Genomic DNA, 72,089 nt, shown 5'->3' with positions numbered 1-72,089 from the left:
GGGCCTCGCGCCACTCAGCCGTTGGGAGCATGTTTTAGCGCAGGCACCTCTGGCAGTGGAGGGATTGAGGAGGGGAACTGGAGGGGTCGACCTTGTAGCGCTGGTGGAAGAGGAGGGCACCCTCCTTCAGGGGACAGTCAATGGAGGGGGCGTCCTCGGAGAAAACCCAAATAGGACGGGTGGGGCCAGCCGAGTTAAAAATGCGGCGGACTGCCCACACCTCCAGCGAGGGATGCGCATCGAGCTCAGCCGACACCTCCTCCTCCGTGATCGTCGGACTGAGCCGAGTGATCACGGCGGTGAGGCTCGGTGGGCGATGCGGGTGTTGGGGTTGGCGGGTAGGAAATGGAGGAGGAGCAGGTGTGAGGGAGGCGTTAGGGCCAAAATGGGTGACGGGGAGGCGGGAGAGGATGTCAGTATGGAGGGTGGGGCTGGGGGAGGAGATGAGAACGGAATCCCATCTGGGAGTGAGATGGGTGCACCGGGGAAGTGTTGGTGGAGGAGGAGGGAGAGGTTCCAGGCCTCGAGAAGGGAAGGATCTGGATGGGAGAAGAGGAATTTGTATAAAGGGGGGGGGGGGGGGGGAGGAGGAGACGGAGGGAGCAGGGCCAGGCGGGGAGACATCCGCGGCATCCTAAGGGGGGGGGGGGGGGGAGTGGGGCCTTTTTGGGAGCAGAGGATGTTGCAAATAACCTTCAGGCTTCACACAGTGTTACTACTGGTGTCTTGGGAGCGAGTAACTATTTTATAACAGGCAGAGCAAAAGGTGTATAGACTTTAATATTGACCACAATGGGATGGTAACAAAAGACAAACTTGAAATTGCTAACATATTCAATGAGCATACTTCTGCAGTGGGGGAAGCTATCAATGACAAACATAATAACCGGCAGTATAATTTTAAAGGAAATGTATTTGAGCATAACATACATCTAGCCCCCACAAACTGCAAAGAAATAATTAACCCCATTAGCTCTCTAAAATCTTCCCATGTCACAGGCATGATGGCCTCAGTATTAATGTATTAAAAGCGTGCAGACAAACTGTGTCTGTAGCAGTAAATAATAGCATCAGGCACCTTCCCAGACAGACTAAAAACAGCTCAAGTAACACCAATCTTTAAAAAAGGAGACAAACTCAAAATTCTAAACTACAGACCCACCTCAATACCCAGTCTTTTCCAAATAGTTGAAAAAGTCATATACAGCAGAATTATAAGCTCTCTCTGGATGCACTACCTAATGTTTGAAAATCAAAGTTGTCTCTTAATATGTAAATCAACCAGCACCGCAGCTGCTCAATTAATTGAAGAGATAACAAGTGACACCGAGAACAAGTAACATGTTGCAGGTATATACCTCTACGTTGAGAAAGCTTTCAACTGTGTGAGCGCCACAATCCTGTTAGAAAAGCGTGGAATATTGGAATCAGAAGCACTTCTCATTACATAATAAAATCTTACACGAGTAACCGAAAACAGTTTGTACTGCTTAAAGCTGAAAGAGGTGTTCACAAATCCAAAGTAACTAATATAAAAAATGAAGTGCCCACGGCTCAGTATTGGGTCCTCTTCTGTTTTTAATTTATGTAAGTGATATAAGATATTGTACTCTGAATTCCAATGTAGTTCTGTATGCAGCTTATACATCCATTGTGTGGAAAAAAGGAATCATTTAATGAACTAGAGACCCATTGTAATAACGTGACAAATGAAATTGCACAGTATTTTAATGAAAGCCATCAAATGTAACTGGTAGTAAAACATGACTCATGGAGTTTAACAACAATAGATTTAATGGTGAAATTAAAGTATACACAGGGAATGAATTAGTAAAAAAAGACTTTAGTGTAAAATTCCTTGATTTAACAATTCAAAGCAATCTAAAGTGGGACACACATGTTGACACACTCGCATGTAAGTTGTCTAAGAATATATTTACAAGTAATATAACTAGCAAGTTCTGCAAAGACATTGCCACCCCAACCCTTATGAGCACTCCCTCCATTGGCTCCTCCCCCCTTTCCCACCCTCATCTGTCCATGCCACCCCCATCCGCCCTACTCTGTGAAGTGTCTTCTTTGCGCCAAATTTTTAGTGCAGTGTTTTGAAAGGGTGACAAGTGTTGTGTGTCTTTTCCAAAGTGTTGCGAACAGAAACCGTACTGTTGCTGGGTGTGATTTTTCTCTCTCTTGTGAACAGAAACCAGACTGTCACAGTGTTTCTCAATTGTCTGTCTAATAGTGTACCTGTCGTCTTCCTGTGTATTTAATTAGCAGCACCAACCCTTTGTTTTATATTTTAACTTCCACAACTTTCTGCCATTTCACAATTGAAAAGTCACCTGTTTTAATCACCTGCTTTTATTACTTATTATCTTCTTACTATGTTTTACAAATTCTGTAGGTTGTAGAGCAGCGTACAAAGCTACTGCCAGCCTGACCCGTTTAGGGGGGATTTGAGACTCGATAAAAGAAGAAGGTTGTGGTTATAGACAGATATTTAAACACACTCCATCATAAAGGCTAAAATTGCACGGTCATTTTGAAGACAGATTATAGATGAGTTTCTTATGAGCATTTTCATGCATATTACACACATATATCATCCATAAACTACAAAAATATTCAATCTGATGTCTACTACGTAACTTTTACCAAATGTTTAACAGCTGTATTCAAAAGACAGATATTTTTTCCAACAGTACAATACTCAGCTAAACTTTTGTCTGTATTTCAAAATTTTGCATTAGTACTATTTCCAATTTCAACCTGTAACAGTAAAATCAGTACATTTCACTGTTTTGATGTGCACATCATCAACCTTAAAATACGCAAGTTTCCGACCTAACCTAGACCTCGGGCTACGCTACAGGTCAGTCTGTCATCACAACCAACATTAAAGGTTGGAGGGATAGACAGATCAGTATCACAATCTAACAGGCCTTTATCATTAAATATATGGCAGAAAATTTTAGGGAATAGGATGAAAGATCAGAATGGAATTTTCATTATTCAATTACAGTATAGTTCACATTTATTTATCATCCCTTTCTAATCACATAATGTATTCAGTTACGTACTGTACCAAAAGTCATTTTGCATCAACTATGGCTCTTTTAGGCTGGGAATTCTTCAAGAGTCATTTTGAATCTTCGCGATTATCTCTTCTAGATGTGGCTGGGTACATAGAGCATCTACTAATCGAAATGGGAACTGTGTTGGGAAAACCACGAGCATTATTAAACTTCTACTAATTACTAGCAATATAATTCACATTATACAACTACTAATATTTCTGGTAATGAAAGCACTTTAGTGTGGGGACGTTTCACACTTTGCACAAATGATGTACATTCATTCACAAACATAGAAACTAACGTTACTTCTGATGAAGACGGTGTAAACACGTTATGACAACTTTTCCAGTTCTGCTGTCACTGATATTTTGAATTATCGCTACATCGACTGACTTACATTGTGGTTCAGATACTTGTGAAGGTGTAAAAATGTGTTTAGAGTCCATATTCTAAACATGAACTCCTATGGTACTGTGTGGTAATTTCTGTTATGATTCTCAACATATCACTATTAATTTAAACTAAATTAACAATTTAAACTAAAGCCAAAGGAAGAACGTAGGTAATATACACTTCATACTCATTGTCTCATTCGTGACAGATGACCGTGTAACATCTATGGTGATTAATAGTAGAAATCGCCGAAATAGGAGAAGGATAAAAGTTGCTAGCGAATTTGTTAACTGCGACACCAATCATTAAACTGATTACTGAATATCAATTCAACCTTAACATTTTTAGTTAATATGGTAGCGCGGACAACAACGCCCGCACCACTCAAAAATTGATCTACAACTATTTAATGACATACAAAACACATACTCCGAATGGTTGAGTATGTAGAACATTTTACCACAAATATTGTTAAGTATGATGAATCTTGTCATAGAGAATTGGAAGATAAATGCGTTTATAAGAGCAGAATAAAAACAGATTAAACGAGTTAATTGCTTATCCAACACCTGCCTGTAGAGCTTCTAATTGCGAACTGAAATCAAATATGAAGAATTCAAATGATTTAGAGTGAAGCTCCGGACAGCAGTGTTGCTAGACGTCACCGACAGATGGCATCCTGATACGCTGGCTGAGAAAGTATGGCAGTTCTCATTTGCTTTACTAAGACAGGCTTGCAGGCTTGCAAGCTGTTGTGGCAATAGGTCTGCTCTCTTTCTGTTTACACTTCATCGTCGTGAATTGTAAGGTAAGCATTTTATTTATTTATTTTGATATGAAGTCACCTTTACTAAGAGGAGTGTGAAGGACTTGCACGTGGTTGAAATGTGAAATTTATTGATACTGTTTATTCCAGATGCCCAGTGAATCTGAGTCAGATTTTCTGTGGATCGACAAGGAGCTGGAAATGTTCTAACCTCAAAGAAGACAGAGGATCAAAAATTATGTAGAGAATGTGGTGCCACATTATAATGGCAGGGAATTTGTAGAGCATTTTCGGGTGCGACGTCACATGGCAGATGATCTTAGCGAAAGGTTTAGGAATTCCAGATTCTACAATTATCAGGCAGGAGGAAATGGGAAACTGCTCCCACTGCAGCATATATTGATATTTTTGTGGTTCGCTGGCCACGAAGCTTCAGATTTCAGAGATGTCGTAGATAGATTTAACATCTGTATTTCTCCTCTGCGATGTTATACAGAGAGTTACAAACTTCATAAGTGATTAGGGAAGAGAAGTTATAAAGTGGCTGTCCGCCGAAGAAAGAGCAGACCCCCTCACCCCTTGGTTGCTCCTCTCCTCTCCCATCCCCGCCCCCTACCACGTCTTCACTGTTGTATCCTCCCTACCCTCCATCTCTACACCCTACATCTCCTTTCCCAAGGTGGCTTTCATCAACTCCCCCTCCCGGATGATGCCCTCTCTTCCTCCATTTATCCCTCCTATCAACTCTGATCCTCACTCCCCCTCCTTTCCTCTGTCCTTTTCTTGGGCTCCCTCTCCCCCCTTTCCTTCCTCATTTTTCCCCACCTCCCCTCTCGCTGCCCCCTTCTCTCCCCCGGGTCCTTTTGCATTTCCCTCCTCTGCCTCTTCTTATTCCCTCTCGCATCTGCCCTGCCCCTCTTTCCCCTTATGAGTCCTCTCCCTCCTTGGTTCCTCCCCTTTCGTTTTCTCCTCTCCTTTCGTCCCTCCTTGTTTTTTTTTCCCCCCTCCTCCAGGTCCCGCCCCCCCATCTGCCTTTGGCTCGAGAGTGTCATATTTGTGCCACCATTTTTGTGCAGTATTTTCCAGTGAGTGTTCTGTGGTGTGTCTTTAGGGACGTGTAGTGAACAGCCATCATACTGTCGCTGAGTGTTTTTTTTAATCTCTTGCGAACAGAAACCAGACTGTCTCCATGTTTTTTAATTGTGTGTCTACTATGTTACTTGTCCGATTCCAGTGTATTTTATCGACATTGCCAACCCCTTTTGCTTTCTGTTTTAATTTTATGCATTTTTATGCAGTTTTACACTTTAAGTCATCATTTTATCACCTGTTTTTCCTTGTTTCTTTCTTCTTACTTTTCTTACCAAAAAGTCTGTAGGCTGTAGAGCTGCGTACTAAGCTGCTGCCAGCCCGCCCCCCTTCGGCGGGAATGGAAAAAAAAAGGGAAAGAAAGAGCAGAGATTGCGGCTCATTTCAGGGGAAATGGATTGCCTGGTGCGATTGGGGCAATTGACGGGTCACACATTAGAATTGATAGACCTCAGAAAGATCCCCAGTCCTATATGAATAGGAAGAATTATTTTTCTATTCAGCTACACGTAGTTTCTGATCATAATCGACGGATTAGGGACTTATTTGTCGGCTATCCGAGCTCTGTGCATGACGGGAGAGTGTTTAGGACGTCCACACTCTACCAAACACTCGAAGCAAACTGTGGAGATTTTCATATTTTAGGTGACAGTGCTGTCACAAACTACACACGAGAGCTGAAGGTGAAGGAAGCCAACTGCAGGCTATGGAGGAAGAATAGAGGACTGTCCCAGAATAATCAACAGCTAAGCCATATAAAGAGAAGTAAAAATTTTAGACACATCAATCAGTTACAGGATTTCCACATTAACTGCTTTAAGAAACAATGTTAAAGAATGTAATACTGTAACTCCTTAAGTATTTGGTTTCAGCACAGCTATTTCAATTATAGGAATACTGTCTGGCAGTGTTATCTACAGGTCCTGAGTCTTTCAGAGACTTTTAAAAAATTTTAAGTTGTGTATGTTTTACAGATCAGTCACTGCAGCATCATAATTTTGTTTAGAGTTTTTAATTTTTTAATGTAGACCATATTAGTTTTTAAATTGTACCGGTTTTTCTTGCCACACAGGTTTTCTGTTCATGTTGTGTGTTATAATCTCTTGCAGATATGGTATTCAAATTGCTTCACTATTTTCACCTCTGTTTCTTATTTTACTAGTGTCTGTTACCACCATTCTAGGTGCTTGTCTGGAATCGTGTGACTGCTACGGTCACAGGTTCGAATCCTGCCTTGGGCATGGACGTGTGATGTCCTTAGGTTAGTTAGGTTTTAGTTCTAAGTTCTACGGCACTGGTGACCTCAGATGTTAAGTCCCATAGTGCTCAGCCATTTTGTTACCACCATATTCTTCTACAGTGATATCTGCGATCCTGATTTTGTGCTATATTTTTTTCTGTGTCTGGACTTCATATTAATAGCAAGTTAATGCTAAATAGTCTGTAAATCCCAAGCAATTTAAGTGCTGGATCTTTCTTCATTCCAATTTGTTTTTTCCTCAAGATTTTCATTGTATTATTCACTAAGTATTACAAATGGCTGAAGAGTAATGGTGATAGACCATCACCCTGTTTTAATCATAAATGGCTCTGATTGTTGTCACCTATCCATAGATACATTTCTTAGGCTCTTGTCATTTGTCCTGTTCAACTCCCAATAAATTATAGTACGTGGTGCATTCAAGTTCTAAGGCCTCCGATTTTTTTTCTAATTAACTACTCACCCGAAATCTATGAAACTGGCGTTACTTCTCGACGTAATCGCCCTGCAGACGTACACATTTTTCACAATGCTGATGACATGATTCCATAGCAGCGGCAAAGGCTTCTTTAGGAGTCTGTTTTGACCACTGGAAAATCACTGAGGCAATAGCAGCACGGCTTGTGAATGTGCGGCCACGGAGAGTGTCTTTCATTGTTGGAAAAAGCCAAAAGTCACTAGGAGCCAGGTCAGGTGAGTAGGGAGCAGGAGGAATCACTTCAAAGTTGTTATCACGAAGAAACTGTTGCGTAACGTTAGCTCGATGTGCAGGTGCGTTGTCTCAATGAAACAGCACACGCGCAGCCCTTCCCGGACGTTTTTGTTGCAGTGCAGGAAGGAATTTGTTCTTCAAAACATTTTCGTAGGATGCACCTGTTACCGTGGTGCCCTTTGGAATGCAGTGAGTAAGGATTACGACCTCGCTGTCCCAGAACATGGACACCATCATTTTTTCAGCACTGGCGGTTGCCCGAAATTTTTTTGGAGGCGGTGAATCTGTGTGGTTGCATTGAGCTGACTGGAGCTTTGTTTCTGGATTGAAAAATGGCATCCACGTCTCATCCATTGTCACAACCGACGAAAAGAAAGTCCCATTCGTGCTCTCATTGCGCGTCAACATTGCTCGGCAACATGCCACACGGGCAGCCGTGTGGTCGTCCGTCAGCATTTCTGGCACCCAGCTGGATGACACTTTTCGCATTTTCAGGTTGTCGTGCAGGATTGTGTGCACAGAACCCACAGAAATGCCAACTCTGGAGGCGATCTGTTCAACAATCATTCGGCGATCACCCAAAACAATTCTCTCCACTTTCTCGATCGTGTCGTCAGAGCGGCTTGTGCGAGCCCAAGGTTGTTTCGGTTTGTTGTCACACGATGTTCTGCCTTCATTAAACTGTTGCACCCACGAACGCACTTTCGACACATCCATAACTCCATCACAACATGTCTCTTTCAACTGTCGATAAATTCAATTGGTTTCACACCACGCAAATTGAGAAAACGAATGATTGCACACTGTTCAACTAAGGAAAAGTCGCCATTTTAAATATTTAAAACAGTTCTCATTCTCGCCGCTGGCGGTAACATTCCATCTGCCGTACGGTGCTGCCATCTCTGGGATGTATTGACAATGAACGCGCCCTCATTTTAAAACAATGCGCATGTTTCTATCTCTTTCCAGTCCAGAAAAAAAAATTGGAGGCCTTAGAACTTGAATGCACCTCGTAGTTGCAGAAATGTGATTCAATAATAATTTTTCCTTCCTCAACATAAACTAATTGAATACTTTCTGAGGGAAACTCTGCAAATGCTGGTATATAAATAAATTCAATATAGCTTTCATAGGAACAACTTCCTTTGTAGTCTACCGCAAAAGATTCTCTGAAAATCACATTTTTTAACAATTTAGTTACTAAAATATTTGAGACATGTATCTTCTTTATCAGTTTCTCATTAATTCTTCTCCATAACAATTTTTCTGGAAATAGCTGAATTATTGTATTATGAGACCACTGTATACCTGAAAGTATTTTCCTCATAATCACATACCCACTAGCTGAAGAACAGCAGTCATCAATCTGAATATTGTTTTGAGTACAACTATACTTTACTTGGCATGGTCATGTTTGTGACATGCCGTTGCCTTCCTCCAACATTTGAACTGACAAGAGGACCTACAGTTTACAATGGCCTGGGGATTGAGCCTGAGACCTTTGGATTTTTAGTCTCGCCGAAAGAATTTTCTATTTCATAGTATCAATCTTTGAGAGCCGATTGTCGACCAAAAAACAAATTTCCAGTTAATATAAAGCTACACTTCTGTTGTCATGTCCCAAAAATTTGTCGTTTGTAATTCTCATGTGATTATCAATAATGAAACTGACTGCAGAGAATAACAAGAAGCTATTTATCCCCATTGTCAAAATCTGCAATCTTTGTTCTTAAATATGACTTCATAAAACAGTTTATATATAAATTCTGAGAAACAATTTCAAGTACAAAATTTATGCCAGTACTAATTTGGATTATTTCCTGCTCCATAAGGGGCTAGAAGCAGGGTTTGTAACATTTTGCTCAAAGTGTCAGTGTTCACATAGAGCAGATTTAGTGTCCAGAGTTTGGTCTGGTACAAGTTGCAATGTGATCAGTTACTCTCCTTCTATGGTTCAAGTAAGTTGCACATTGTACTTTCAAGAAAATGTTTGGGATGGTCCAATCAGGAAAACAAATGCAAATAGCCATTTAACCTTAATGATTTGTAAAATATACAGATTATAAACATAAAATGAGGTAATTTATGGTAGTGGTAACTGACAGTAATTGACAAAAGCTGTTTCATTCTTTATCACTTTAATTGTTCCAATATTATAAGGACACAAAGGGTATTGGAACAACTGCCATGGACTTAGGGACCCATCCTGGCATTTGCCTGACACGATCTGGGAAAACCATGGAAGACCTGAATCAGGGTGCTAGAGGAGGGTGGGATATTACAATATACAATTACAATTTATAATGTAACCACATATACAGTCCACAATTAAAATTTAACTACAATCACATAGACAAGTCACAATTAAAATTTAACTATAATCCCCAAATAAACAGTTTATAATTACAGTTTAACCATAGCGAGTAGAAGAAAGTGTGCCATCTCCACAAGTTCACAGGTTCCACCACCAGATGTCATTTGCTCCGCTTGTGACCCACACAAATACGTTATTACGCCAAACGCTGCACACAAAGTTATTGATTCATAAAATTTATGTAATCATATGAAAAGTCAATGGATTTGATTAACTTGACTTAGTAGACATCAGTTGTCAGCTAGTTTGGATAGTTTCCGGGCGGTCTTGGAAGTTTTTGAAGACTTAAACTCATTTTGAATTTGTTTAATGTGAGTGAAAAGCTGGCATTTCATATAATGGAGAATCAGCTTGGAAACGATGTCCATCACATGATCTTCGCAGCATCCAATGTTACATGTTTCAACATTTAGGTCTTCCAAACTATTGAGGCAGTCATAAAAAATGTCGCACCATAAACTGTCCTCACGGAGTTTTATCACGACTATATTTTCCACCTGCATAAGAACATTGAAGAAACCTTTTGATGGCTATGTGAGCAATGTCTTTCCTGTAGAAGAGCCGTAACCTCTAATCGATGTAAGTAAAGAGAATGGGATGTCAGACGAATTTCCACTTAGAAGGCACAAACACTTATGGGTTTTCTTGCTTGATTTACCACGTAACCTGCCAGATGATAAACTAAACATTCCTTTCCTGTGGTGCTTTCAAGACTCTCCAGAATATGTTGTGGATTGGGGTGAGCCTCTGTGAAGTTATGTGAAACACACAGGATTTTTTAAATTAAGTCTTCAATTTCCAGAACTGTCTCTGTTCTTTTGCTGCAAATGTCTGGCTAACATCCGCATTTGGCATACATATATGAAAATTCATGTTTATGTTCGCAGCTTCCGCCCGAAGATAGGGCTAGTTTTACAGAAATGTAAACACACTGTAACATGTGTAAGCTCAAGAAGTCTGTTACTGACAGGTGGTTATTTGCAGCTCAGTGACCTTAAGATACTAAAATGACGTTCAAGTGGGTCCTGATTAAATCTTGCAGTCAACACATAGCTGAAACCTTTTTCCCACAAATATTCAGATATCTCCAATGTACTTTCAATGGTTACCCTTAGAGACTGGAGAGTTCTTTCGGAAGCAAAGCTGTTATTTTTATCGGTGAGAATTGTTTTCCATTTCATTAATGTTTTGTGAGCCTCTGTTTTTTTGTACAGTGCATCCTTAGGAAATGAATAATTCTGTCCACTATGTTGTTCATATATCTAGTGAAAGATTCTGTTGATTCAGTGCCTTTGAATCCTGTTGCTTTACTGTCCCTGAAGAATTTTATGCCTTCGGCTACTGTGTTACTGAATAACTGCAGGGCTAATCTTACATTCATTTGTTGAAATGATGTTGGGTTGAAGATGGTGGAAGTTAACTTGTGGCAAACTTTTAATCCACCAAATCCTGGGAAATTATCTTCTTGATAGACTCTGCAATAATAATTATAGTTGACGATCTCATCGTTAAAAAGTACTTCAGTTTTATCACAGAAATCATTTCTTATACACCTTATTGCGTGAACAGTGCCTGAAAATGCCCAATCTCTTCTGGTTTCGTCAACAGGATTCGATATAGGACAAGATACTTTATTTTTTTGCCACTAGTTCAGACATTGCCAGACCTTTTTATTCGGTTGACTACCATCAAAAGTGAATGCAGTAATTCTTGTTCCAGCTGGATAATCACTTGAATTAATATCTGCAAGACATCGCCTGGAGTTCCATTGAGACTTGCATACACAGCAACAGGTTGGATCCAGTTATGCAATACAGGAGCAAACATAAACACGAGAGCATGATTGGCAAGTTACTCTTACAGTTGTCTGGAGTATACTCTCGTAAATTAACAAAACCATCAACTTTCAGGGAATTGTTATTAAATTGCAGTTCTTCTTGGAGCTTAATTTCATCAAAAATCAGCACACCTAAGCATTTGTTTTCATCTTGTTCTTCCTGAAAATAATTCTTAATTGCCTCCACAGCATGTGTATTGATCCCACATGAGCATTTGAGACCCTTTACTAAATTTCGAAGGTGTGTTTCAGAAAGAAGTGGCAACAAACCATGCTTCAAATAATGTCTGTATCCTTTGGGCGACTTAATTTTTAAGCAACTCGTAATCATACCACATTCCCTTAGTGCTTTTTAATTGGCATTTATCATAGTGTCTACTATCATTTTCTGTTTCTTACTCAGTTTGGAATGATCTAAGAGATTTAAATGAGCTGTCTTATGCTTTTCGTCTGAGAGCTGCCTTCACAGTAGATGGATTTCTGCATTCGCTGTTCTTAGTTTATTGTGTAACCGCACAACTTTCAGCTTCTTACACTTTGTTTTCTTTAGTGAAGTGAGCGCCGCAACCATTACCTTTCATACGTTTTCCTCGACAGATGAAAAACTGGGAAACATTGGAACTTCTTGTTGATCTTTTGTTTTCACAGCAGATACTCTCTTATGAGTGTTTTACTAGTGGTGGGTTTTCTTTTGTGTAATATTTTTGATAGCTATTTCTGTATATTTTGAAGTAAATGAGGAACTGCCCTTATTTTAGAGACCAACTTCGTCTTTGAATTTTAACTTGTTTACCCTCGATGATGAACATGTCAGCTTTTATAATAAGTTCCTCACAGAATTGTGAATTGCACACGAAACAATTGAGTTAGAATTGTCTCCCTCAGGAATTGCCCTGACCCATTTTGCAAATTCTACTTCTTGTTCTGGAGGCCTAAAAAAATGTTTACCTTTACTTTCTCGGTAGCCACATCTGCATGTTGGCATTTTTATCCTTTCTTCTTCAAATACGAGTAACTATATCCCTAAACACCGTTTACAGCAGAACCCCTCTAATTCGTCACCTTCGGGACCAGGATTATGGTCGGAACAAGAAACAGGTCGGATTATCCGAAAAATCTAATATTTATCGCAGAAAATATAAAAAGACATTTAGTACAAAAAATTAAACAATTTAAATACTAAAAGATGTCTACAGCAATATAAAAAGATGTTTTTTACACAGTGTTAAACAGTATATTAACAAAAAAACGTCTACACACACTATAATATGTATTGGTTTTAAAAGTAAAAACGACAAACAAATTACAGAACTCAACTGTACATGTTGTTGTTGTGGTCTTCAGTCCTGAAACTGGTTTGATGCAGCTCTCCAAACTACTCTATCTTGTGCAAGCTCTTCATCTCCCAGTAACTACTGCAATCTACATCCTTCTGAATCTGCTTAGTGTAGTTATCTCCCTCTATGATTTTTACCCTCCATGCTGCTCTCCAATACTAAATTGGTGATCCCTTGATGCCTCAGAACATGTCCTACCAACCGATCCCTTCTTCTAGTCAAGATGTGCCACAAACTCCTCCCCAATTCTATTCAATACCTCCTCATTAGTTATGTGATCTACCCATCTAATCTTCAGCATTCTTCTGTAGCACCACATTTCGAAAGCTTCTATTCTCTTCTTGTCCAAACTATTTATCGTCCATGTTTCACTGCCATACATGCCTACACTCCATACAAATACTTTCAGAAATGACTTCCTGACACTTAAATCTATACGCTTTCCTTGCCATAGCCAGTCTACATTTTATATCCTTTCTACTTCGACCATCATCAGTTATTTTGCTCCCCAAATAGCAAAACTCCTTTACTACTTTAAGTGTCTCATTTCCTAATCTAATTCCCTCAGCATCACCCAATTTAATTCGACTACATTCCATTATCCTTGTTTTGCTTTTGTTGATGTTCATCTTATATCCTCCTTTCAAGACACTATCCATTCCATTCAACTGCTCTTCCAAGTCCTTTGCTGTCTCTGACAGAATTACGATGTCATTGGCGAACCTCAACATTTTGATTTCTTCTCCATGGATTTTAATACCTACACCGATTTTTTTTTCTTTTTTTTTTTTTTTTTCTTTACTGCTTGCTCAATATACAAATTGAATAACATCGGGGAGAGGCTACAATCCTGTCTCACTCCCTTCCCAACCACTGCTTCCCTTTCATGTCCCTCGACTCTTATAACTGCCATCTGGTTTCTGCCAACTGTACATAATAACGTATAAACGATACATACTGTAAACTAAGAAAATGTTTATAGCACTGTATATATAAAAAGTAATTTTTTACAAAGAAATAAACTACTGTATGTATAAACTAAGAAATGATTATACTGTATGCATTGTTTTTACAGTAAAAGCGAAAACAAATTGCTTGGAAAAAAAGTCAGGGATACATTTTTGACGAGTTTTCCAAGGATCAATCCAGCCTTCACTGGCAGCAAATTTACTTTCGGCTTCTAGTTTTTTGTGCAAAACTATCGCTTTTTCTTTGAGAATTGGCCCGGATATTGGAGTTCCTTTCCTTCTTTCTTGACAAAACCACATCCACAATGCGTTATCAGGCAGTTCAAGCTTAGGCTTTTTTTAATGTTTTGCGATTCTTCACAGTGTTTTCACCATCAATCGTAACTATATAGGAGTCAATGTCTTTCCGATTCTTCTTCCAATCCTTAATTATCGTAACATCTTCATTCGGTTTCTTTGCAATTTTTTGGAGCGAATCTCCTTCATCCAGTCTTTGTAGCACTGCTAATTTTTCATTTAGTGAAAGAGGCACGTGTTTACGGTCGAATCCAGACATGTTCAAAAACATACAACTGTACACACAGAGAAGTTTAATCCCAACAAAGGATAAAACTGCACAATAACGTACAGTACAACAATATGCACAGCGATAGACACCGCAACAATGGCCCGACAGGCGTCCAGTCAGTCACAAGTCGGCACAGGCTCGCTAGCCTCAGCATAGTCGGACTAACTGGAGTGGAGTGACAGACCATCCGAGGTCGGATTAGAGGGGTTCTACTGTACTCATTGCAGACTTCAGCTATTCAACATTCGCTCACACCATAAATACACTCAAAAAATAAGCACAGAAAATAGTGAAACTCACCTTCGGATAAAGCAAAATTGCGGGAACTTGTCTAAAGCGACACTGCTGCTCATAGTTCGCAGGCACGCCACGCGTCCTATGCTGCCTGTGTTAACGGGCGGGGAGTCGGCACACTTTCTCTTGTGCTCGCTATAGTTTAACTATAACTACCAAATACACTGTTCACAATTGCAGTTTATAATCACTAATCCTCCATTGCTGTTCACAGATGACATCTGATGCCCTCAGCTTAAACGTGTAAAAACAATGAGCCAACACCCTACTGTGTGCATGACAAGATGTTGAGCTCATAAGGACTTTAATACGGAAACAGGACAAAGCGTGCAATGTGAAGAAATGATTAACACATCAAAAGCTATGTGGTTCCTGAAATCATTTAGAATAAAGTCAAACAATTACTGCATTAGCTAATTCTGGTGTGAGTAAATTTAAATCCATAACATACTGTAATTATAATAGAGGGAAACATTCCACGTGGGAAAAATATATCTAAAAACAAAGTTGATGTGACTTACCAAACAAAAGTGCTGGCAGGTCGATAGATACACAAACACAAACATACACACAAAATTCAAGCTTTCGCAACCAACGGTTGCTTCTTCAGGAAAGAGGGAAGGAGGGGGAAAGACGAAACGATGTGGGTTTTAAGGGAGAGGGTAAGGAGTCATTCCAATCCCGGGAGCGGAAAGACTTCCCTTAGGGGAAAAAAAGGACAGGTGTACACTCGCGCACACACACACACACACACACACACATATCCATCCGCACATACACAGGCACAAGCAGACATATGTGACTGTGTGTGTGTGTGTGTGTGTGTGTGTGTGTGCGCGCGCGCATGCGCGAGTGTACACCTGTCCTTTTTTTCCCCTAAGGGAAGTCTTTCCGCTCCCGGGATTGGAATGACTCCTTACCCTCTCCCTTAAAACCCACATCCTTTCGTCTTTCCCTCTCCTTCCTGAAGAAGCAACCATCGGTTGCGAAAGCTAGTAATTCTGTGTGTGTGTTTGTGTGTTTTGTTCATGTGCCTGTCTGCGGCGCTTTCCCGCTTGGTAAGTCTTGGAATCTTTGTTTTTAATATATTTTTCCCATGTGGAAGTTTCTTTCTATTTTATTTATAAAAACAAATAAAAGTGCTGGCAGGTCGATAGATACACAAACATAAACACAAAATTCAAGCTTTCACAATCGACTGTTGCTTCTTCAGGAAAGAGGGAAGGAGGGGGAAAGACGAAACGATGTGGGTTTTAAGGGAGAGGGTAAGGAGTCATTCCAATCCTGGGAGCGGAAAGACTTACCTTAAGGGGAAAAAAAGGACACACACACACACACACAAACACAAACACACACACACACACACACACACACACACACACACACACACACACACACAGTCACAAGTAGACATTTGTAAACAAACGGAAGCAATCAACTTTGCCCCTATATAGGGTCTGGTGGAAGCACAGTGATATTGCTGGCCTTGAGCAGGTAGACTAGATTGTTGTGGCCGTTGTCAGGTGGGGTGGATAGAGGTGGGAGGGGAGATATATATACGTCTGTGTGTGTGCGGATGGACACGTGTGTGCGTGCGAGCGAGTGCACACCTGTCCCTCCTTCCCCCCAAGGCAAGACCCTCTGCTCCCGGGACCGGAACGACTCCCCACCGCCCCCCCCCACTCGCTCGCATGCACACACGTGTCCATACGCACATACACAGACATATATATATCTCCCCTCCCCCCTCTATCCACCACACCTGACAACGGCCACAACCATCTAGTCTACCTGCTCAAGGCCGGCAATGGCACTGTGCTTCCACCAGGCCCTATATAGGGGCAAGGTTGGTTGGTTGGTTCCGTGTGTTTACAAATGTCTTCTTGTGACTGTGTGTGTGTGTGTGTGTGTGTGTGTGTGTGTGTGTGCGCACGCACGCGCGAGTGTATACCTGTCCTTTTTTTCCTCCTAAGGTAAGTCTTTCTGCTCCCGGGATTAGAATGACTCTTTACCCTCTCCCTTAAAATCCACATCCTTTTGTCTTTCCCTCTCCTTCCCTCTTTCCTGAAGAAGCAACAGTTGATTGTGAAAGCTTGAATTTTGTGTTTATGTTTGTGTATCTATCGACCTGCCAGCACTTTTATTTGGTAAGTCACATCAACTTTGTTTTTATAAATAAAATAGAAAGAAACTTCCACATCGGAAAAATATATTAAAAACAAAGATTCCAAGACTTACCAAGCAGGAAAGCGCCGGCAGACAGGCACATGAACAAAACACACAAACACACACACAGAATTACTAGCTTTCGCAACCGATGGTTGCTTCTTCAGGAAGGAGAGGGAAAGACGAAAGGATGTGGGTTTTAAGGGAGAGGGTAAGGAGTCATTCCAATCCTGGGAGCGGAAAGACTTCCCTTAGGGGAAAAAAAGGACAGGTGTACACTCGCGCATGCGCGCGCGCGCACACACACACACACACACACACACACACACACACACACACACAGTCACATATGTCTGCTTGTGCCTGTGTATGTGCGGATGGATATGTGTGTGTGTGTGTGTGTGTGTGTGTGTGTGTGTGTGTGTGTGTGTGTGTGTGTGTGTGTGCGCGCGCGAGTGTACACCTGTCCTTTTTTTCCCCCTAAGGGAAGTCTTTCCGCTCCCGGGATTGGAATGACTCCTTACCCTCTCCCTTAAAACCCACATCCTTTCGTCTTTCCCTCTCCTTCCTGAAGAAGCAACCATCGGTTGCAAAAGCTAGTAATTCTGTGTGTGTGTTTGTGTGTTTTGTTCATGTACCTGTCTGCCGGCGCTTTCCCGCTTGGTAAGTCTTGGAATCTTTGTTTTTAACAACTTTGTTTTTGGATATACATACTGTAATTAGTCACACACGTTATTGAATTTCCTGTCTCAGAAGGAAACAGAATTGGTAATTCTAAAACATGAAACAGTTGCAAAAACACAGTTTATGGATGACATGCCCTAGGTCCTTAATAATAAATATATGGAAATATGGCCAAAGTGTGGCAGTCCCAGGCCCTCTTCGTAGCATTGTAGTCAGTGACAACACAGAAAATGTTGGGGGTGCAAACCAGAGACTGTATCTGATTGGCAGAACACTCAAGATTTAACAGCACTACAATAGAGGTTGCTTACAGCACACCAGTCCATCCTGTGCCACAGTACTGCTTCTCAGTATGGGATCCTTATATGATTGAAGACTCCAAAAACTGCGAAAGGCAGCTCGTTTTGTATTACCGCAAAATAGAGGGATGTGTCATATGCAAGTTTGGGTGGCAACAATGGAAACAAATGTACTTTACTTTGTGGTATGAGGATGTCATGAAATGACAACTTTCTCCTATAAATGTGAAAATATTATGTGCAACTACAGAGAAATGGAATACGAGAAATCTGAAGTCAAACCAATTGATTAAAGTGAATTTTTCCCCACATGCTTGGAGTGGAACAGTAGAGGAAGTGGTTCAGTGAATTGGCTTCCAGGCACTGGAGTGGAAATTGCATATTAGTCATGGAGCTGTAAATCAGTTGCATGGCTTATCTGGATGGGAAGATAATGAACTAATTTTGCTGTACTGTGTGGAGAAATCTCTGAACGGAAGCCACTGAATCCCACAGAACGATCTCTGAAAATAAGTTAATTTACACCTAATATAGACACCCAAAAATTTTAATGACTGGTCAAATAGGTAAAAGTTCAAGTAACTCTAAAGACATTTCAAGTAATGAATTAGAAAAGTACAAAAATTGATACACAAAATAGGACAAAATGAATGCAAAGGTAATTTTACAGGAGCAACTGTGCTTCACTGTGAATGGCACTTACAAATTAATGTCCAGCAGTTCATTGTAATCTAACATAGCTATCAAGAAACTGCAAGAATAAAATTTCTTAGGGCCAATAACATGCAAAGCATTTTTGTAAAACAAATGACAAAATATAAAAAATGAGTAATGGAATTGATTTTTTGGGAGTTAAGCAGGGCAAATGACAACAGCCTAAGAAACGTGTCTATGTATAGGTGGGAACAAATGAACAAGCAACATCTTAGCATTTAATTACAAATAAAAGTAGCTGCCCCTCCCCAACAAACACACACACACACACACACACACACACACACACACACACACACACACTAAGGTTTCAAATTTAGGATTCCAAAGACATAAGCATTCATCGGTGTGAGATGTTCTGAAGGGAAGACATGTTGGGGAGAAAATATTGGAGGAAAAATAGAGCAATGGAAGAACAAATAGCCACACAGTCCCGCGAATTGACCAAAGTATCTATTTGGGGGACAGACATTTCAAACAGCAGATTTTGGTTTATTGGTAGAATACAGGGGAAATGCAGTCAGTCTATAAAGAAGATTGCTTATAAATCACTTTTGCCACCTGCCCTAGAGTTCTGCTGAAGTGTGAGAGACCCGTACCAAACAGAAAGAGGTATACTGAGTATGAGACTGTCTGAACAATTGGTCACATGTTAGAGCCATGAAAGGGTCACAGATGCTTTAAATAACTGGTAGACTAATAGTCAGAAAGTGTCCCAAGAAAGCCTACTTACAAAGATTTAAGAACCAGCTTTAAAAGACAGTATTAGTCCCCTACGTATAACTCCTGCAGGGATCGGAACAAGATTAGATCAATTTCAGCTCACATTAAAACATACATGAAGATAGTGGGAAAATCTATTCTGGTACAATGAGTCACACCCTGTGCCATGCATTTTATCAGCAATAAAAAGAGTGGTAAATACCTATCAAATTCTCACACTTATCACCAACAAACCCCTATTTAAAGTTGAGGTATCTCGCAGAGAGTTCAAGAGTTAATTAACAAAACTGGCCATATATAAATTATAAAAATAGAAAGGGCACAATATGAAGGAAAAATCCGAAATGAAATTTTGGAGGATAACACATCCGAGCCTCGAAACACTTCCTGCGGAGCATAGTACGCTCTGCATGTTGCTTATTGGCTTCCAATGTTGCCTCCAGCAAAGCACCATTCAGTTCCAGTTCCAGGCTTGCCTGTTTCAACTCCAGCTTCTCATTTTCCCTCTGGTCTCTCTTTTTCTGTCTTTCACACTCCATCTCAAGCCTCTCCTTTAAATAATTGTTCCTCCCTTCTTGGGTATCTCTTTGTGTACAACTCTTGACTTTAAGCTTCTTGTGGGGGCAGGGGAGGGGGAGGGGATGTACTTGCAGAGTTCTTACTCGTGCATAAAAATTGTCTACATGCTCACACAGAAGTGTGGCACAGGAAAGTATTCCATCGTAGCCATGTTAGAACTTACCCAGCGATGAAAATAATGTAGTACTTGAAAGAAGGCACTAAAAAGACAGAGTAAAATCAGATTTGCTTGGATAAAGATAATGAACATAGTGAAATAGAAATCCTTTTTGGCACAATTTTATTACTCAATACTTAATTACCATTTCACTAATGAACAGGTTTTTTAGTTTAAATACCTCTAGAAGGAATAATCAGAAACTGGAAATTTCTGCAATACTTAGAAAGGATAAAATGCATATTAAGCAATGCAAGAATAAAGAAATGAATTACAGTGCCTCTAACCAAGTAAATTATAGGCATTACTAGTTTACAAAGCAAACTGGGGTCATATCTGCTTGGCAGATTACTACCTATAAAGAAATTTGAACAGAACTACCAATGAGTGTACTGAAAAACGAAAAAAGTTCACATATACATCCACCATACTCCCACAGTTACCACTGACAGAACTGGCGACCTACAAAACTGTCGACAGAGATCTTCCAAATATGAATCGAAACACAATTTTTTTAATATTTACAGATAGTGGTAAAACAAAATTGTGATACATCCAGTTACCTTAGAGGATGAATTTAAAAATAACCTACGCACTTAAACCATAATTTAAAGGATACAGAAAATAGGAAGGACATATACAACAAAAAGCTATGAAACTACAATGCTCTCACACACATGGACTTTTAGCATTTAATAATTAACAGCCAGGACAGTACAAATGAAACTATCAGAAATCATTTGCTTTGAAAATACTCCATACAATGCACTTCAACATACTTTAGTAGCTTTGTATGAATGTCATAAAATGCACCCTCAGCAAGCATGTAGGTGTATTTCAATCAAAGAATTCAACTTTCCCTGGAACAGTCTGGTTGCTTGGTTGTTCGCTGGTCGCTGCCTCCACCACATCTAAAGAAATCTAAATAAAAAAACTGTTATAAACTAGAAGTCTTTTAAAGTATTTCATCTGATGAATGTATGAAGTGTTGACTGTAACTTACTAGCACCATGAACCCAGCCTTCAGAGTAAATGTTGCTCTTCTGAAAGATTTCGCCCATTTCTTTCATGTTTTTGAACTCTACCTGATTTCTTGTTGTTGTCCACTACACCCTTATATAACTATGTAGCAAACATAGCCATTTGTTCTCACACTGCGCTGGCGAAAACATATTTCCCAAAGCTTTCTTGGTAGAAATGGACATCGCGTCCCAGAATTGCTGCTTCCGCTTCAGGTCTCGGCTCTTAACGAACCGTTCATTATGAATTCTATAGAATTCAACAACTTTCTAGGTACCTTCCCTGTCCTACAATGTTTCAGGTGTGGGGCATTAACAAAAGGGTTCTTGGGTGCGAGGTGAATGGAAAACAAACAACTCTTCCATTACCTTGTAGTCTGAAAATAACAGATAAATAGAATTTCCATATTCTCAAACATAATTAATATTCACAGATCACTTTCACAATTAATTTACAAATAATCTTACTTTGCATCACCTCGTCCCCATAAAAGTCATTGCTGTTGCTACTGCACACGGTCGACGTTCAACGGTAATGGTAACAACTGAAGATCAGTTACCTCACACGTGACTCCAACCAGAAATGGGCCGAGAAATGTAGGAGCAGAGCAAGTAGCAAGCACCATAAGTTCTACATCATCGTAGACATGTATGCGCAGTGGCACCTTTTTTCTCGCGCTGGAAAACTGCTCTCTGACAACTGCTCAAACAAATTATCCAGTCACGACAGTGTGTCTGCCTCATTTAGTAGTGAAGGTCCAGGCCCGAAAAACAGTGCAGGAGGTGAAATGGTGGTTGACACTCCACCTAGTGAAGAGGGGTGACGCGAGAGGGCAGCAGCTGCCAACAGTGGCGAGCACCAAGCCCCCGTGTAGTACAGACAGGTGTCGGCAGAGGCCAAGTGCGAGGTGCAGAGCTGGCAGGAAATGTTTTAGCGAAAGCCCCGGACATTGCACAAGCCCCACCCATTTACGCTCCTCTGTGCCAACCGAGTGGATGTGTAAAGGCTTTGTCCGTGCTGAGTAATGATCTTTGGACATCGTCACGCGTAGTGCATCAATGTGTGTGTTGCTTTTTGTAGAGTGAGAATTTGCTTGTTCCCTCTCTTTTGTAGTCCACGTGTTTTACTGCAGTTGATTATAGAAGTAGAGTTGTTGTGTTAGAAGTACTTCTTACAAGGGAACCTCCCCATCGCACCCCTCTCAGATTTAGTTATAAGTTGTCACAGTGGATAGGCCTTGAAAAACTGAACACAGATCAATCGAGAAAACAGGAAGAAGTTGTGTGGAACCATGAAACAAAAAAGCAAAATATACAAACTGAGTAGTCCATGTGTAAGATGGACAACATGAAGAAGAATATCAGCTGAGCAGCGCCGTGGTCCTGTGGTTAGAGCGAGCAGCTGCGGAACGAGATGTCCTTGGTTCAAGTCTTCCTTCAAGTGAAAAGTTTACTTTCTTTATTTTCAGACAATTATTATCTGTCCATTCATTCATTGACGTCTCTGTTCACTGCAATAAGTTTAGTGTCTGTGTTTTGCGGCCGCAACACAAAACCATGTGATTAGCAGGAATACTCGCTCTTCCGTGCGCTGTAGTTGACTGACGTCATCTGTTTCGATGTTTCTTTAGGAGTAGCGTCCCCATATTATGGGGCAGTTACCTCGCATCGGACAAACGGACGGACAGATAATAACTGTCTGAAAATAAGGGATTAAACTTTTCACTCAGAGGAAGACTTGAACCGAGGACTCTCGTTCCGCAGCCGCTCACGCTAACCACGGGACCACGGCGCTCTTGAGCTCACATTGTCCTTGATGTTGCCTATCTTGCCCATCGTCTACTCAGTTTGTATATTTTGCTTATTTTTTTCATAGTTCCACACAACTACTTCCTGTTTTCTCGATTGATCTGTGTTCAGTTTTTCAAGGCCTATCCACTGTGCCAACTTATAACTAAATCTGAGGGAGGTGCGATGGGGAGGTTCCCTTGTTAGCAGTTTGTGTAGTTAAAACATTTAACACTAGAGTAACAAGGTGCTAATCCCAAGACATAAATAACGAGGTGGGGTAAAAATTTGCCCAACGTTTTTCTGAATTATTTGTTTCATGAAAGAGGTTCTGGAGGAACATAAAGTGATAATCACACAATATGAAACATTTATTAAAAAGTATAGTTATGTTTCATAATTTGACAAAGCAAATCGTAACAATAATATCAATGCATTTTATTGTATCATGGTTGCCTTATGCAGAAATATGACACTGCACTTATCTTTTTCATTCAGTTACCCTTTGTTGTGACATTGCAAAACACCATAGAATAAATCAAAAGGCATAAGAATCATTGAAGGAAATAACATATAAATTGGTAAAAATATATTAAAAACAAAGATTCCAAGACTTACCAAGCGGGAAAGCGCCGGCAGACAGGCACATGAACAAAACACACAAACACACACACAGAATTACGAGCTTTCGCAACTGGCAGTTGCTTCGTCAGGAAAGAGGGAAGGAGAGGGAAAAATGAAAGGATGTGCTGTCCTTTTTTTCCCCTAAGGGAAGTCTTTCCGCTCCCGGGATTGGAATGACTCCTTACCCTCTCCCTTAAAACCCACATCCTTTCATTTTTCCCTCTCCTTCCCTCTTTCCTGACGAAGCAACTGCCAGTTGCGAAAGCTCGTAATTCTGTGTGTGTGTTTGTGTGTTTTGTTCATGTGCCTGTCTGCCGGCGCTTTCCCGCTTGGTAAGTCTTGGAATCTTTGTTTTTAATATATTTTTCCCATGTGGAAGTTTCTTTCTGTTTTATATAAATTGGTAAAACGTATAAAGCTAACAACTACGAAAAATTTCCTCGTGTGAAAGGGAACACAGATTTTATAAATTATTTTCAAAATTTGATGATATTTTGAATACACTAGACATTTTTCAAACTAAACTGTTATGGCAGCTTAGACAAATATTTTTCCGATGGTCCTTGCACACTGGTTTCGAACAGACATGGCATTCAAAGTAGCTTTTCTGTTCTTCTTTTCGACTGCAAAGAAAGCATCGTCCACTTTTTAGATCATTTCTAGTTGTGCTGCTGTTGTGTCTGATTGGTTGCCTGCAAGCGGATCAGGAAGAGGGAGCTAGGCAGTAACCTGGCTGAGGCGGAGTTGGCTCGTCCAGCCTCGTAGTTCTGGAGCAGAATCTGTGAAGCTGGAATAGCTTTTAAACCAGGGAACTCAGTGTGATTGTAAATAAGCCTCTAATGAAGAAGAGAGTTGGAGTAAACATTACTCGAGCTTACGAGGCACTGACACCTGAACTAAACTGTGTGAGGTGTAACTACTACTCTGTGCAACTAGATGCCGTGAGAGTCTAAGTCCCACCCCTGAGGCAGAGTAGCACAGTGACCATGTCAGAGGCAGAATACTAGCGGAATCTGCCGTTTATATTATCTCCTGTGACGTTACTATGACGCTTGGGATCTTCCTTGGCTCTGGCTGCCTTCCGATCCCAGAGTCTGTAACGTAGCCGCCCTGAGTGGAAGTTTTCTGTTATCAGGCGCTACGCCGCGCTGGCTCTTTCCGTTGTGTACTAACCTTGTGTGGAGGCTTTCCATCTGTCAAAGCACTTTAATGCCTATAACAGCGGCTCCTGCTGCTATGTCACAGGATCGTAATTTCACAGGCAGCTTAACATACGCCTGTTCGTACTTCATTCGCGACGCTGCTGATCTTGGAATATCACTCCCAATATGTGTCAGTCTGTTCCACGGCTATGCGTAGCTCTTTGAGTAAATTTCTTCTCATGATTCTGTCCTCCATTTTTGCTTCAATCAGCCCGAATGCCAATGACTTGAGAAAATTGCTTAGGCTGTTTGTGCCGCCATTATCCTTATACAAGATGTGGGTATTTATTCCTCGTGCATCTAAAAGCACGAACGTGTATCGCATTGTCCAGTGCCTGGTTTTTCTTGCTGTGGTCTTGTTGTGGCATAATAAATCAAATTCACCGACTCCTCCTTTATCATTGTAGGAAAGTATTATGTTCAATTTCTTTGTCTTCTCACCTGTTTCTCCTATCTCGTGCATCGTTCACAAAAGATTAACGTTTTTATTTTTCTTTGGATTCTATGACTCCAACATTCTCCTGTAAATGAATACAGATAAAGAAACTGGCCTACTCTTGGTTTCAAGCAGGGATTCAGGCATTTCTGTTTTTTTCTTGCGTAAGGTGCCAACCATTGTCACCTTTTTGTCAGTCAGTTTGTCAGCTACTTCACAAGATGCAAACCAGTTGTCCATTGTAATGTTCCGGTTGGTTCCGTATACAAGTTCACATAATTTCATAACATAATATGAAGGAACTGAAACACATTCGGCCCTAGTCTCTTTCCCCAAATATGGAATTCCTGCATAAAAATAATGTCTTCACGTCACATAATGAAATTATCTTCAGCCCATATTTGTCCAGCTTGCTTGGCAGATACATTTTGAATGAGCGTCTGCCTCTAGAGCTAAGGAATGTCTCGTCAATGGTTAGGAGGGCAGAGGGAGTGTAAAATTCTTGTCTGTGTTTGACAAACATACACCATAAATCACAAAATGCAGCGAACTTGTCTGCCGTTCTTCTTTGCAGTCTGCTATGTTGGTCGTCAAATCTTAGATTATCGATCAGAAACTCGAATCGCTTTTCCGCATAACTCCTCGGAAAAATGGGGACCTGTATACTCCGGACCATGCATCAGTACAATTCAGATGCACATTTTTTAGAGCTCCACTCATAATAAGTATACCAAATAAAGCTTTTATTTCGTTTTGATTGGTATCTCCAATTAACCGTTGTGGTAGCATGAATTTTTCCCTTGAATTAGCAATTTTTTGGTTTGTGTATGTAACTATTAGTGAAACTGTGTCACAAGTAAACAACATTTCAAATAATTTCAGGGGAGATGTTTTGTTTATTGCCTTGTCTACTGCACCAAGTGCACGTATCACTATATTCTTTGCTGGCACTGTCACACATTTTTGTGGAAGGGATGGGTGATCCAACAGTACCCATTTCTGCCATATAAAATTTTTATTACATGGCTATCTCTTTCGTCTGATGAATCAACCTCAAATGGCGGTACATCGAATTCGTTATCCTCCTGGCGTCTGTGATATGACCGTCTTCAGGTTCACTCACATCTTCGTCTGACTTGCTCTAATATACGTTTTCAGCCTCTTGACGCTCAAATTCTCTTATTCTGGCCTGATAAGAGAGCAATCACTATGAGTTCTAACAGCGCCTACATTCACCTTAAACGTTGTCACCGTTTTTTTGGCTAGCTTAATTTCAGCTGTGAGTTCTGAAAACATTGAGACAACCTTTTTCTTTTCAATTGACACTGCTTCCTGCTTCTTACAAGTAGCATTTGTGCAAAAATTGCTTCCCTCTCATCAATCATTATTAATCTCATATCATCAATCACGTCAATAACAAGTGCATCTGACAGTAAGCGATTTTGCAAGGGAATGTCACTTCTGCTCTTCTTTTCTGTTTGGCAAACAATATGAATGTGCTTACACATATTTAATACTATAATCAATGCACGTGAAAGAATACAAATGACTGTACACTAATTGACACTTGCAGTTAATGTCATAATCCTTCCCAGAGCAGACATCATTAGATTTTGACGGAGGTTCTTCCCAACCACTGTCTACCTGCATAATGAAGTCGTCCATTAAAATAGACTTGTGCCTAACACGAATGTCTTTTATCGTACTAGTTACCTTTCCTTTCACTATCACAGTAAGCCTATCAAACAGCTTTGCAGTTACAAATGTCAGTGCTGATATACCTTTTTTTGAGCCTTTTCACTTCCTTCACATTAGCATGTACATATTTCAAAGCCTTGAGCATACTCTCCAGGTGCATGTTGGTATTGAGTCCAGCTTGCATCCTGTGACAATATGCCCAACAGTTTGCATTTTTTGCATAGTAGATCGTGTAATAATGATGAAATTCGGATGTATCTGGACCTCGTAGAGCTTCTGGAGTGCTTTTTGCAGTGATTTTTCAAATATGGCAACATCTCTTGCCTGCATTAATATCTTGACAAGCTTATACACCCCAGTTCTCTTGTCCTTATGTAGAGCTTTATTGTTAATGTTGTTCCTCCATGCTCTATCCACATGCCAGGTGCCGTTAAAGTATCTTTTTAGGAGGCCCCATTGCTCTGTTCCAAGCGATTATGCCAGATCTGACATGAATACCTTGGGGCAGATCTGCCCAACCTAAGTATTAACATAGTTGAGAAATGTATTTAATACCCCAGTCGTTTCTGTTAGAAATGAACATGGAAATCATTGCCTCATATCATCCAGTACTAGTATTGTGGTAAGTTCTAAATCATAGCTGTTTAGACAATCAGTGCCATCAACACAAATAGTCATTTCCATATTTTGCCAATAATTCAATTTGTGCAGTGTTCACTATTACTAACATGAAATCCTCGCTTGTCAATTCTGGATGTCAGTCAGTGATTATGTCTTGAAGCTTATAAAATAATGCACACGGATGATCACTTTTCTTAACTTCTTGTACTCAAGCTTTGATGCTGATGGCATCATTTTGATGTCCGACTGACTTTGAAGCCAAATTATAAGAAGCGCTGCACTGTCGATCAAATTTTGCCAATACAATGGGAAACAGGATTGCTACACCAATGTCTGCAGCTATGCTCTTATGGTGTCAGATTCAAATGACTCAAGTCTAGCTCATGTCCAACACGAGTGGACAGCCAATTGAGAAGGCACTTTTCATCCTTATAGAGGACTTTCATCTCTGCAGGCCACTTTCCATCAAATTTGTTTCTACCTGCCATTTTTGTCTCATTCCTTCACCTTTGGAAACAAATTGACCTGAATGATGGCAAACATACTTACAGATTGAGCAATTGCCGACAGACTTTGTAACGCTGTTTGATGAATCTGGATTGTGTAGCATGTTCAATTTCCTCTTTCCACTTCAAAAATTCACCTTCTCTAGAGAACTCCAGATTTCACACGTATTTGATGAGTGGCTTGCAAATGATGAATTCAACACTTTTTTTGACTCTGCTTCAATTGTGCATGTCATACACTTAAACCTCTTCTGCAGCTTCATTATGCCATGAGTGTCTTGTTGGTTGAGTTTTAAACTTCTTTTATGAGAAACTCTTTCACATATCTAGCACTGATAGGAATGTGAAGGTTCATTATTTGTAACATGAGGAACGATTTTGTTAAACTGCTGTGGGTATGCTCTGGAAATATGCCGTCTGTCTTCCGATAATTGTATTTGTTGCCACGAACTTCACACTTAAAAGCACTCTTTTTAAATGTTATAATTACACACACTGCTAAGAAGTACAAGATGGCAGTGGCTCTATTACTGAATGGAACAGGAAAGGAAATAGCAAGTACTGGTGCAGGGTACTCTCTGCCATGTACCATATGCTGGCTAGCAGACTACCTATGTACATGAAGAATAGCATTTTACCAGGAAAAACTCAGGGAATTTCAGGAATGTTATAAAATTCCAAGGAATTCTGCGATCTATTGTAGCATTGAAATTGAGTTTTACAAATTGCAAATACCTAATATTTGAAAGAGTGTTACACTTACATGAATATTATTCCATATAAATATGTGGTGGTTAAAAATTAGTTAAACCAATGCTCATGGCTGGTATGTAGTACAGCTGAGAGAAAGGAAAAGTCATTGTGGTACTCCACCCATGCCGCTGCCCCTACCACCACCACCACCACCACCACCACCACCTCCACCTTTCCCTCTGAGCATTACTTTGTCAGCAATGTATTGACGCATTCATCCTCCTCATACCTGGAATTGTCAGGAAATTTTTTTTTCCGAGTTTGAATAGCCATCCTGGAAGTCGCTGTAGCACTATTAAATTAGTAACATTGCTGTTGTGCATTATTTTCTTTGCACTGAAGAAGTGATGCTGTTAAACTGAAATAAATTTGGAGTCGCACTATTCCTCAATGTAATTTGAAATACAGCATGTGGAGTAATGTTCTCCTTCAGATTTATTGAGGCTGTTGTGACAGTCCAAAAGAAATTATCTATGTATTTGTTCTCTGCCGTTATCTACATCTCAGAGTTTCTGCCTCACTATATATGTAAATACAGGGTGTTTTCCATAAGTAATGCGACCAATTTTTTTTTCTGTTGCAACGGTTAAAAGGACTCATGAAAGGAAAACATTGTCATAAGATTGAAACCATCCAGGCACATGTTACATCAGCTCTAAAGACATTCCGGAAATGGCATTCCAGCTTGCCTTCCAGGCATGGAAACACCACCTCCAGAAGTGTATTGACACAGGTGGATGCTATTTTGAAAATTTTTGACTTTGTATGAAGATATTCAGTAAATGTTTTTTTATGAATTGGTTGCATTACTTATAGAATGCACCTTGTATATGGAACTAAAACGGTGTACCTACTCTGATCACTGTGCGAGCTTAGAGCTTGTAAGTGTGTGTGTTTCAGTGCAAATGAATGAATGTTAATGAGATAAATCACATCTCATGTTTTACTTTATTTTTGGTGTACAGTATTTTGATTTGATTTGCATAATGCCCACGTGATGTCATATCCTTGTTATAATTTATTACACTTTGACACCCAGTGTGGGGCATAATTTAATGTACACAGTACATTCCTTTTATAATTTTTTGTTTACACCTGATACTTTGTTGTTTTGTGTGACCTTTACTAAGCAAAGCAAATACTGTTTTCAAGTTGTAGATCATTTGAAATATATCTCAACCACACTATTATCTGTGTTTCATAAACAAACTCTGCTCCCTGAAACTGTAATCATACCGAATTGTTTTATTTGTTTCAAAGCTTTAGAGAAAGATTTAAATTTTGAGTTCACTGAGAAAATTTTTGTTTTCTTGAAGCGTTCGGAGTTTAATATTTTATTTAGTAAGCATTATTTTGAACTACAGTTATCTGATAGTAAGTCACTTACAACTTATTCCAACATTTGTTTCATTCAGTTGTCTGTAATAGTTATGCCGGCCGCGGTGGTCTCGTGGTTCTACGTGCGCAGTCCGGAACCGTGCAACTGCTACGGTCACAGGTTCGAGTCCTGCCTCGGGCATAGATGTGTGTGATGTCCTTAGGTTAGTTAGGTTTAAGTAGTTCTAGGGGACTAATGACCACAGCAGTTGAGTCCCATAGTGCTCAGAGCCATTTGAACCATTTTGTAATAGTTATAAGAATTTTACTGAGTCAATAAAAAGTATATCCTTAAAGAATTTGCTTCTTTTAACTACCTTGCCCATTTTACGTAATTAAAATTACCCATTGGAAACATGAAGTGGTCCATTGAAAGCTCATCACTAGATAAGTAATTGTTAATGAACTGGTCATCCTAGCAGTGATATACACCTTACAAATGTTGTTGCATTGCTTGTCAGTAAAAGTGCACAGTGCATGGTCCCAGCTCTCACCCATCACAAAAATCCGACTTTTATAATGTGCTACCTATATCCTTCTCAGTACCTGTGACTGCCAGAGTTGTGAACTGGTGTTGACAACTGTCAGTTCTGTGTCACTATGTCTATGCTGTACATAGTTCTTAATGTGTAGTTCTACACTGAACAACTAAGATGATTTCATCACAAGGATTCTTTCTGGCTAATCAAAAATTTAGAATTGGAGGGCAGCGTGGAGGGTAAAAATCGTAGAGGGAGGCCAAGAGATGACTACACTAAGCAGATTCAAAAGGATGTAGGTTGCAGTAGGTACTGGGAGATGAAGAAGCTTGCACAACATAGAACAACATAGAGAGCTGCAGCAAACCAAAACAATCAAAAATTCGCTGCAGCAAACCACAACAATCAAAACTTCACTGCAGTGTGATAGGACACTTTAAATTGAAACCAAACAACGGATAATCCAGGATGGAGTAATAGTTATATTAAGAAAAGGATAGATTGGTGCCATATAGATGAGCTGTCGAGTGCCAGACAGGCATAACAAAAATGCTGCTATACAAGAGTTTTTGGCCAAAGGACCGTCTTTGAATGCAGAAAATACACACACATATTCATGCGACCTCAACTTCCACAAATGAGCACTGTGTCCGGCCATGAACAAGGCCTTTTGGCCAAAAGCACTCACATGCATTACAGTCTTTTGTTGTGCCCGTGTGCAACTCAGTATCTGGCTGTGATGGAACACGCCTATCTCACCACTGACTTGTAGTGTTAGACACATGGTTACTGTCAACAACTATGGGCCTGATGATTTAACAACAATGAAACTAGTTGCCAATAAAACCAACACCTTAATACAATTGGAGGAATTGTCATTTTTAAACACGAACCATGGACCTTGCCGTTGGTAGGGAGGCTTGCGTGCCTCAGCAATACAGATAGCCGTACCGTAGGTGCAACCACAATGGAGGGGTATCTGTTGAGAGGCCAGACAAACGCGTGGTTCCTGAAGAGGGGCAGCAGCCTTTTCAGTAGTTGCAGGGGCAACAGTCTGGATGAATGACTGATCTGGCCTTGCAACACTAACCAAAACGGCCTTACTGTGCTGGAACTGCGAACGGTTGAAAGAAAGGGGAAACTACAGCCATAATTTTTCCCGAGGGCATGCAGCTTTACTGTATGGTTAATGATGGCATCCTCTTTGGTAAAATATTCTGGAGGTAAAATAGTCCCCCATTCGGATCTCCGGGCGGGGACTACTCAGGACGACGTCGTTATCAGGAGAAAGAAAGCTGGCACTCTACAGATCGGAGTGTGGAATGTCAGATCCCTTAATCGGGCAGGTAGGTTAGAAACTTTTAAAAAGGGAAATGGATAGGTTAAAATTAGATATAGTGGGAATAAGTGAAGTTCGGTGGCAGGGTGAACAAGATTTTTCGTCAAGTGAATACAGGGTAATAAACACAAAATCAAATACGGGTAATGCAGGAGTAGGTTTAATAATGAATAAAAAAATAGGAGTGTGGGTAAACTAGTACAAACAGCATAGTGAACGCATTATTGTGGCTAAGATAGATACGAAGCCCACACCTACTACAGTAGTACAAGTTTATATGCCAACTAGCTCAGCACATGACGAAAAAATTGAAGAAACGTATGATGAAATAAAAGAAATTATTCAGGTTGTGAAGGGAGGCGAAAATTTGTCATGTGTGACTGGAATTCGGTAGTAGGAAAAGGGAGAGAAGGAAACGTAGTAGGTGAATATGGATTGGGGCTAAGAAATGAAAGAGGAAGCTGCCTGGTAGAATTTTGCACAGAGCATAACTTAAATCATAGCTAACACTTGGTTCAAGATTCATAAAAGAAGGTTGTATACATGGAAGAATCCTGGAGATACTGACAGATTTCAGATCGATTATATAATGGTAAGACAGAGATTTAGGAACCAGGTTTTAAATTGTAAGACATTTCCAGGGGCAGATGTGGACTGACCACAATGTATTGGTTATGACCTGTAGATTAAACTGAAGAAACTGTAAAAAGGTGGGAATATAAGAAGATGGAACCTGGATAAACTAAAAGAACCAGAGGTTGTACAGAGTTTCAGGGAGAGCATAAGGGAGCAATTGACAGGAATGGAGGAAAGAAATACAGTAGAAGAAGAATGGGTAGCTCTGAGGGATGAAGTAGTGAAGGCAGCAGAAGATCAAGTAGGTAAAAAGATGAGGGCTAATAGAAATCCGTGGGTAACGGAAGAAATATTGAATTTAATTGATGAAAGTAGAAAATATAAAAATGCAGTAAATGAAGCAGGCAAAAAGGAATACAAATGTCTCAAAAATGAGATTGACAGGAAGTGCAAAATGGCTAAGCAGGGATGGCTAGAGGACAAATGTAAGGATGTAGAGGCTTATCTCGCTAGGGGTAAGATAGATACTGCCTACAGGAAAATTAAAGAGACCTTTGGAGAAAAGAGGACCACTTGTAGGAATAACAAGGTCTCAGATGGAAACCCAGTTCTAAGCAAAGAAGGGAGAGCAGAAAGGCGGAAGGAGTATCTAGAGGGTCTATACAAGGGCGATGTTCTTGAGGACAATTTTATGGGATTGGAAGAGGAGGTAGATGAAGATGAAATGGGAGATACGATACTGCGTGAAGAGTTTGACAGAGCACTGAAAGACCTGAGTCAAAACAAGGCCCTGGGAGTAGACAACATTACATTAGAACAACTGATGGCCTTGGGAGAGCCAGTCCTGACAAAACTTTACCATCTGGTGAGCAAGATGTATGAGACAGGTGAAATACCCTCAGGCTTCAAGAAGAATGTAATAATTCCAATCCCAAAGTAAGCAGGTGTTGACAGATGTGGAAATTACCGAACTATCAGTTTAATAAGTCACAGCTGCAAGATACTAACGCGAATTCTTTACAGACGCATGGAAAAACTAGTAGAAGTCGACCTCGGGGAAGATCAGTTTGGATTCCGTAGAAATATTGGAACACTTGAGGCAATACTGACTGACCTTACGACTTATCTTAGAAGCTAGATTAACGAAAGGCAAACCTACGTTTCTGGCATTTGTAGACTTCAGAGAAAGCTTTTGACAATGTTGACTGGAATACTCCCTTTCAAATTCTAAAGGCCGCAGGGGTAAAATACAGGGAGCGAAAGGCTATGTACAATTTGTACAGAAACCAGATGGCAGATAAGAGTTGAGGGGCATGAAATGGAAGCAGCGGTTGGGAAGGGAGTGAGACAGGGTTGTAGCCTCTCCCTGATGTTATTCAATCTATATTGAGCAAGTAGTGAAGGAAACAAAAGAAAAATTTGGAGTAGGTATTAAAATCCATGGAGAAGAAATAAAAACTTTGAGAATTGGAATTGTGTCAGAGACAGCAAAGGACTTGGAAAAGTAGTTGAATGGAATGGACAGTGTCTTGAAAGGAGGATATAAGATGAACATCAACAAAAGTAAAACGAAGATAATGTAATGTAGTCGAATTAAGTCGGGTGATGCTGAGGGAATTAGATTAGGAAATGAGACACTTGAAGTAGTAAAGGACTTTTGCTATTTGGGGAGCAAAATAACTGACGATGGTTGAAGTAGAGGGGATATAAAATATAGACTGGCAATGGCAAGGAAAGCGTTTCTGAAGAAGAGAAATTTGTTAACATCGAGTATAGATTTAAGTGTCAGGAAGTTGTTTCTGAAAGTATTTGTATGGAGTGTAGCCATATATGGAAGTGAAATGTGGACGATAAATAGTTTAGACAAGAAGGAATAGAAGCTTTTGAAATGTGCTGCTACAGAAGGTTAGATGGGTAGATCATGTAACTAATCAGGAGGTGTTGAATAGGATTGGGGAGAAAAGTTTGTGGCACAACTTGACTAGAAGAGGGGATCGGTTGGTAGGACATGTTCTGAGGCATCAAGGGATCACCAACTTAGTATTGGAGGGCAGCGTGGAGGGTAAAAATCGTAGAGGGAGACCAAGAGATGAATACACTAAACAGATTTAGAAGGATGTAGGTTGCAGTAGGTACTGGGAGATGAAGAGGCTTGCACAGGATAGAGTAACATGGAGAGCTGCATCAAACCAGTCTCTGGACTGAAGACAACAACAACAACAACAACAACAACAACAACAACAACATATATTTTACCAGCTGACGTCCCAAGTTGTCAGTTTTAATTATGGATATACAAAGATATAATTTTTTGGATTTAAGAGATTTGGTGATGAGGTCTGGAAGATTAACATAGAAAGTACATGGTCAGTTTGCTGCTATACACATATAAGAAGTTTAAAGAAACAGTTACATTGAAAACACCTGCAATGCTATAGGATTTTAGCATCAATTTATTGAAACGTCTTCAGTACCCTAATATATACAACGTATCCCATGAGGAAAAGTGTGTTTTCAGGGAGATGACAGCAATGCTTATTGGAACTATAAACCCTCATACGGACATTTTCTCTACTCAGAGTAGCACATTTAATGTACCTTTGTTTATATGCTAGTTGTGTGCACATATATGCCTTCCCACCCAACCTCTGACATTACATTCTAGCCCAACGTACATCATTGCTTTCAACCTCTTTGCTTGAGATGTCTTTCTGCCAAGAAACCAACTGTCTAACAATGCAATTATCCACGGTGTGTTGTGAGTGAAATACTGTTAAGGACAATTATCGGTCATGTGCTGGCTGAAATGCAACATATCTACACAGACGAAGAATGTGCAGATGCAGTGTACATTTACAGCTTCTGTGATTGTAGTGCTCCTGCTGCAGTCTAAGGATACAATGGTGGCTTTCCGACACTTCAAATTCCTGACCGTATAGTGTGTGTACCATAGTTTTTAGGACTTTGTGCAAAACAGGTGTTCTTCCAAATTCCCATTTTTTTCTGGTTGTGCAGTTCAGAACCTGCAACACATTGTTGAGATAATACAGTGTAGTCCTACTACCCACACTGTGGCTGTCTGCACACATCAGTGTGGCCCCTCCAGCAATTGTTAAATGCGGCAAACTTTTGCCCACTTCACATACAGTGTGTTCACAATATCCAATTGCGATAATGCCACACGTCATTTGCTTCTGTTAACGCTAATCAGACGGTGCCAAACACAAAATAGAATCGACAAAGCACAGAACAATCATCCAGGATCACATCAAAATCCATACGCCACAGTGGAAATCGATTTCCAATCCATTTTTCAATCAGTCTCTGGTGTGGCATAATCAGGAATATGTTGACAGGTCCAATCATTTTAGAAAAGTGAATGACAGTACAGAATTACTCGCATTTCTTGGAAAATCTGTTGGTCGTAGATGTCCTTTGGGCCACGCGGACTGCAATGTACTTCCAGCATGACGGATGACCTCTACATTTCACCACACGTGTGAGGGAACACCTCAACCGCACTACCATAATCTCTGGACTGATCGTGAAGCACAATTAAGTGGCCACCAAGGATGCAGACCTTGTGCCATTAGATTTTTATTTGTCTGGATGAGGTCTCAGGTGTACAAAAGAAAAGTGAATAAATGGGATGAACCACTCATTCAATACCTGAGATGAATCAGTCACATTGTGGACCGCTGCCCTCTTTAGGGAATATGCAGAACCACTCAAACAGCACAACATGCTCTCTCAAGGGTGGATAAACACACTGAAGTTCACAGTGAGATATTCACACATACATTGTGAGCTGTACAATAGCTGTAATGTGATATGTATGATAATGCGTAAGAGGTGAGTGTAACCTTACAATGCGATTAAGACAGAAAATAAGTAAAAATGTACATTAAATGCGTTCTGCCTCTGAAACTGTTCAGAATAAGGCATACACACATTTGAAGACACTTGCTTCAATCATATACATAATACCTATATAAAATACATACTTGCTGTCATTTAGATGTAGCACTTTAAATACACTTTCTACCTGTATACTTTAATTTCAAACAGTTCTGGCCTTGGTACTTTCTGGCTGAGTAGATGTATTACTTAGTGTGTTTTGGTATTGAAATAATGGGTTTTCACTTTTCTGCAGGTGAAGCTGATCACATACTACCTAAAAAACCACAAGTGCTGACATAAGTTTCACATATGCAAGTTAATTATCTCATAGAGCCAACTGCTGCCTATCAAATGTTCAACTAAAAGGAAACAGTTACAGTTTCCTGGCACAAATTCACATGATTCAACAGACAGTCTCATGCTGAGTGCCAATTATCACATACTTTTTATAAAAGTGTGAAGTATATGGTAGCTGCATCCAGAAAGGAGAGGAAATGAACCATCTCAAAGTAATAGGACGTGATAAAGATGCCACTATTTGCACAGACTTGGTACTTAATGGTCAGGCACAGTTCCCTTACTCACCATTCATAACAGCAGATATTGCAGATAAACTCATCCAGGCTAGTTTATAAATTACCATCCTAATTATGTGCACCATATCATACTTTATTTCATTTAATACAGTTTCACTTGCCCAATTATCTCTCTTTGTACAATCCAATTTTTCTCATTTACCACTTTTGTCCAATTTTTCTCATTTACCACTTTTGTCTCAGCATTTGTCTCACTTGATGATACAACACAAGAGAATGTTACCGCACTCAGCCATGCCCTCGAAATATGGCACCAAAGTATACAGTATTCTGCCCAATTTATTTTTCTTCTCTGAAAAACTGTCTCATATTTTGTACAGTTTAAACAGCTTTTAATTCAAATTTTAATGAAATAATTCTCAGTTTAGTCTTATATGGAATGTTAGTAACTTTCAACTATGACAGCATGTTGACACTGTTTGGATGCAAATAGTTTAAACTCTTTCGACATCACAAAATTCAAAACTGCACACATTTATCTTTGTAAATGACGCCAGAGTAACAGCCAAAAAAACCGTTGGTTAAATAATATGACGAGGGCAGATTGCTGCTCACCATAAAAACAACAAAATCGAAAAGCCTATTATGTGATATCTTTCAGCCAGAGCCTTCTTCAGAAAAGAAACACACACACACACACACACACACACACACACACACACACACACACACACACACACACACACGGCCGAACTGGAAACTATACATTGCCGGCTGTTACCCAAGGAATAGGTTCACAGACACGCAAATGGCTCAGACTTCTTAAGCTACAGAACCCAGTAGGTTGCCCCCGACGACAAGTGTTCATCAGAGATGAGGGTATGTCAGGAAATGAAATGATCGTACGGCATTGTCGGCCGGGAAGCCCCACGCGGGGAAGTTCGGCCGCCGTATTGCAAGTCCTTTTTAGCTGACGCCACTTCGGCGACTTGCGAGTCAATGGTGATGAAATGATGGACACACAACACCCAGTCATCACGAGGCAGAAAAAATCCCTGACCTCGCTGGGAATTGAACCCGGGACAGAAGTGCCCCTGGGATGTGCGATAGGATTGCTATTATTTCCTTTATACATAAATGATGTGGTGGACAGGGTGGGCAGTAATCTTTGGCGGTTTGCCGATGAGGCTCGGGTGTACGGTGAGGTTTCAAAGCTGAGTCACTGTACGAGGATACAAGACGATGAAGACAAAACTTCTACTTGTGTTGTGAATGGCAACCAACTCTAAATGTAGAAAAATGTAAGCTAATGCGGACAAGAAAGAAAAACAAACCTGTAATGTTTCGATAAGCATTAGTAGCATCCTGCATGACAGTCACGCCATTTACATGCCTGCACCTAACATTGTAAAGCGATATGACATGGTGAGAATTGTGGCAGGAAAGGTGAAAGGTCAACTCGAGTTTCTTGGTCAAATTCTAGGAAAGTGTGGTACATCAGTAGAGACGACTACCTATAGGATGTAGTACAATCTATTCTAGAATATTGCTCGACTCTTTGGGATCCCTACCACATCTAATTAAAGTAAGACGTTGAAACATTTCAGAGGCGGGCTGCTAGACTCGTTACTGGTAGGTTCGAACAATGTGCTAGTGTTAGAGATTCTTCGGGAACTCGAATGAGAATCCCTGGAGGGAAGGAGACATTGTTTTCGATAAACACTATTGAGAACATTTAGAGAGTTTTCATTTGAAGCTGACTGCAGAAAAATTCTGTTGCCTCCAACATATACTGCGCATAAGGATCCCAAATATATGAGAAATTAGGGTTCATGTGGAGGCATGAAGACAGTTTTTACACTGTTCTATTTGCGAGTGGGGGGGGGGGGGGGGGCAAAAAAGAAAAAGGAAATATCTAGTAGTGGAATGGGATACCCTCTGCCGTGCGTCGTAAGGGGATTGTGGACTATCAGTGTAGCTGAGGATGTAGAAATGCATCAAACGGGAGCAATAATCTGGAGTGGGGCACGGAAGGTTTAGGAATAGCAGGGTACAGCTGGGGACTCTGCGCTGTCTGGTGGAGTGTTCTGGGAGTAGAGCAGGCTGCCACGAGCAGCATCGGGAGACGAGGGAAGGGGTTGTGGGTGGGGGTGGAAGTATGCCAAAGAAGGCTACGCCCAATAGCTCTCGTGAACAGTCTTTTCGTCACGCCTGTCTGCAACTCGACGTTTCTTCCTTACGGGGAGCAGTGATCTACCGTTTTCATAATATTTTCCTTACGAGACTTTCCATTTTTTCACAGTTAGGTAATAACAACTACAGCATTTTTACACAAGCATTGAATATTTTACATCCATAATCCATACACTCAGACGGACAACAAGAAAAGCAGAATTAAAACTAACACTTTACTTTATTTGCATTACAACTAATTCCACAATTGTTTGTAGAGTAAAAGCCACAAGCAGCACGTGTTCCACCTCCACAGAACATGTCGCTTGTGGTACAGAAAGTAGTTACCCACCAAATACACTATGTTTACTTTTTCTTACATTCTAAGACTAGTGATGAATGCTAACTTTAGTTGTTCTTAATAAACTACAATTATTACATCTATTAGTATTGGAAAATTATAAGAAGTGTACGACTACATTAATGTCCAGTATAGGGGACTGAACTGCACACATTGCATTCAGATCATCATAAAAATTGATTACCACAACTAGGCCTACCATGAATCTATTTTAAAATATGGAATGCCTTTTGAGGGATGGAAGCAGCACAAATACTACTTTATAAATGTTGCAAAAAACACCAACATCAATTTTGAGAGATCTAACATTGTAATCTTACATAGCAAAAGGGTCATCAAAAATTTGGAACAGTACGATGCTAAAAACGTATTCAATTAATTATTGTTAGATACATTTTAGGAGCAGAACTCTGAGGGAAGGAATGGGAGCACAGCGGGAAGTTGTCAACTAGACACAAGTAGCTTTCTCCTGTCGAGTGAAAGTGTGAAGGTGGGGCAGGTCTGCCGTAAGGTCCCCCGTCACCGACTCCCGCAGCTGCCACTCGCCCAGACGGAGTGCTCACTGTGACAATCCTGCACAGCTCCAGACCCGGGGCGCCGCACAGTCGGCCACGGCCAGCTCCTCCGGGTGGGAGCCGAGGCCGCACGGCACCCGACGGTTGCACAGCCCGCGGCTCTCGACGTGCGAGACACTCGGCAGGCCGTGCCGTACGGCTGGACCGACGACTGCTGCCGTAGCATCTCTCGGTGCACCTCCGGTGCCGGGCGCTCCGTGCCGCCGTCCGTCTCCACCTCCGAGGCTCCCGACCTCTCCGTCTCCGAGACGCTCGCCCTCAAAACTCGAGCTGCTGTCACGGCGGCGCGGCTCCGCAGTGTTCGCCGTCGCGGCACGGCTGTAGTTCAGTACCGGGAAGCTGCGGGGCGCGCCGCCGGGGCCGGCGGGGGCAGACGGCCCCCGACGGGGCCGGCAGTACTCGAGATGCTGCTCGGCGACGCAGGTCTCGTTCGGGTACTCCGAACTACTCTCTGCGGCGATCCGGGTCGCCGCTGACCACCAGACTTTCGGTGTCGAAGGAACGCAAGTACGGCTCCAGCAGGAAGGGTGTGGCGACACACAGGTGGAGCGTCACTTCGGGCCAGGCGACGCGGATCCTGTATTCGCTGTCGTAGAGTAGCCGCAGGGTCCGTAGGCGGGGAATGCCGCTGCCGGCCGCGAGGAACTCTTGCATCGCGTCCACGCTGTTGCTGCTCCACACCTTACGCCTCCACAGCTGCTCCTCCTGTTTCAGTATGCCGTGCCACTTCGCGCACACTTGTGTGCTCCGCGCCATGTCGTCCGGCGAAAGGTAAGAAAAGATTTCCAGTAAGATCTCGTCCGGGAGGTCGTAAATTCTGGGAGCTCTTTTCGTTCCTGGTGGCGTGCAGCCTGAAAAAATAAACGAGTGATCAGTACGTCTATGTCGAACATGGCACATTACGCTCTGCCCCACTCTGTCCTCTTCGATTCCGTTCATACTTTTAGAAGTTGGAGGTTAGAGCCCGGGTGTCAATTTTCTAAACCACTATTACACAATTCTCATAACTACCAGAAAAAAAAAAATTTAAAAATGCATAAAATGTAAATCATTTCAAGTGTTTTTGCTAAGAGATCTATCAGTATCCTCGCGCATAGCATTCTAGCCTTGGACTCATGCAGCTGCATATTTGATCCTTGTTATGAGCAACTGTATTTAACCCTTATTTTAACTTTGTATTTCTAATCAGATGCAAATACCAATAACAAATATGGAATCACAACTTTTTCATAAAAATACTTTTTTCTAATTACAAATCCAATGGAAATGCAAATACTCATAATACGTAAAAACCTAGTACAAAAATACGAATACAGAATGACAAAATTTAGTGAGAGAAGGGGAAACAGCACCAACATTAGATCAAAAAAATTTCTGAACTTGCTCGCATACAATGGACGGGAATAGAAATTTTGAAGCTTAAAGTCCTAAAATATGTGTGAATTTATAACACAAAAATTTCTGCTTCCTTGAGAAAAATTAATGAGCAAATGGGTAGAGTTATAGCATTGTTTCTGGCAATGATTTATGTAATGTGATGTTATTCAGTGTATTCACGTTTCACTTACAAATTGCATATACTTGTGTGTGTTCACTTTTGACCACAAACTACCTCAGGTGTTCTTTGGGCTGGTAGTGGCGTCGGGGTGCAGAAGCCGATGTGATGTCAAATCGAGTGCAGGGGTATCTCACTGTCAACTGCAGCCCCCAAGGAATATGCCAATCAGAAGATTCCTCGAACCCTAATCAACAATGCCGAAGAAGAGAACATCGAGCTGGGGTGTATTTTTTAAGCAGTCTCTTGTCTGAAGTCTCTGGCTAGAGTTCTCTAGTTCTCTTATTAGAGTATCACAAGGGCATTGTATGTTATGTGACAGTGTCTGTAAACAAAGATATTTGTTAATGAAAACTCCAGTCGACCAATTTAAATAGGATGGGTACATAACAGTGTCACATACTGTAGTTCGACAAGGTCACGGGAGCACTAGACGAGTGTCACAGTTTACTGGAATATCTCTAACAAATTCGTAAGGCACCCCCTACTATGACAAGCAAAACCAGTAATAAAAGAAAGTTATGACTTGTGGCTGCACCACAATTTCATTTATAAAATAAAACACCTCTTTATCTTTAGTGTTTATTCATAAACACAGAGTATTAAAGGTAGTATTATTACAGACAGTTTTTTTTCCCATTTAATATCTAGCAAGTACCTCACTTGCATTTCAGTGCCACTTAAAGGAGAAAAAGTGTTTTTGTTTGAATTCAGTTTGTTGAAGTGCTTTTGGATATGCATTATTTTATGTTTTTTCGTCTGGTGGATACAGGTTGTCCGACCCATCAGTTGGCTCCATCCAGCCAGCCGAGTGAGCAGCACTGATTTCCTACACGTACTCTACACATTTCTAACAACTGGTGCTTTCTCGACAACCACTGGAAATGCGACTCCCTCCAGAATCATCTGAATTCTGATGGCTTATCTGTTGGAATCACTGGAATTGTTTGTGATTGTAACTGCACTCCAAGTCATTAAAGACTCTGGTGATTTCTCCAGCACTGGTAGATGAAAACTTAGGCAGAGAATTGTAGCTCGGACCACGTCCTATGTCCCATACGAAAAATACAACCAACGGCAAACATACTTTGTGTATTTCATGTAAAAATTAAACCAACTGGCAACATCATTATCAAATATACTTACAATAAAACTGAAGAAGTGGTGTGTCTGTATACTGAAAATATTTCCCAAAACCTGGTTGCATGTGATGTGTGGGGTTTAACATAATATCATAAGACTATTTTTGAACATGCTAAACCCAAAAACTATGAGACAAATTTTCACAGGTAACTTGAGCATAGGTTGGGGCAAAATTTTGGCTTTATTTCATCAAAATCCTACCATGGGAAAAAGAAGGGAGCCTGCTCAGTTTAGTAGTTCAGATGCTTACCTCAGTGACACGATCATCACGGCATAGTACACAAAATAACCATTTTTCAGAGGATTGCATCAGAGGCAGAATTAAGATCTGATATCTTATCTCTACAAATACACACTAACATTGAATTTACTTTGTTAGAATATACTAATCTTCTGATTTCACTTTGCATATTAAGAACTTAATGAAATCGAGTTGATCTTTGCAACAGGTTTATTTATATTTGACTTCTTGACTAGGAAAATGAATTTATTGAGTTTGCTGCATTATTTGTGTGCCTACTTATTACGTTTTGACTGTTTTGTTTCCAAATAGAACATCCAGCAAACGGTTGAATCTTTCTTAGTAACCTAATATGGCTTGGAGACCAAAAATCTGATGAAGATCATGTGGCATGACATGTTGCAGCTTGAGAACACCAGGTTTTAACTCGTTCTTTGGAATCTCCTCCTGAAAGCGTAGTGTGGTGTAACTGATTGAGAGCATCATGCATTACCTTACTCCTCTGTATAAGTTATCCAACAATAGATACTTATAGCTAACCGCACGAAGTGAGAACGGGTACCTACCGTATTTACTCGAATATAATCCGCACTTTCTTTCCAGTTTTTGTAATAAAAAAACCGCCTGCAGCTTAGAATCGAATGCGAAGGAAGCGGAAGTTCTGAAAACTGTTGGTAGGTGCCACCACACTAACTTCTGCCGTCAAATATATGTAGTGCTACACAGGCATGCTTTGCAGGAACAAAGATAAATACTGGCAGCAAAACCTCTGTCAGCAAGTAAATTAAAAGAAAAGGTAGAAGAATGTAAACATTATGCCGTGTATTCTTTCGTGTTTGCTGCTATCTCATTTAAATCCTGTCTGCCTAATAAACTACGAAGCTAGAGTGAGACAACAGCAAACGCGGAAGAATATACATATCATGTCATGTTTATATTCGTATTATTCTTATGCTGAATAGTAATACAGTCAGAAATGAAGCACGGCAACTGACTAGATTTTTAAATCTAAGATGACTGTAATTTCTGTGCAGAATGTAATGTACTAAAGAGGCGTCTGCAAAGATTTTCAAACGGAGAAAAATTTTCGCTAAACTCTCAGTCAGAACATCTTCTATCATACACAGTCTATTATTTGGTTCTTGTTGATCATTATCAAAGAAAGCAGCAGTGTAAGTAACAACAAATAGAGTCTCTTGCCATTGTTTCGCTAATGAGACAATACCTTTCCTTTTTTTTTTTTAAATTTGTAAGGGGCGGTAGCGCGCGCAAAAGCGAGCTATGCCGCGAGCGGCTACAGGTTGTAAACACTCATTATCAGAATGCGACAAACAATGCATGACACAGTACAGTAATGCATTTTCAGCTTAGAGTAATGTAAACATCTATAACAAAGACAATAGCACGTATCAGATCTAAGCACAATAAGCAATCGATTCAATCCAGACGAAGCACATGAAAAAGTAAGGGTACCCATATAAATATGGATGGAGCGCCTGACGCACAGCAATGGCTACTTGGTAAATCTTAACTGTTAAGCTTACGACTCGAACCAAACTACTGTAGCTGTATCTTCATCCATTCAACCTAAATTGTGTCTCATGTTACAATGGACATCTTTGTTCCGATTTTGGAGGTGCGGTCTAAAACTTTTCTCTCCCCTTGAATTTCGAGTCTCAAATTCCAGGTGGGGCTTAGAATCTGGAATTTTTTTTCCCTTGATTTCGACTCTCATTTTTCAGCTGCGGCTTAGATTCGAGTAAATACGGTAGTTACCTAACAGTCCGACTTCTGCAGAAACCAGTTCATCCACCATACAACAGTAACCAGCATTTTTACAACATAAAAGTTGTTCATTTAGTCCGCACAGACTTTTGTCACCTATGGTGGGGAAACATGGACATTGACAGGAAAGGGACTGGAGCAGACAGCAGGCAGGGGAAATTAAACTTCTCAGAGCAGTTAAGGGAAAAACAAAAATGGACAGAGTAAGGAATGCAGAGATTAGAAAGAACCTTAAACAAGAAAGTATGAGAGAAGAAATTGAAAACAAAAAAGAGATTAAGATGGTATGGCCATGTTAAAAGGATGCATGGGCAGACTCTCCCCAAAATTATGGAAGAACTAAAGATGGATGGGAAAAGACCTAGAGGGGGCCCAAGAACACAGTGGAAAATGGGAGTGAGAATATCTGTAGAAAGGAGAGGTGTGACCTGGCAGCAAGTGGAGGAAGGGAAGTGGTGGGAGGACTGAGCCAAATGGAGAGGACTCATCAGCACCCAGACCCGACAGTAGCTGGAGCGGGATTCGGATATAGACGGATACATAGACCTACTACTGATAATTGAAAAAAGCATTTTGAAGTCTGTTGTTGTTGTTCTGCTTGCCACAATCACGTCAACTATCAATCCATAACACTGCAAAGGGACACGAAGTGGAATGAGCACATAAGCTCGGTTGTGGTTCTGGTGTATGGTCGACTTGGATTTATGGAGATAATTCTAGGAAAGTGTAGCTCGTGTATAAAAGAGACCATGTAGAGAACAATCGTGGGACTCATTCTCTAGTACTGCTCAATTGTTTGGGATCAGCAGCAGTTCATACTTACCATAAAATTCCGAGTTATCTTGTTTTCATTATTTTGACAGAAACTTACAACTCTTAGTATACTCGGGAAACTTAAGAAGAGACCTCTAAAACATAAAATCCTGCTTGTATCCATTTCAGCACTGATAGTTAAGTGTTTGGCCACTAGCGAGCATCTGGTCCTGCATTTGTAGCCCGGCCGTCGCATTTCAGTTGAGGTGCTCACCACTAGATGTCGTCTTGACTGTGTGCAGCTGTGGATACTCGAAAACAAAACATATGCTTTCAACCTCTCTCCTGTATTACTGTTTACACAGTGCTTTCAGAAAAGGATTACAATAGTGATCCTGAGTTCACAATGAATTTAACAGCTCAGAAAAACAATAAGAATGTCATGTTACTTCATCGGAGACTGTAACTGACGACAGTTCGTCAGTCGAGTGATAAGTACTCGCCAGTTGTACGAGATAAATACTTCCACTGAACTACAGCTATCTCTTCCGAGTTTTAAGTTCATAGGAAACAATTTTGAAATACATGATTGGACTTCATAGCTACACAGATACTAAAAAAATGACTTCGAGTTACCTGATATTTTACTCAAAGCCCAGTGCACGAGTATACTTGTAATTTTATTATTGGTGATGTTCAGAACTTTGTAACTCAATATTTTGAGCTTTAAAACCTGTCTTTAAATGTTTATATGCAATACCATTCATTATAGGAGGTTTTTCATTAATTAAAAATATTATTTTCTGGAACATGATTTGAGGAAACAACTTTTAAGTTAACGGGTTAAAGGAAGATGTGGATGCATACTGCTATATTCTTTGCTGATAGGTTCAATCCACACACGAGTATTAAGGAAACACAGTGCACCATACAATGGCTAGTGGAAAATGTCTGTAGATACAGACGAAAGAGGGAATGAAAGGGTCAATTAGTGATGACCCTCCAGAAATAAATCATAAGAAATTAATATTTGCGATTAAACTTACCTGATGCCATGTTTCCAAAAAGTATTAAGAGACACAGTTAAATTCCGCAAGAATTCTGACTTGACGTGCTCACATTTCGCACTTTTCTGTCGACTTTTTATTCCAAATTGCTAGTGCCTTATGTATCGACACATTCATCCTCTTAGTGCCTTCACTGAAAAATTTATGTTTTCAAATTAATTTCATAAATAGATTTGGGTCAAATAACTTTCATTAATAACTTGAAAATAAAGGATTTTTGGACATATGTTTATACAAAAATTTTTGTCTTGCTGTAAGGAACCATTCCCCAAACTCTGTAAAAGTATATCCTAATCTTGCCAGGTAAAATAAATTCACAAAGAAAATACACTATCAATGGAGTATCTAATATTTCAGCAAAGTGTTTTAGTGTTGGGAGCAGCATAAAATTCCTGGTTGTTCATATTCAAACCATATACTGTAATGTGGCAGACCAAGAAACACTACATAGGCGATCGACATCAGAAACGATGGCTTTCCACAGGCAGTGAAACAACAAATGTTTTTTAATTACTATTAACTTCACCATTCTTAACTGAAATAAAACACAAGTCTACCAGTGTCATCATAATTTAAAAGCACACACGTGGGTAGCATAATATCATTATTTTAGAGCTGGGATGTTTGAGAACACAACACGAGAACAGCTTACAAATTTGTATGAGGTATTTATCAAATGTTTAACTGTAATGAATTGTTCATCTTTGATCCTTATTATGCAAAACAGTCATACAAGCAATAATTTAATTCAAATGTAAATTAATTTATTGCAACTTTAATCACACTGAGATTTAGTCTCACAGTTCATCACTGTAGCATATCATTTGTGTCTGTATGATTATGTATATAAGGAAAATGTCCCCCCCCCCCCCAAACAAATCAATTATTGAAGTGATTAACTTATTAGAAAACTTCATCCGGGGCACAGAACATTTCAGGTGTGAAACATGGAGCCTAGGGAAGAAGTAAATGAAATCAAGACAAAAAGAATATGCAGGCCTACCAATCGTGAAATCTCCCAAAGATGCGGCGATGAGACAACACTGTCGAAAACAACAGAGACAAAAATGACATATGGGTAGCTGTCACATAACATGTCACAAACAATTACTTGCAAACATTCTATAAGGAGCCAAAAAAAGACAGAAATGGCAAGCACGACTCCAATAAGCATTTTTAAAACAGATCATAAATAAAAGAATAGAAAATCTCTGTAGTATTATTAACAATGTAGGGAAATATACACTGTTACTTACTGCAAATACGACATGATAAGTTTCAGACAGGCACAATTATAAAACACTTAGAAAAGCTTACGGCCACAGTGTTCGTAAGCAAAATAGAAACACACACCATTCATTTACATAAGCAAGCACACCTCACGCACCCATGACTGCCAATTCTGTCAGCTCAGACCCGAATGCAACTATCACGTGGGGTGGAAACACCAGCCTGGAGGGGGCAGGGAAGGTGAAGTTATAGTTGTGTACGGGTGGGAGGACAGAGGAACAGGTGCAGTGTCAGGAAGTTCTGAAGCAGGAATGTGGGGAAAAAAAGGAATGAAAGAGGAGAGGAGTGGCAGAAGATGGGTGGGTATATTCACAGAGGGTAGCACACCGACACAGTGAGAGAGAAGAATGGGGAGGAGATGAGAGGTTAGAGGGGATGGAAACTGTTGGACGGTGTGTGTGGAGACGGTACGTTACTGTAGGTTGAGGCCCGGATAATTACAGGAGCAGAGAATGTGCTGCAAGGGTAACTTCCATCTGCACAGTTCAGGTGAGCTGATGTCTAGGAGGGTGGGAAGAATTTGAGCTAGATTGTTCCTCAGTGAGGACACGATGACAGGTATCTGAAGCCCTGGTGAAGAATGTGGTTGAATTGTTCTGGTCCAGGGTGGTACTGGGATATGATACATGAGTCAATAAGTATGCTGAAAAGGAGTTGGCTTGTAACAAGTCTAGATTGAGATCTGCTAACATGATTGAACGCTGCCAAGCAGCCTAGAAACTGGGAGAACGGAAGTAGCAATACCACTTACCTTCAAACATATATTAATTATTTCAAAAAATACAAGTTAGTTTTGAAACAGGTCATAAAAGAGGCAAAAATTAAGGAAAATGACAAATATATTATGAAGTCATCCAATAAAACTAAGTCCATGTGGAAAGCTGTGCAGGATCTTACGGGGAAGAAGACAACTCACAAAAATATTATGATATAGCATGAATGGACATATGCAATTCATCCCCTATATAAAAAAAAAGGTGGTCATCAATGTATGGGTAACTATAGGCCTGTGTGTCTGTTGTCAGGGTTTTCGAAAATTATTGGAAAAGTGTTCCTTTCAGAACTAATTACATTCTTTGACAAGAATAATATTATTTCTGTATGTCAACATGGCTTCTGACCACAGCGATCAATTGAAATAGCCACTTTCTATCTGATAAACCATGTCTTAAATGCAGTGGACAACCACAGAAATCTCTCACATTTATTCTAGGACCTAACAAAAGCTTTTGATGCGATTGATCATTCTATACTCCTGAGGAAGCTTGAATGGCACGGTGTAAGAGGTGCGTCAAATCAGTGACTTGAATCATATTTGGAATATCGCTCTCAGGTAACTGAAATCAAGTATATGGAAGGAAATGAACTCCAGGTACACCTTTCAGAACCATGTGGACTAAGTCATGGTGTTCCACAGGGCTCCATTTTAGGTCCCTTTCTTTTTCTTGGTCTACATTAATGATTTCCCATCACACATTAGGGATTCTGAACCAGTACTGTTTGCAGATGACACCATTCTATTGATTGAAGGGAATAAAGAAGAAAATCTTACTGAATCTGCAAAAGATATTACAAAAAGTATGGTTTAATAGAAACAGGTTTATAGTTAATCCCCAAAAAACGGTACTCATGAATTTCCACACTGATCAAAATAAAAATTCAGCACAACCTCTAATATGTATAGATAACCAGAACATTAGTGCTGTCAATGAAATTAAATTTCATGGGATTCATATCCAGGAGAATCTTAAACGAGGCACTCATATCACATCCCTAAATTCAAAACTAGCAAAAATGAGCAATGTAGTAAGAATTCTCTGCAACAATACTAGTGTAGGAACAATTATGGCTGTATACTTTGCTCGTGTACATTCAATACTGAAGTACGGTATCATTTTCTGGGGAAATGTACACCAGGCCATAACAGTTTTCAGGAAACAAAAGGCTATAATAAGAATAATGAAACGAGTGAGCAGCAGAAAACCATGCAAACCTGTCTTTAAAGATCCAACCCCTTCCCTGCATTTATATACTGGAAGTAGTCAAGCCTGTCAAAAAATGCATACTGAGAAAAGAAAACCTTTTTCCTCAAAACAAAAGTGTCCATGATTACAGTATCAGGTCAGAAAGTGACATACACGTTAATCATTGTAACACAACATTATGCCAAACAGGTGTATATCATGCTGGAACTAAACTTTACAACAGATTACCAAGACACACAAAATCTCTTCCTGAACCACAAAGCTTTAAAAAGCCTGTGACAGCCTACTTTCTGAAAAACTGCTACTATTCAATGTCACAGTATCTTATGCAAGAAAAAATGTAATTTGTATCTTTAACTGTAGAAATAAGTTATAAATATACAGTACTTCAGAAACTTTTAATTATTAACTGTATAGATCAAATTTGTCATAAAAATTTAAATCATGTACGTTTGATGTTTGAAAAACCAATAGGCTAGCTAAAGGTTTTCTGTCCAACATCCTGTGTACAATATATGTACTGAAAAAGAGATTTATATGGATAAATAAATTAAGTATTGCATGAGGATTCTTAAAGCAAATGAGAATGTATTTAAATTTTTATTTACATTATTTAGGTTCATCTGCCATTTCAGGTTTTCCTGAATATGTATGTGCCTAAGAAGTTTTTTCCTTACCAATGGCAGTTTTTTCTATTAATGCAAGAATGATTTTCCATGCAGTGAATTTATTGCAAGCCTGTTAGTTCTCAAACATTATTTAATCGTCCTTTACGACGACTCCGCCATCTAATTCGGTCGGAACGGACCCTTCAACAAGGTCACATACCTGTTCTCATTAAAAACGCGTTAGATTAACAATAACGTTCTCTAACGCCTGCGGTATTTATATGGTTGACTTTATTGTATTAAGCTGACGTATCCTGTAATATTGTAAAATGATCCTTGGGCAAAATAATTCCTGGCACTGCACGTACTCTATACTTGCAAGAGGTAATTTACACAATTTTCATTTCTGTATACATTTGCTCCGCGCAACAGAGGTTTTTACTGTCTCTACTTACTGACACTCTACGTTTGCAATATTATTCTTTAAAGTTAGTTTACAGACAAATTCTGACTAAGAAGTTAAGTTTCAACTCGAGCATGTTATAACAATTTGGTAAACGATAATTTGAAACAAACAGAAAGGAAATCCGTAAATTATAGAAAACTTGTATATGTGTGGGGGATTCGAACGTATATGCTCCTGCGGAGAAAACCAGTCTCGACCAAACTGCTACATGCAATAAACAGATATTTTCATTTTATTAAGGTAACAAATGTTTCTCAGGAGAGAGCCAAAGATTAACTTCCATATCGTATTCCATGAACATATGAACGATTTCTGGATGAATCATTCGTAAAAGGTGAACGTAATTACGGATTGCATTAGGCTCTATAGGGAAGATGGATTTTATTTAATATTCTATCATAGGATGTAACGGAAACTCAGAAACATCACAATGAAGGAGTACCTCTCCTGTAAGGTCCACGGAAATCTGGAGTGTCAGCATTTAGAACCCAAACAATCTTAAAATGTTTGTATCACAAGGCTCTTACAAATGATACGACAAACATTATTAGCAGACTATATTTGAAATGTACCTTGCTTGCCGTACCTTTACTTTATGAACCACAAGACGATTGCAAAACATTTCTGTTTCGAATGCTTCACTTCATAAACATTAGATTACATCTAATTCACGAGTGATGCCTTCCGATAAACACTTAATGACAGTGCCAATGTACAGAAAATCGTACACTTTAGGGTACATATACATTAACTTATGTCTACAGACTGCAAATGTTCCTCCCGGTATGTTGCGCTCTGCGTGTCTCGGGTTTGCAGCTCCTAGCGCTTCCCGGCGGCAAACATCGAAAGCTTCAGCGGCCCTTGGACGATCAATAATACAGGACGGTCTCCCAAGACCGCCCAATGATATTGTGATTGTGGTTCAACGAAAAAAAAAGAAAAGAAATATATGATGGGATACTGAATAATGGGATGCGAACCCTCAGCTTTGCGAAATGGCGTGAAAGCTGCAACAGATGATGCATTTCAAAGACATGGACGAAAGTTGAGAAACAACAGTGATGTAGTACAGGAAAACAGATCGTGGACATACACCACCTATATCTATATTTCGAATGCTTTTTTCGCAGTAAAAGTCCTAGTACCCTATTTTTTAGTTGGTCAAAGTAGGTCAACTAATGGATGGGACACTAGTGTAGCAAAAAAACATATGTAACATTGGCATGTAATACCTCAGGTGATGTACGGGGTGATTCATGAAGAAATGCAAATATTTCAATATGTTATTCTACAAGTAAAACTAAGGAGAACAGTTCATATAAATATAGGTTCGCAAATGTTTAGAGACGCAGTTACAGCTAATAAAAGATTTTGCCAGAAATAGATACTGTGAAGCCATCGCAAAACTATACGAGGTTAAAGCAAAGCACGATTTTCATTTATTTTGTTGTTATTGAACTAGTTAATCTAATAAAACACGACCCAGACGTGTACATGCAGTAGTTTTCCAGAACATCCAGAGAAGCAAAGAAATAATTTCATAAATTTTTTAATTTATTAACTATTTGGCCCAATTTGTTTTTTAAATTCCAGCCAATTGCACAAAGTTCTCGGGTCTAGTGATACAGGGGATACAACCCGTCGGCTTTTGACCAATGACGTCAGAATTGGCCAGAGAGAATTTATTACACAGATGAAGGAGCTGACAGGAATGTTCAGATACAAACGAATACAAGAGACGAAAAATATAGTTGACATACATAAAGGCCAGTAGTATTTTCACTTTAAGGATATCGCATGATTGTATCGTATTATTTCTCTGGAAACTGAAAGGCAAAAAAATGGAAGGAAAATATTGGTAGTATAGAATACATCACGTCACATATACGAGTTGGGTCTAGTGAAGCAGGGGATACAAACCGTCGGCTTTGACCAATGACGTCATACATTAGTTGACCAATGACGTCATACATTAGTCTTAGATAGTAATGTCTTCACTTCGAGACATAGATATTAAACAGTTCTGTGTTCCGGATAAGTGCTATCATTGTACATTAAAATAATTATTCGTAATGATATTGAGGTAATTTGGAGTATTAGTTTGCTATTGTAGAACAATTTTTAGTGTCTTATTTTCGTTTATAGAAATGGATTTGTCTGTTTGTGAGTATGTAATTTTCGTTACTGTCTGTCTAGACGAGCTTCGGTTATTCCTCGTTATTTCCGTATGGTAAGCTCACTTTTCCATTTGCTTCTTTCACTGTATTTCACAATTTTGACATATTTCACTGTTTTATTCCACCAATATGTGTATTTTCGTGTTGCGAAGTATGTAACAGAAATTTTTCAGCTGTCGATCTTCTTTCGTTTCCCCATCCTTCACTTCGCCTTTACACTGACGACCCAAGTAAAATTTGTATCCAGTCCTTCACTTCGCCTTTACACTGGCACTACATATGTCAATTGGCGAGCAATATACAAGTGTTGCGTATAGCTATATAGCTCAAGTAACGAATGGGATACTATTAGCACCCAATGCAACAAGAAACCTGTACCCCATAGTGAAGTATGGGATGCAAATTGTACATGTGTCGTCTTCTTGTCTCCGTGTAGTTCAATTGACGTACAGGTTGCAAATGTAATGTAGGTCTATTTCCATCTTTTCGTTACGAGTGTACATATATCGAAGTCAACGGAAGTCTGGTATAGATATGTTACATACATAGGTCCTTCTGTCATCAGTAATACTGATATGTACGTAAGAAAAGACTGTTAGTAATAGCGGAGGCGAAATAAACAACACATCTACAATTTGTATCCCATGTTACACTTAGGGTTTACTGAAGCGGAGGATACATCGTTCAAGTGAAGAAGAGGACAGTAATGCTAGTGAAAACGAAGTAATCGACTTACGACAAACTCGTATTCCGTACTGTACTTTCGAATGAGCTTTTAATTTGTATTGGGTGTTTCATTTACGGTTTAGTTAAGCAGGGGATACATAGTTCAAGTGAACAACAGGACAGCAATGCTAGTTGAAACTAAGAAATCGACTACGCTGAACTTGTATCCCGTACTGCACTTAAGCAATACAGTTCGAAAGACTTCCGAGATACAACTGACAGGGGACTGATGACCACAGCAGTTGAGTCCCATAGTGCTCAGAGCCATTTTAGATACAACTGACATACATGTAACGTGATGTATTCTTTGATAGTAATATATTTCATTCATTTCTCTCCATTGTATTTTGCGGAGAAATACTAAGACATAAACACGCGATATCGTTAACGTGGCAATACTACTGGCCCTTATATATGTGAAGTCCAGTTTTTCTCTCTTGCATTCCTTTGATTCTGAACAGTCTTGTCAGCTCTTTCATCTCTGTAATACATGCTCTCTGGCGAATTCTGACGTCATTGGTCAAAGTCGACGAGTTGTATCAACGACCTATATAAACAACATATATACCTCCTCGGGTTGTATCCCCTGCTAAACTAGACCCTATGAGTTGTATCTCGAACCTCATTCGAACTGTATTACTTAAATGCAGTACGGGATACAAGTTTCGCGTACGTCGGTTTCTTCGTTTTCACTAGCATTGGTCTCCTGTTGTTAAGTTGCACCCTGTATCCCGTGCTTCACTAAACCCTGTTCTTACGTAGATATTAGTACTATCGATGGAAGAACAAGATACATACATAATATTTGTATCCCATACTTCTGCTGACCTCTATATTTGTACACTGATAACGAAAAAGTGGAAATGTACGTACGTTACATTTGCAACCTGTACCTCATTTAAACTACGCGAAGAGGCAATAAGATGATGCATATACAACTTGTATCCCGTACTTCGCTATGGGGTAATTTTTTTTTTGTCTTCGATGCTAATAGTATCCCATTCTTTACCTGAGCTATATAGCTATACACAACAATTGTATCCTGCTCTCCAGTCGACATATACTGGTAAATCTCATCAATGTTACATATGTCGTTCTTTCCGAATACGTAGTGTCGGTGTGAAGATCAGCTGAAGGACGTGATACAAATTTCAGTTGTGTCGGCCGTTTCGCCCTCAATATTGCTAGTACAGATACGAAAAAATCGTTCTGATACTAGTGCTGGGAAACGAAAGAAGAACGACAGCTGAGAAATTTCTATTACGTATTGGACTATACGAAAACATACGTATTGGTGTAATACAACAATGAAATACGTCAAAACAGTCAAATGCAGTAAAAGAAGAAAATGGAAAAGTGAACTTACCAGACGGGAACTTCCTAAGAGAACCAAAACTCGTCTAGAAAGACATCAACAAAACTCACATACCCACATAGACGACAAACACAACATTACGAAAACACACACACACACACACATACCAACACATTCACTTCCACGCGTCATCCTAATGTGAAATTAACTAACATATTTCAGACGGTACATTTGACCAACATGTTTAATAACTCATTTAAACGGGCAATATGTTTGGGGAATACCATTTCTCCATGAGTATTCGTCTAGGTGACTTCGAAGTGTGAAAATCTGGCGTTTCCCCTCCCTACAAGAGGTTTCACAGCTGACCAATAACCCTCTATGCTATTTGTGCAAGCCCCTATACCTGTGGATAATGATCTGAACCCAATATTGTGATTTACTATGAGACGCTGATAACCCCTTTCCCCTAAATCCCTATATGAAGAAAACCCGTCTGAAAGTACAATGGAACCCTCTGCAACGTGATCTAAAGTTAAGCCGACGAAAACTCTCTTCCTTCGATTGGGAACTACTCCAAACATTACATCATCACACTCCTGACCTGAAACTACAGCCCCCCAAACCCATAATACCACGGGAGGTTCCCCTCTGTTGTACTTCCTGTTGCCAAAATTTGATTCGTCAATTTCGACTATTACACCAGCCTCCCCCCCCCCCCCCCCCCCCCCTCCGGGCCCTATATTTCATGTACTCCTCACACACTTCCCTACAAAAAGAATACCAATCCACAACTGTATGCTTACTCACACGACATTCATGCACACACAGCCAGACGGGGTATCTCAAACACCAACAGTAAGTGATTGTTTAATGTCTCTCAAGGCGAGCTTAGATTTTTCGAACCACGTCCCTCTTCTAATGGATCGCCACAACCTATCTTTGCTGCAGCGCCATAAGAATAAGTCGTGAGTGCGGCGATGAGATACACTTGAGAGGCTCATATCTTCGCCGCACTCACGACATCGAACATAGTTAGCAATGAGACCACACATTGACAAAAAAAAAAAATCGTGTCTTCGCCCACAGCCTCTCGTAAATCATCAAGGTTCATCGGAACAGATAAATCCATACCTACAAACGAAAATGAGGTACTAACAGTTGTTCTAAAATAAGAAACTAATAGTCCAGATTACCTCAATATCATTAAGAATGTTATTAAGTACCGAATGAATTAGAAACAACCAATTAATTTAACAACTGCACACGAAGAATATTTTCAGCAATATGTAGCGATCTCTTTTCAAATGACATTCAATTATTTTAATGTGCAATGATAGCGCTTATCTGGAACACAGAACTGTTTTATTATCTATGACGTAATTGGTTAAAGCCGACGTGTTGTATCCCCTGCTTCACTAGACGCAAGTTTTCAATACAAGTTGTAGTGAATTTAATTTTGGAAAAATTATGATAATAACGTGAACTGAAACTGCACTATTATGTCAGAGAATCTGCTTTTATTAATACCATAGCTCACGTGAATACATGTTAAACTGAAAAAACAAAGTTCAATGTTAAGGAAGTTGTACAGTGTACATACAATTTCACAATATATTCACAATAAATGTTCAAAAATGTCTCCACCGAGTTCAATGCATTTAGCTGCACGTGTATGAACAGATTTAATGACATAAACTTTACTATGTTCTTAATAGAAAGTAAACAAATTTACACTACTGGCCTTTGAAATTGCTACACCAAGACGACATGCAGATGATAAACGGGTATTCATTGGACAAATATCTTATACTTGAACTGACATGTGATTACATTTTCACACAATTTGGGTGCATAGATCCTGAGAAATCAGTACCCAGAACAACCACCTCTGGCCGTAATTACGGCCTCGATACGCCTGGGCGTTGAGTCAAACAGAGTTCGGATGGCGTGTACATGCAGCTTCAACACGATACTACAGTTCATCAAGAGTAGTGACTGGCGTATTGTAACGAGCCAGTTGCTCGGCCACCATTGACCAGACGTTTTCAGTTGGTGAGAGATCTGGAGAATGTGCTGGCCAGGGGAGCAATCGAATGTTTTCTGTATCCAGAAAGGCCCGTACAGGACCTGCAACATGCGGTCGGGCATCACCCTGCTGAAACGTAGGGTTCCGCAGGGATCGAATAAAAGGTAGAACCACGGATCGTAACACATCTGAAATGTAACGTCCACTGTTCAAAATGCCGTCAATGCGAACAAGAGTTGACCGAGACGTGTTACCAATGGCACCCCATACCATCACGCCGGATGATACGCCAGTTCGGCGATGACGAATACACGCTTCCAATGTGCGTTCTCCGCGATGTCGCCAAACACGGATGCGACCATCGTGATGCTGTAAGCAGAACCTGGATTCATCTGAAAAAATGACGTTTTCCCATTCGTGCACCCAGGTTCGTCGTCGAGTACACCACCGCAGGCGCTCCTGTCTGTGATGCAGCGTCAAGGGTAACCGCAGCCACGGTCTCCGAGCTGATAGTCCGTGCTGCTGCAAACGTCGTCGAACTGTTCGTGCAGATGGTTGTTGTCTTGCAAACGACCCCATCTGTTGACTCAGGGTTCGAGACGTGGCTGCACGATCCGTTACAGCCGTGTGGATAAGATGCCTGTCATCTCGACTGCTAGTGACACGAGGCCGTTAGGATCCATCATGGAGTTCCGTATTACCCTCATGAAGCCACCGATTCGATATTCTGCTAACAGTCATTCGATCTCGACCAACACGAGCAGCAATGTTGCGTTACGATAAACCGCGATCACGATAGGCTGCAATCCGACCTTTATCAAAGTCGGAAACGTGATGGTACGCATTTCTCCTCCTTACACGAGGCATCACAACAACGTTTCACCAGTCAATGCCGGCCAAGTAATATTTGTGTATGAGAAATCGGTTAGAAACTTTCCTCATGTCAGCACGTTGTAGGTGTCACCGCCGGCGCCAACCTTGTGTGAATGCTCTGAAAAGCTAATCATTTGCCTATCACAGCATCGTCTTCCTGTCGGTTAAATTTCGCGTCTGTAGCACGTCATCTTCGTGGTGTAGCAATTTTAATGGCCAGTAGTGTACTTATATAATAATCCTTGCTTCTCTGGACGTTCTGGAAACTACTGCAGACACACGCCTGGGACATGTTTTATTAGATTCTCCAGACCAATAACAACAAAATAAATGGAAATCGTACTTTACTTCAACCTCGTACAGTTTTGCGATGGCTTCATATTAGCGAAGTTGGTAAATTTCAGGCAAAATCTTTTACTAGCGCAACTCTGTATCTAAACGCTTGCAGACCTGTGTTTATATGAACGTTTTTCTTTAGTTTTACTTGTAGAATTACATATTAAAGTATTTGCATATCTTCGTGAATCACCCTGTACTTATAAGTTGTATCCTCTACTTTAGTTGACCTATATATGAAGGGCTTATTTCAATAGTGGTACAAGTTCATTTTTGTTCATATTGAGGTACAGAGCCCTAAAGTTAAATGAGCGCTGAAAAAGCTGCAGTTGAGATACCAGAAATATTCAAGCATATGGTTTCTTGCTAGAGATGAACCTTCGTATCTGTTTGTTTGGCTCATTAATTTCAGAAGCGTTATAGACCGAAAAGTTGAGGTAATGGACTTGTACCACTATTGAAATAAGCCCTTCATATGTGAACTGAAGTACAAGATACAATTTTAATGCATGTTGATGTTTTGGCTAGTACTGGTATCAACTGGAGAATAGGATGCGAAGCCGAAAAAAGCGAGAAACGTAAAATTTGTATCCCATACTTCAGTTGACGTACATATTTCAATTGAAGAACAGGACACTAGTATTAGCGAAGACGAAAAAAGCGACATACGTAAAATTTCTATCCTGCCCTTCACTTCACCTATATAGGGCACTGAAGAATACGTACGATACGATCTTGGTAGTTCAACTGAGGTACAAATGCCAGTGTTATGCATGCTTTTTTGCTTTCGCTGGTACTTCAGTTGATCTACATACTACAGGATACGAATCAGTTCCAAAGGAAACAGCAACAGAAGCTTTATTATCAGACAAAGGTATAATTCAAATTGTGTGCACAAATGATTTTAAAGTTACCAGAAGTGACAAGAAGCATACACAGTATCCATCTCTCAACAACACATTAACTTAGTTTTATTTACGATTATAGCCGATTTATTCAAATGGTTCTAATGGCTCTTAGCACTATGGGACTTACTTTCCGAGGTCATCAGCCCTCTAGAACTTAGAACTACTTAAACCTAACTAACCTAAGGACATCACACACATCCATGCCCCAGGCAGGATTTCAACCTGCGACCATAGCGGTCGCACGGGTCCAGACTGTAGCGCCTAGAACCACTCGGCCACTCCAGCCCGCCCTCCGGTTTATTACACTACTGGCCATTAAAATTGCTGCACCAAGAAGAAATGCAGATGATTAACGAGTATTCATTGGACGAATATATTATTCTAGAACAGACATGTCATTACATTTTCACGCAATTTGGGTGAATAGATCCTGAGAAATCAGTACCGAGAACAAACACCTCTGGCCGTAACGGCCTTGATACGCCTGGGCATTGAGTGAAACAGAGCTTGGATGGCGTGTACAGGTACAGCTGCCCATGCAGCTTCAACACGATACCACAGTGCATCAAGAGTAGTGACTGGCGTATTGTGACGAGCCAGTTGCTCGGCCACCATTGACCAGATCTGGAGAATGTGCTGGCCAGGGCAGCAGTCGAACATTTTCTGTATTCAGAAAGGCCCGTACAGGACCTGCAACATGAAGTCAAGCATTATCCTGCTGAAAATTAGGGTTTCACAGGGATCAAATGAAGGGTAGAACCATGGGTCGTAACACATCTGAAATGTAACGTCCACTGTTCAGACTGCCGTCAATGAGAACAAGAGGTGACCGAGACGTGCAACCAATGGCATCCCATACCATCACGGCGAGCGATACGTCAGTATGGCGATGACGAATACACGCTTCCAATGTGCGTTCACCGCGATGTCGCCAAAACGGATGCGACCATCATGATGCTGTAAACAGAACCTGGATTCATTCGAAAAAATGACGTTTTGCCATTCGTGCACCCAGGTTCGTCGTCGGGTACGCCATCGCAGGCGCTCCTCTCTGTAGTGTAGCGTCAAGGGTAACCGCAACCACGGCCTCCGAGCTGATAATCCGTGCTGCTGCAAACATCGTCGAACTGTTCGTTGTCTTGCAAACGTCCCCATCTGTTGATGTCGTGATACGATAATCTGTAATCGCGATAGGTTACAATCCGACCTTTATCAGAGTCGGAAACGTGATGGTATGCATATCTCTTCCTTACACGTGGCAGCACAACAACGTTTGACCAGGCAACGCCGGTCAACTGCTGTTTCTGTATGAGAAATCGGTTGGAAACTTTCCTCATGTCAGCACGTTGTATGTGTTGCCACCGGCGCCAGCCTTGTGTGAATGCTCTGAAAAGCTAATAATTTGCATATCACAGCATCTTCTTCCTGTCGGTTAAATTTCGCATCTGTAGCACGTCATCTTCGTGGTGTAGCTGGGGAACACTCATGTGGGTGTCCACGGTTACAGTGGAGATTATGCAAGGCACTGTGACAGGCAAGGAGTATTATACACCAGTTGCAGAGGCTGTCTTCAGCAAGATAATGCGTCTTGTTCCAAGGCCAGGAGTTTTATGGAGTCGTTTGAGAAGCGTTTTGGCCAGCTCCAATTCATGTGCTGGCCCCCCAACTCGCCAGATCTGAACCTGATCGAACATACTCAGGATGTGATCAAATCTGGTATCAGATCTCATCGCCCCCTTCCGGGAATTAGGCGACTTGTGTGGGCACAAATGTTGCAAACTGTCTCCTGCGTCCCCATGCTTCTATGCCACGACGTTTTGCCACTGTATCTGTGCCAAAGGTGGACACTCTGGCTATTAGGTAGGTGGTCATAAAGTGTGGATACAAAATGTTCTTGCATAGCTCGTGCATGCTGGCTATAATGGGGTAGCAGCTTATTCTTAGCTTATGATGCAAAAAGAAACAGTCAGAGTTGTAATTATAATGGATGTTTATTTAGTCAGAGACTGTTTTCAGGCCACACCCATTCTCAAATCGATCAATGTTTGTCAAGTAAAGGTGGTGGTGGTTAGTGTTTAATGTCCCGTCGACAACGAGGTCATTAGAGACGGAGCGCAAGCTCGGGTTAGGGAAGGATTGGGAAGGAAATCGGTCGTGCCCTTTTTAAGGAACCATCCCGGAATTTGCCTGAAATGATTTAGGAAAATCACGGAAAACCTAAATCAGGATGGCTGGAGACGGGATTGAACCGTCGTCCTCCCGAATGCGAGTCCAGTGTGCTAACCACTGCGCCACCTAGCTCGGTTTTGTCAAGTAAAATATCCTTCAAGATAGCAGCAAACAAAGGGTGTTTCGTCCCAACATTGGTCGGTTTGAGAACTGGGCGTAGCCCGAACTGGTCACCGACTAAATAAACATCCATTTTATTTGCAACTCTTGGCTGTCTCTGTTTCCATCACAAAATGTCCTATTTTACACCCTATACTGACTATACAAGTTTAGTGGTAACCATAAATTGGTACCAACTGCAATCGCAAATTTTATGAGGGTTTAGCAGTCTGGAGTTAAAATGTTTGAGTGATGGAAACATCAAGCAGTAATACATGCACTGAACGATTATATTCGGGTTAGTATGTATACACGCACATCAATATCCATAAATACTTTTATTCATAATTTTGTGGTAACTAATTTTTGTAAAACGTCTTCGAGCAAGGAACCATACGATTCATTCGTAACACTTCTATTTTTGTACTCATCGGCGCTAACGTCCCACTATTCCAGCAATTATTTATACATTTCACTGCATTCCAATATTAACGCTCTTTTGCGTTGTTTTGAACTCGTTTTCAAAGCCACAACAAAACGAACAGTGAACATAGTTATGTCGACAGTCCACAATAGGCGAGAGACTGGCAAGGATAAATTGTCAATATATCTACATCTATGGGAGTGTCTTGCGCCAATAAAACGAGCGGCTGCTTCACCGTTTCAGACCGGAAACCGGCATCTTGTCAGTAGCTGCTGTATACACATGGTTGCAAAGACAGCTGAATGGCTGATGCGGAACTGTATGCTCGAGTGGAATATGATTGTATACTCGTGGCTACTTTTCCTCATTTTGATCCCTCAATTATCTATATGCACTAAAACAATTAGCAAGTATACTAAAATAGCTGACTGCTTTTGAAGGGAAAATATGATGTCAATTGCTAGAGACCGGATTATATGTATCATAAAAACCTTAAAATATGCATGCAAAATGAGTGGAAAGTGACGAAATATGCAAGATCAAATAATAAAAAACCATGGTGGTTAATGTGTGCATTATATCTCAAAGTCGAATCTCTGCATTTGAGTTACAACCACTGGTCACGCGAAAAATCAGTACATTTAGAACACTGATATTTTCTGGATAGTTTCTGGTAGTGGTTAGGAAGGTGGCCTTTATGGGAATTTTAAAGATGGAGACGCACACCGTGTCACAAGCAGTGTTGCCAACTCTAAAAAACCTGAGTCGCTATATTCAGTATCAAAAGTCGCTAGAAAGTCGCTAAAACTGATTTTACTAGAGGTGTACTGAAAATTTCGTGTTGTGAATGGTGCAACAAGCCAGTGGGGAGGGGGGGAGGGGGTATAAAATATTAATAAGAATTGTCTCATATGTAATTGCTATATTGTCTTAATTAAATGGTGCATCGCTTGCAACAACATACATATAAAATACTCTTCTGTTTCATGCTCTGACAGAACTGTAGTTGATGTAGAGGGTTGAACGTCACTCAAAAGATGATGTTGCAGTTCGACTGGTCTTGTCGCAAAATAGTAACCTTTGTTAGTTCCAATAGGCTCCAATACGTCTGGCGGTATGTCAAAAGATGCACAATCTTTATTTTGTTTCTTCAGCTGGTCTCTCAATATGATCAAAGCATTAATTGTCTTTAACGATAATCTGTTGCGTTGTTTAGTTTTTATAATATTCATAGAACTGCATATTCTTTCCACTTCTGCATTTGAATGTGGTAGGCGAAGATCAGTGATTGATAGCTGTGAAATAAAAGAAAAAGGATTCTCCCCTGTGGCATTTTTATACTGCAAAACCTCAATCTAAAATCGAACAAAGTTAGTAGTGTTATTCCACCTAATTATTATGCCATTCTTGCAGCATACCGTCTATGAAATCGCCACTAAAACCCAATTCTTTGGCTACATCCGCTACAGCATTATTTTTATTCACTTTTAGTGTTCCTTCAACATTCAGCATTGACATTTTTTTCAGGATCATAACGTTACTTGGCAGTCTTTGTTGAATTTCTTTTATGAGTTTCAGACTAAACTGAATGCATCTCTTCTTCAAATAAACTTTATTTTCTTCAGACAAACTTGACTGAGACAATTTCTGTTCAGACATTAAGCCAAGCTTCGGATTGGCGTACATACATTCGCTTGGAACTGGTGTTGTCAATAAATCAACAGTTGGAAAAGCTATGTTCTGTCCGAGTGACTGCATGATAAATACAAGTGTATCTAGTAATTTAGTGTGGTCATTGTCTTCTTCTTCAAAAGTTTTTATTGCTATTTGTACGTCTTCTAAAGCATGTTTAAGGTAAAACATGTAAAGATGATTTGAGCCGTTACAATACATCTTGTACAAAATATCGGCAGTGTAACAATTGTCTTGAACCATGGCAAGTGAAAAATGTAGCTTTAGTTCTTCCCACTGGTCCAGAATTCTTCGTATTGCTGGTTCAATTGAAAGCCAACGTGTTGCACATACCTTCAAAAATTTTAGTGGCTGTTTTCCACTATTTGTTGTCTCATAAACCTTTTTATATTCCTTTTGTCTTTTGGGTGAAATGGAGAAACAATTGTAGGTTTACCATACAAGAAACTCTATGTTTCTAGATATGGTATTCATTGAGGTGTGCGAAACTGCAAGCTGAAGAGAGAGACAAATGGAACAGATCAATACCAAATGCTTCAAACCATATTCTCTCTTGAGTTGTTCGAAAAGCCCATTATTTATTCCAACCATTGCAGAAGCATTATCTGTGCCAATTCCTACCATATTAGCGACTGGAAGTTTGAGACCTTTCAAAGAATTCACAAGAACAGCAACCAGATTTTTTGCATCTGCAGTTTCTACTACAGCGAGTTTGAGAAATGCTGATCTAATTGTTTGGTTGTTTACACTATAGTACCGTATAACGATATCTAGCATTTTAGTTATTGATACATCCGTGGATTCATCTATTAGTGCACTGTATTTTTGGTTACCTATATCTTCAACCAATGATTGTGTAAAATATGGAGCCAAAACTTCTGTTATAATGTTATTGCACTTTGTACGATGTAATTGCATGTTTTTAGCTATCAAAGAAATATTAAATACGTGACCAAATGATACAGGCCACCCTTCTCAGTGATTTACAACATTAATTGTATTACTATTGTATGCTAAAAAAAGTCTTCTTCCAGAAACAAACAAAAGTTAAGTGAGTCATTTCCACAAAGGCGTGATATAGATTGACATGGCCCCACATATGGTAGTAATCTAGATTTCGCTTTTAGGCTGTTTAAATCTCAGTATTTTTAACTTTATTGGTTGCGAGATATCAAAGATTAGATTAGATTAGATTAGATTAATACTTGTTCCATAGATCATGAATACGACACTTCGTAATGATGTGGAACGTGTCAGGTTAACAAAAGATGTCTGTACAAGAAATTACATTACACAAAATATTGCATGACACTAATGATTAAGTTTTTTTTTTTTACTTAGTTTATATCTAAAAATTCAGCCAATGAGTAGAAGGAGTTGTCATCTAGAAATTCTTTTAATTTATTTTTAAATGTTAGTTGGCTATCTGTCAGGCTTTTGATGCTGTTTGGTAGGTGCCCAAAGACTTTTGTGGCAGCATAATTTACCCCTTTCTGTGCCAAAGTCAGATTTAACCCTGCATAGTGAAGATCATCCTTTCTCCTGGTGTTATAGGTATGCACACTGCTATTACTTTTGAATTGGGTTGGATTATTATCAACAAATTTCATAAGGGAATATATATACTGTGAGGTTACTGTGAGGATCCCTAGATCCTTAAATAGATGTCTGCACGATGACCGTGGGTGGGCTCCAGCAATTATTCCGATTACACGTTTTTGTGCAATGAATACTTTTCTACTCAACGATGAATTACCCCAGACTATGATACCAAACGAAAGCAGTGAATGAAAGTAGGCATAGTAAGCTAATTTACTGAGATTCTTGTCACCAAAATTTGCAATAACCCTAATAGCATACGTAGCTGAACTCAGACGTTTCAGCAGACCATCAATGTGTTGCTTCCAGTTTAACCTCTCATCAATGGACACACCTAAAAATTTTGAAAATTCTACCTTAGCTACAGACTTCTGTTCAAATTCTATATTTATTACTGGAGTTGTGCCATTTACTGTACGGAACTGTATATACTGTGTTTTATCAAAATTTAAAGAGAGTCCGTTTGCTGAGAACCACTTAATAATTTTGTGAAAAACATCATTTACAATTACATCACTTAGTTCTTGGTTTTTGGATGTTATTACTATACTTGTATCATCAGCAAAAAGAACTAACTTTGCATCTTCATCAATGTGGAATGGTAAGTCATTAATGTATATCAAGAACAGTAAAGGACCTAAGACCGAACCCTGTGGGACCCCGTGCTTGATAGCACCCCAGTTTGAGGAATCAGCTGTTGTTTTAACATTACGCGAACCACTTATTTCAACTTTCTGCATTCTTCCAGTTAAGTATGAATTAAACCATTTGTGCACTGCCCCACTCAAACCATAATGATTTAGCTTATCTAAAAGAATTCCATGATTTACACAATCAAAGGCCTTTGAGAGATCACAAAAAATACCAATGGGTGATGTCCGGTTATTCAGAGCATTTAATATTTGATCAGTGAAAGCATATATAGCATTTTCTTGTGAAAAGCCTTTCTGAAAACCAAACTGACATTTTGTTAGTACTTTATTTTTACAAATATGGGAGGCTACTCTTGAATACATTACTTTCTCAAAAATTTTTGATAGAGCTGTCAGAAGAGAGATTGGGCGGTAGTTTTTGACATCCGACGTATCCCCCTTTTTATGCAATGGTTTTACAATGGCATATTTCAGTCTATCAGGGAAAACACCCTGCTCCAAAGAGCTATTACATACGTGGCTGAGAATCCTACTTATCTGTGGGGAACAAGCTTTAAGTACTTTGCTGGAAATGCCATCAATTCCGTAAGAGCTTTTACTTTTCAGTGAGTTTATTATTTTACTGATTTCAGAGGGAGAGGTTGGTGGAATTACAGTTGTTTCAAACTGCGCAGGTATGGCCTCTTCTATTAATAGCCTTGCCTCTTCTAGTGAAGATATAGATCCTATTTTCTCCACAACATTTAAAAAATGATTATTCAAAATATTTTCAATTTCTGATTGTTTGTTAGTGCACTAGTCATTCAGTTTTATTGCACTAAAGTCTTCCTGTGCTCTTGGTTGCCCTGTTTCCCTTTCAATAATATTCCAAATTGCTTTAATTTTATTATCAGAGTTACTGATCTCAGACATGATACACATTCTTCTGGACTTTTTAATAACTTTTCTTAGTACCGCACAATAGTTTTTATAATATTGAACAATTTCGGGGTCAGTACTCCCTCTTGCTGTTAGATACAGTTCTCTTTTGCGGTTGCAAGATATTCTTATTCCTTTAGTTAGCCAAGGTTTTTTATATGTTTTCTTGGAATTATGTTTAACTATTTTCTTGGGAAAACAATTTTCAAATACCCTTAAAAATGTATTGTGAAATAATTTATATTTCAAGTTTGCATCGGGTTCCTTATACACTTCATCCCAGTCTAGCTGCTGTAGGCTTTCCCTAAAGTTTGCAATATTTATATTGTTAATTGAACGCACTGCTTTGAAAGTCTGATTTATTATACTGCATGGAGCTATGTCATGTACTTTAACAAGCTGTGCACTATGATCTGAAAGACCATTCTCAACAGGATAAGCATTTATGTCCTTAAACTTATTTTGGTCTATAAAAAAGTTATCTATCAATGTACTGCTGTTCTTTGTTATCCGAGTAGGAAAATCAATGACGGAGCTCAAATTGAAAGAACTGAGTAATACTAAAAGGTCATTCTTCCTATTACACTCTTTCAGGGAATCAACGTTGAAATCCCCACAAATGATAATTTGCTTCCCCCTGTCTGACAGATAGCACAACAAAGCATCCAAGTTTTCTAGAAATAGCTGGAAATTCCCTGAGGGGGACCTATACACTGTTACAATTATGAAAATGCCATCATTTAGTTTAAGTTCAGTGGCACATGCTTCCATATGTTGCTCTACACAAAATTTTTTAGTTTCTAAATTTTTTGCACTGTGGAAGCTTTTGACATATATGGCAACTCCTCCTCTCATCATATAATCTCTACTTACATGTGCAGCTAATTTGTACCCATTGATGCTAACCTTTTGCATATCAGTGACAATGTGATGCTCAGACAGGCATAGTATATCTGTTACATTCTTGGTTTCTATATCTTCTAAACAAAGCAGAATCTCATCAATTTTATTCTTCAATCCCCCAATATTTTAATGAAATATACTAACAGTATTTTTCACTTTAATTTTGTGAGTATCTTGAACTTTTTTAACATCTTTAGTACTTTTATTCTTCAATCCCCCAATATTTTGATGAAATATACTAACATTATTTTTCACTTTACTTTTGCGAGTATCTTGAACTTTTTTAACATCTTTAGTACTTGCCTGGCTGAGTTTCCCACTGCACACTGATCTTACACTAAAAAAGAGTTTCCACCATGAGATGTAGTTCCTCCCCCCTTTAAATTTCCTGCTATCAGCCCAGCCAGTTTGACCTTCCCCTTCTTGTTGAGGTGTAGGCCATGTCTAGTATAGTCCCACCTACAGAGTGAATCAACAGGAACCACACCAATGTGTGACCCTGCACCAGATCCAAGTAGCCGTTCCAACTCCAAATTAACTCTCCTGACAGAAGAGGTCAAATGAGGTCGGTCGTGGCGCTCCAGAACCGACACAAACCCAACACTGGTATGATTCGATGCCGATGCAATCTTTGCCAGGTCACACTTTATGCTGTACCCCGGATCTCCGTCAATACTGTTTCCCGGCCCACCCACAATAACCACGGTGTCTTCCTTAGTAAAACCTTTACATAGTGAACCTAAATCCTCTGTAACCTGCCCAAGTTCAGCACTAGGTTTGAAAAAACTTGTGAGCTATGTTTGCCTAGAAAAATATGATTGTTTCCTGTCATGTATCAGCACTAACATACAAATATACATGAAACTGAAAGGTTTCTTTTCCCATCAGAATACTGTTAGTCTACAGTATATTTCCACAGAAATTAACACAAAGAAGAAAATTCTAACAGAAGAAAATGTACACATGTAGGCAACTGTTTTTCACTTACAGTTTTTTTTCTAATTTGTTAATGGTAAAACCATTTTAATAGCATGTTTTATAACTGCTGAATGTATGCCTAACATGTCAGTTTGAGATCCAGCCCTCTGGTAAGAGCATACTTATTAACTTCGTCATTGAGTTTGTGATGCAAAATGTAAAGAGTGCCAGCTTCAATGTTTTTGAAAATATAGATGTCATGTGAAAAAATAATGAATACTTTCTGTGCCTAATTACTTTCTCACCTTAAATATAGTGTCATATTCTGGGATAATTTGCCTGTAGCTGAACAAGTTTTCACAATAAAAAAAAAAAACATTAGAATTATAGAATACGGTACCAGGTCAGACACTGACATACATGTTAGCTATTGTAAGACCAAAATTGTGTACATCATGTAATAACAAAATTGCACAACAGATTGCCAACTGATCTACAAAACTTTAAAAAGTCTGTGACAACTTGCATAGTGTAAACCTGCTACTATCCAATCTCACAGTGTCTTACGCAAGAAAAAATGTAATTCAAACCTTTACTTATAAAAATATGTTAAAATATACAGTATTTAATCGAATTTGTTATTATTAACTGCACAGATCGAACTATATAAAACTTTAAATGATGTATGTTTGATGACTGCAAAGCTGACAGCTAAAAAGGTTTTGTCCAGTATCTTGTGTATGATATATGTACTGAAAAAGAGATTTATATGGACAAATAAATAAATGAATAAACAACAGGATGTAAACCAAGAATCTCCCATGACCCCTGTTTAAGGGTTTAGGTATTCTACCTTCACTGTACAGTTACATTATGGAGACACTTGTTTTTTTTTAACTAACGTAATGAGCAATGAACAACATACTCCCCTGAAGAGCCAAATAAACTGGTACACTTGCTTAATATTGTGTGGGCCCCAGCGAGCACACAGAAGTGCCACAAAACGACTAATGTCTGAAGTAGTGCTGGAGGCAATTTACACCATGGATCCTGCAGGGCTGTCCATAAGTCCGTAAGAGAACGGGAGGGGGGGTGGAGATCTCTTATGAACAGCACATACCAAGGTATCCCACACATGTTCAATAATGTTCATGTCTAGGGAGTCTGGTGACATCGGAAGTGTTTGAAATCAGAAGAGTGTTTCTGGAGCCACTCTGTAGCAATTCTGGACGTCTGGGGTGTTGCATTGTACTGCTGGAATTGCCCAAGTCCATTGGTATGCACAATGGACATTCATAAACAGGTGATCAGACAGGATGGTTACATGTGTGTCACCCGTATCTAGACATAGTCCCATATCACTCCAATTGCACACTCCCCACAACATTACAAATCCACCACCAGCTTGAACAGTCCACTGCTGACATGCAGGATCCACGGATTCGTAAGGTTGTTTCCATACCCGTACACGTCCATCTGCACATTACAATCTGAAGAGACTCGTCCGACCAGGCAACATGTCTGCAGTCATCAACAGTCCAATGTCGGTATTGATGGGCCCAGACGAGGTGTAAAGCTTTGTGTCGTTCAGTCATCAAGGGTACACGAGTGGGCTTTTGCCTCCAAAAGTTCTTATCAATAATGTTACGTTGAATGGTTCGGATGCTCACACTTATTGATGTCCCAGCATTGAAATCTGCAGCAATTTGCGGAAGTGTTGCACTTCCGTCACGTTGTAGGATTCTCTTCAGTCATCGTTGGTCCTGTTCTTGCAGGATCTTTTTCCAGCCGCAGCAATATCGGAGATCTGACGTTTACCGGATGCAAGATAATCACATTACACTCTTGAAATGGTCGTAATGGAAAATCCCCACTTCATCGCTATCTCGGAAACGCTGGTGTGCCGACTATAACACTGCGTTCAAACCCACTTAAATCTTGATAACCTGCCATTGTAGCAGTAGTAACCGATCTAACAACTCTTCCAGACACTTCTCAAATATAGGCGTTGCCGACTGCAGCGCCGTATTCTCCCTGTCTGTGTTTGAACAATCATGCCTATACAATTTTCTTTGGCGCTTCAGAGTGGTGTAGATGGGCTTACAGCCGCGAGGCCAACCGAGGGCAGTAACAAGATTTTCTGTCTGTGACTTGTGTCTAGGGACAGCAAGTTTTGGTGGTGGTTGAGTGCGTTTGGCTGGTCTTAGGCTTAACGTTCATAGCGCTTTCCGTGGCAGACAGAGACAGCTTAATCTTTGTTGATCCATTGTGGACTGTGGGACAACAGCTGACTTGTATTTGAGCTGCTCAGGGGAACAAAATTGTAAGCGCCAAAATCACAGGTTCGAGATACAGCCCATCTAAAGTTTCAATTGATCTGCAAATCTGAATAATTTATTTTTTGAACAGTCCTTTTATTCTGTAGTGACTCTAACATCTATCTTCTACTATACATACATAAATGAAGCTCAGAATTGACTAAAACAAATGAAATATACAAAAATTATTACATTACCATACACCATTAACAACACATAATGATAGAACATTACATATTAAATTTTACAGTAAGTCTTCAACGCCTTGCTGAAACTGCAAAATCATTCATCACTCTCATTACTGTCTTTTTCATCCAAAACTGTTGGCTTTAGTAACAGGAAAAATCCATGGTGGACAGGAGGTATGTAATGTTGGAGCGGCAGGACGTCAGCAACTTTCTTCTTTTCGATAAGCCTTGGCCCATTGTATTTAAGTCGAAGCGTAGGAAGTGGTCCTTGCCTTCCACGTTTCCTGAAGCTTATTTCATGCCAAATGTCATGTCAAAATGTCTCGCTGATGAATGAAGATGATGGATATTCGAAGGTGGCCTTCCACCTACATACTTTCCTTAAGTTGACATCTCGACCATCAGCTGTCTTCTTTCTGAAGACAAACGCTTCTTTAGAGTGTCGTATTTGATAGAAATACTCTGCACCAAATAAGTATGCATTTTGAATCTTAAAATCACCTACTTCCCAAAATGTTTTGAATAGTTTCATCACATTCAAATCTCCTACTTTTTAGAAACATTTATGAGGGCACTGGCAATTAGACCCCACAGTTGTTTTACTTACAGTTGCTCCTCTTCGCCCAAATTACACATCTTCTGTTTAATTTTGCGCTGAGAATCGACTCTCAGCCTTTTCCAAGACGACCTCTTTGTCTGTTCGAGGGCCCTTTCCTGAATGGTTTCTGCAGGAGCAATATTCTGTTCGTTGTTTTCGGCAACATGATCTGATTCGCTATTAACCTGTACAACAACAAAAACTACTATTACCGTTACCATTATCATTATTACATGTAACAATATAAATGAGAAATGCGCATTCACACACCACTTAGCCAAAAAAATGTAGCCATTCTAAAATAACCGCAAAATTAACTTACTTCAGGAACAT

The 72,089-nt window shown here is 39.9% G+C and overlaps 1 protein-coding gene, 1 long non-coding RNA gene and 1 other non-coding gene across 4 annotated transcripts; all 3 read right to left on the bottom strand.

Annotated features, from left to right (window-relative positions):
- Positions 1 to 20,517: 20,517 nt before the first annotated feature.
- Positions 20,518 to 21,817, bottom strand: LOC126295375 (uncharacterized). The gene is made up of 3 exons (XR_007552477.1): positions 21,486 to 21,817; positions 21,002 to 21,394; positions 20,518 to 20,919 (listed from the first exon to the last, which is right to left on the bottom strand). It is a non-coding gene; the product is annotated as an uncharacterized LOC126295375 (long non-coding RNA).
- Positions 21,818 to 36,964: 15,147 nt separating this feature from the next.
- On the bottom strand, positions 36,965 to 51,892 carry LOC126295371 (uncharacterized). Of its 2 annotated transcripts, none has more exons than XM_049987853.1 (3): positions 51,440 to 51,892; positions 46,484 to 46,637; positions 36,965 to 40,811 (listed from the first exon to the last, which is right to left on the bottom strand). In XM_049987853.1, the coding sequence occupies exons 2-3, from the start codon at positions 46,491 to 46,493 to the stop codon at positions 40,405 to 40,407; spliced, it is 417 nt and encodes a 138-aa protein (XP_049843810.1). In that variant the 5' UTR covers positions 46,494 to 46,637; positions 51,440 to 51,892; the 3' UTR covers positions 36,965 to 40,404. The 2 variants fall into 2 exon arrangements, with proteins under 2 accessions (XP_049843810.1, XP_049843809.1); XM_049987852.1 differs by having other exon boundaries at positions 51,426 to 51,689.
- Positions 51,893 to 61,445: 9,553 nt separating this feature from the next.
- Positions 61,446 to 61,518, bottom strand: Trnaa-cgc (transfer RNA alanine (anticodon CGC)). Its single transcript has one exon. It is a non-coding gene; the product is annotated as a tRNA-Ala (tRNA).
- Between the last annotated feature and the right edge of the window lie 10,571 nt (positions 61,519 to 72,089).

Source organism: Schistocerca gregaria, chromosome 11, assembly GCF_023897955.1.
Source record: "Schistocerca gregaria isolate iqSchGreg1 chromosome 11, iqSchGreg1.2, whole genome shotgun sequence".
NCBI lineage: Eukaryota > Metazoa > Arthropoda > Insecta > Orthoptera > Acrididae > Schistocerca > Schistocerca gregaria.
Note: the sequence above shows the minus strand (reverse complement) of the source record. Positions and strands in the feature narration are given on the sequence as shown.